Below are 59,442 nucleotides of genomic sequence, written 5' to 3'. Positions count from 1 at the left end.
TTTTGTGGCAAAGTTTGTGTTTCTGACTACCTCTGGTGAAGCTTTGATACTTCCATGTATTCTTGAGCGTGACGTATCCCTGTCTTTTTTTGGTCCACATCATGAAATATAGAAATCAAATTGTATTCCTTCTCCACTTGGAGTTGCCAGTCAAAATAGAAGAGTCTCTGATCTGCAGGGATGTATGGAGGCCCTGCTTTTCCAGTCCAAATGTGTCTGATATTAGCTCATAACTCCGAAGACGCAATACCTCTCCTAACCCAGGGTTTAACGCCACATCCATTCCGGCAGATTGGAATTGTGGATCATCAGCAACCAACTGAAGGCTTCTTTTCCTATTGCTCCACCCAGTAACTGATCAAACAGAGCTGGATGGACTGCGGCACGCGTTACGCAGTTGCCCGGTGCTCCATGGGTACATGTGGGCTCAGCTACCTGGTGAAAGCTGCGTCAGTGCGGAAGGGGGTGACCGCGAAGGCCATCCGGGACCGGCTGTGGTCTGGAACCAGGCAAATGAAGACGCTCAGCTTGTTCAAAACAAAAGGGAGACCGCGAAATATAGGCTTCCTCGTTCAGGAGAGAAATAGCCGGCACGGTGGTCAAAGAGATGTACGGCGATCTGCAGGTTTGGCGCCGCACGACGGGACCATGGCTCGATGCAGAATCCCCCCAGAATCAACGTCAATCACAGGCATGCGCCGGGATCGGCCAAAACACGCCGAATTCTTCAGGTTCCGTGCATCCAGCGCCGCCACCAGGGCCGGGAAACTGAGGGATACCGGCCGAAGATCCGCGCATGCGCACACGCGATTTCACGCTGCACGCGATGTTGCGCTTTTGAGCAGGCCTTTACAGATTGCGCCATCAGATGGACTACAAATATGGCGAAGTCGACGCGTGTCGGCCAGTGTATTTTACCAAAATGTCCCTGGAGGCTCTCAGTCATCCAGGCCGTGTTGAATTGTTGTCGAAATCTGCTTGTCTCTGCAACTGGACTTGTATTTCTTCACTAGTAGACGTTTCGCTTGACTTCTCATACAAGCTGTTAGCCTGAGGGTGGAATGCCGTTGTATAGTGCACTGTTGTCTCCAAAGACCCAGCCAACGCCAACCAGAGCGATGACACGAACTGTGGACCCCTGTCTGAAGTAATATCTGATGGGGTTCCAAATCAGGCAACCCAAGATAACAGAAATGCTCGAGACACGTCCGCAGCAGCCGTGGAGGACAACGGGACCACCTCCACCACCTTCAGCCATGTAGTAGTGCCATCCACGATGGTGAGTAGGTGGGCAAAACCCTGTGAAGGGGGTAGAGGCCCACCAGGTCGACATGGACATCATGGACATGGACATGGTCAAAACGCCTGTCCGGAATGGGGAATGGCTCAATGGGTGCTCTTATGTGTCGATGAATCTTGGCGCACTGGCATGCCACACACGCGGCAGCTCAGTTCTTTACATCCCTACGAATACCAGGCGAGAAAAACTTCGCGCACACAAGTTTCACTGAGGGACGGACTCCCCGACGCTGCCAAACCTCGGGGACCACCACTGTGGCGTTTCAGCGATGAAATAATGGCGGAGGAGTTTGATTCTTTAATTTGAAACACCAGCAAAATACAACTAGAACTTGAGCACCCAGGATCGCCTATATATACCCGGCTTAACCATGCCCCCTGACCCGTGCACCACAGGACGACCTCTGAGCCGGTGCTGCGGAAATAGATATGTGCTGCATCGCAACAAATCACTATTTTACAAGGAATGGTTTGAGAAAGGTATATGGTCAATAATTGACTTAATGGATGACAATGGTAATCTTTTAGACTATGAACAATTCTGTACTAAACACGGCTTTAACCCTCCCATATTAGAGTTTGTGAAGTTACGTAACGCACTACCCCAACAATTTGTATTCCTGACCAAAAATATAATGACACACCAAATCATACAACCACAATTACCCCCACTATCACTCCAGGGAATCTCAATTCTGGACAGAAAATGCATCAACTTCTTTATTAGAAAATTTTTCACTGAAAATGTATTCCCTGGATTTCAACAGAACCACCGAGCCAAATACATATCGTATTCCCCTTGCCATTTATTTATCTATTTTATTTTATTTACTTTTTTTTTCAATTTAATTTTGTTTATTTGCTTATCTTTTCCTCCTTATTTATTTATCTTTTTTTTCTCTTGTTTTCAACATGTCTCACAAGCCTTTAATCTTGTTGATTGCGTACAAAACAAATGTCCTTATGCCGTCAAGCCCGTTTGTATCATTGACATTCGATTCTATTTAGCCATGTTTGCTTGTGAATATGTATTATCTGTTTATACTTTTTGTTGTCACTCCCCTCCAGGAAACACGCTAGGCAGAGTTCTTCAGTTACTGATGGATATTTATTTCTTTAATTCATCTTGAATCCACCATCGAACTATTAAAGCAGTAACATATCACATTAAAAACAGACAACCCTATCACCCTAACAAAAATACAAAAATGTCAAAGGAATCATACATAAAAATCATCATAAAATACACACATACCTCGCTGGCTGCATACCACTGAGAGGGAACAAACATTTGAACAGCGCGGCTTGCTAGTTAGAGCCGCAAGTCAGAAGCCATCACCCCTCAGGGGGATTGTACAACATTCAAAGGTGTCCGTGTGAAACCCCAACCCACATGACGTCACATCCCATTATCTAAAGACAAATATGACATGACACCCAGTACATTCTTCCGCTAACAACAACTGCACTCTCCCTTCTAAGTGATGCCACGATTGTCGAGCAGCAGTCGGCTGTGCGTTGAGCTGCCGTGGACATGAAACCACACAGAGTGCTCCTGTCCACCTGCAAGCGCCACTCAGCGATGTACCTACCTCTCAGTGGACACCCCGAGCGCTGTATCACCTCGTTGAGACACATCTCTGCAAGTGTGCATGGGAATTGGACGTTTGGCCCCATGAGGTGCACTGCTTTCCCATTTGGACAGAAAGTGCCGGCACTTCACAGCAGAAGATACAGCGGCATCGGTGCAAAGATATGTTGTGGTCGAATACACCCCGAGCCAGCGCGGCCTCTGGCTGGGAGAAATGAGACTCCAGCCGCCCGACCACTTGTTCATTTTACCCCCCCCCCCCCTTACAATCCATAGCACCAGTCCTTCTCCCCTTCCTATCTCACCTCATCAACACGTCCCTCCAGACAGGCTGCTTTCCATCTGCCTTCACGTCTGCGAGGGTCACCCCTCCACTCAAGAAACCATCTCTTGACTCATGTGACGTCAAAAAATATAGACCCGTCTCCCTTCTACCCTTTCTCTCAAAAAACGCTTGCGCACGGAGTCTTTAACCAACTCTCTCACTACCTCCAGCAAAACAATTCCCTGGACCCTCTTCAGTCAGGGTTCAAAGTAGGTCACTCGACCTAGACAGCTCTCCTTGTGGTGTCACAATCACTGCAGGAAGCGAGAGCGGCCTCTCTCTCATCTGTGCTCATACTTCTGTTTATTATACTGACAAAACATCCATTTCGAAAGTACTGTAACCATGTAAATTATGTGTTTGTTTTGATTGTGGTTTGTATGTTATTGCTCTTGGAATTTGGTTTCTCGTTCTTCAGTAATTTCTGCCTGACTGAGATTAATATCTAGTAACAACTGTTGAAAATGTTGCTGCGTTTCTGCTGTAATTGTGGATACACTAGGTCCCTCAACATAGATGTCAATCTTGTGTTCTTCGTCAAGTGCTTGGAAGTCACCTAATCTGGTGTCAGCTGGACCCTGGAGCTCCGTATTACTGGGGTTCAGTACTCTAACATGAGTAAGCCCTGCCTGTACATGAGCTAGCGTCTGTGCTGCTAACAGGGCCCTGGAGCTCGGTGGTCCTGGTTCCAGGACACCTGTGTAGTCTGTGTCAAGATCAGTTACACCAATAGTGGGCTGAACCTTGGCTAGAACAGTCATCTGTGACATAGCAGGAACAACTATGGGTGAGAGTGACCACATGGCAGCTTAGAGGAACCACATCAATAGCATCCAGGAGGGGAACAGTGGCATTGCTGCCCACTTTAAAATTTCCTTTCCCTACATCCAGTATGGCACAGTGGAAAAGCAGGAAGTCCATGCTTAGGAATACAGGCTGTGCAATGTTCCTGACCACTTGGACTATGTGGTTGAACATTTCAATACCTTGCTTGATAGTGATAGAAAGTGTGCCTTGGTTATCTAAATAGTCATCTGTCACCGCCCTAGGTAAGAGCTCAGAGCGCTGCATGGGTTCAGTTCTCAAAGAGGGGACTGACATCCTAAAGGCCTCACTAATCAGTGAAATGTCTGACCCTGAGTCCAAAAAGACTTTAGCGGCAATGTTCTCTACAATAGACAATAGAGAGCGTGTGGGAGCTCCACAAGGGAGAGGTGACTTATGTCGTTTGGCATCACATTCGGCAGCAGCAGACACTTGGCCCTCAGCATCTGCTACCAGTCTTTTCCAGGATAGTCTTCTTCGGTGAAGCCGACATGATAGTCTATTTCTCCTTGTGGTGGGTATGTCTGCCTGGCACAGAGACAGGTGTGAATCATACCTGGACCTGTCAGAGTCACTGAAGGTGTGTCCGTAAGACTGTTCTCGACATGGGCCTTCTGGCCCTGCCCAATGAGGGGAGTAGCGCCTGTCTGAGCTGGCGCGCCTGAAACGATCCTGCTTGTAAGCAGAATGATGATCATATCGATGCGGTGGTGAAGATGGAGGAGTAGGTTGTGGCAGACACAAAGGGGCATGGTCTCTCAGCCCCCGGGACTAACAGTCGGGGCGTGTGGTTAAGCAGGGTATATATTGATGATCCTGGATGTTCAAGTTCTAGTTGTATTTTGTTGGTGTTTCAAATTAAAAGACAGAACTCCGCTACGCCTCCGCCCTCATTTCATCGTTGAAACACCACATTGGTGACCCTGAACTGAGCATGTCTGAGTCAGGTGAAGTTTGCAATTCAACTTCATTTGCAGCGCCCCATCCAGCTCAGCTGGACCCGACTGTCACGGCCGTCCGGCTGCGAGAGTTTTGGCAGAGTGCCCCGGCCACTTGGTTCCAACACGCGGAGACAATTTTCCAACTATGGGGAGTTTTGTCAGAGGATGCCAGGTATTTTCTGGTCGTCGCAGCGCTGGACCAACAGACCACGAAACGGGCCATGGAGCTGTTGCGCGACCCTCCGCGGTGTGGCAGGTATGCCGCGTTAAAGGAGTTCATACTCCGGAGGTATGAGCTGTCCGCTACGGAGCGAGCGGACAGACTACTTTCCATCTCCAGCTTAGGAGACGGGTCTGCTGTGGATCTTATGGAGAACATGTTGTCGCTGCTGGGATCCGACGACGGCGGGTTCCTTTTTCTACATGTTTTTGTACGTCAACTGCCGGGTCCTGCGCGTGCAATCCTGGTGAACTCCCGATGTTTAGCCGCCGGCGACTACCGTGGCTTGGCGGAGGAGGCTTATCCAGAGTGCGACTCCGGAGCCCTCGTGAACGGTGTGTGAAGACGAGGACAAATTCGTTGTAGCCGAAGTATCCGTGTCGAGGAGACGTAAAACGGGCTTCTGTTTTTTCAACCAGCGATTCGGCAGCAGAGCACGGCGGTGTGTCCCGCCCTGCTCGTTCGCAAAGCCGCGGAAATGGCGGAGCCGGCGCTCAGTAGCAGCTGTGGGCACTGGCAGTCACACGCAGCTGCTGTTTGTCAAGGACTCCAGGTCCAGGCTCAGGTTCCTGGTTGACTCTGGATCGCAGAAGAGCCTGATTCCACCGAAAAGGGAGGACATGCGGGCCAGAGGCAGCGGACCGCTGTTGAGTGCTGCGAATGGGTCCGCCATAGACACCTTCAGTTCACGTTCGTTGTCAGTTTGCTTTGATGGCCACCATTTTGAGTGGGACTTTGTGATCGCCGCATTCACAACCCCCATTATCGGCAGAGACTTTCTGTGCGCCAACGGCCTGTTAGTGGACGTCGCAAACCGCTGCCTTATTGATGTATTGTCTTTTGCCACCTATCTCTGCAAGATAGAGCGGTTTGGGCCACGTGCACACGCCAAGTTTTTGGTTTCAGGGGATGTATATCATTGGTTGTTGGCGGATTTTACGACGCTGACGAGGCCCACATTTTCCACCGGTTCATTGAGACACAAAGTGGGGAATTTTATCCCCACTGTGGGGCCACCGGTTTTTGCACGGGCTGGGCGCCTGGACGCTGCCAAACAAGCGACTGCTCGGGAGGAGTTCGCTACCATGGAGCATTTGGGGATCGTGAGGTGGCCTCCCCCGCTGAGCTGGTGCTTGGTCAACCATCACGTGTGCCAGGAGAGTTTTTGCCTGAGAGGTCTGCTCCACCTTCCCAGCCATTTGCACCCCTAGGTTCCGGTTTTCTGGGCCCGGCCCACCCCTGTTTCCCATGATCTTTCGTGCCAGCGGAACTCGTGTCGGCTCGTTTCGTGTTCGTTAGGCATGATGCTCACCGCTCGCCACTGCAACCCCCATATGATGGGGCGTTCCGGGTGCTTGAGGCAGGCACCAAGAGTTCTGTTTTAGACATGGGCAGGCATAGGGAGTGCATCATGCTAGATCGGTTGAAACCAGCACACAGGGTGGCAGGTGAAGATGTGTCCCCTTTCCAGGTACCCCGCCGGGCCGCCCGCCGTCCAAGCCTGTGGCAACGCCCCTGCAAACCTAACGTCTGGGGCCTCCTTTTGTCGTGCCCGAGGGACGTAGGAGCCGTTTCGGCAGACTCATCAGGACTCCCATTCGGGGCTAGTTGTGTTTCCTAAGTCCCTTCTGGGTGTTTGGGGGGGGCTGTGTGGTGGACACAAAGGGGCGTGGTCTCACACCCCCCGGGACTAACGGTCAGGGCACATGGTTAAGCCAGGTATATATTGATGATCCCAGATGTTCAAGTTGGTGTTTCAAATTAAAAAACCGAACTCCTCTACGCCTCCGCCCTCATTTCATCGTTGAAACACCACAAGGTGAGTATTGTCTGTCAAGGTGAGTAGTGGGGTATCTGGAGCGATGATGGACCAGAGTATCCACCGCGGTCAGGTGATGCAGATGGGGAATGATGGTATCTCTGTCTGCCACACAGATGTCTCTGTTCATCGTGTTGTTTTGCCACGGGAACAGGATTACGTCCCAGCTGAGAAACGTCCAGCTGGAGAGCATGCAGATCATTTGAGAACTGTTTGACCGCCTCAAAAAGTCCAGCAGATGGGTCTGACTGAGATTTCTTTTCTCTAGTTGACACCATAGCTGTGACTAGTTCCTCTTGTGGAGCAGGATTAGCAGAAGGCACATGTGCAGATGCAGTGACAGGTGGAGGTCTTAATGCCTCCTGAGCACATTCCGATTTACATGCTACAGCCAGAGCATCCACGAGAGTAGCTGCCCCATGGTCGTGGCATTTGGACTGAAGAATGGGGTCCAGACCAGCAACAATTCTTCTGAAGCGCTCCATGGCAATAGCTGGCATGCTATATTCTGGGAAAGCCTCCAATACCAGTCTAGTAACCTCTGCAGCATAAACTTTCAGGGGCTCTTTGGGTTGGTGTTGTCTGGCAAATGTCAAATTTGTGTGACAAATGACAAATGTCTGGAAGTGCAGCAAAAATTGTTTTCTTCCAAAAACGTCATTCACCTTAGCTGCAAATGTCTGATAGTCCTGCTGCACGTCTGGTGGTAAAGACAGACAATACGCCAATGCATCCCCGCTTAGAGGATGCTGCTCCCACACGTCAACCATTTGCTCCAGCAACTGAATCCTTGGGTCCTTTTTGTTTAATTGTCATCTTCAGCTCACTGATCTCTTCTTTTAGGCCCTTGGGGATTAATTATTGCTGATCTCTTCAGGCATGAAGTTGAGAGAATGTTTAATCCATTTCCTCTACTAGCTTTTTGCTTGATATATTGTTTCATCCGGTCTCAAAAAGACATTTCTAAAGTTTTACAAAAATGTCTGTGGAATGGTTTGAGAGCTGAAATTACATAGCAGAAGTTACCTTCCACCATCATTGTGTATTTGAATTTTGAAAACTTTTTTTAATTCCTTGTGTGCATATAATCTCTGACTTTGACGCATCATCGGTAAGATGTGTTCAGCAGCGCCCAGCGAGCAGTTAAGGGTACGTTGTCTTGCTCAATAACATTTTGCAGACTAGGAGGAGCACGGGAATTGATCCAGGAACTTAACATACTACAGCACAAGCTCTGGGATGATAAACCAACTGTGACCTACTGGTCACTGTAGTTGTTTCCGGCTTGAACTTTTCTGGAAGAAGTACATGTATTTTATGACGGGTCACGGAGGTACGGATGGGTTTTGGTAGCACGTGACTATAATAAATTATATTGTTTTACACATCCTGTGTGTCAATGCAGATAAGCATAACAGTGTGGCTGGTGAAACTAATGAGAATGGAGACCCGGAAAATTAAGTCTGAAGCTGAAATAACAAGCAGAAAGCAAAGAAAATGTATAAAACTAGCAAACTGAACAATTTGGTATTCCTGGCTCAAATATAAGGCTTTAACGTTAGCATTAAATCCATATAATAAATGCAGTGTGGTAGATTATTGGCAAGTTACAAGCAGACCACTGCTCCAATATACACCAGTGGGTGGAGCTGGTACCACACTCTTGCTTTCTTTCTGTCTGTCCTTCACTCTCATGTTGTTTCTCTTTAATCTGCCCAGTCGAGACAGAAGGTTGCCCACATTAGTTCAAGGTCTCTCCCTGGTGAAAAGGCAGTTTTCCCCCTGCTAGTTTTACCAAATGCTTGCACTTGGGGGAAAGTTGGGGCTGCTGTGAATGAGTTTAAAGACTGTGGTCCAGACGTGCACAAAATATGAAGTGTCAGGGGAAAACTGTGTTGTGATTTGGTGCTGTATTAACCTGACTTGTTGTTATACAAATACATCATGTCAGTAACATGGCTGGCAAGAGCTTATAGCAGTCATTAACAAGTTAAAAAAGCAATCTAAAATATACCAGAAAGGCACCTAAAAGTCACAGAGTTATGTTATTTTAGCTTCTAAACAACGTATTTGCTTACATCCATGCTATCTGAAGTGTGGGAATCCTGAGGAACCAGAAAATATATTTCCCATAATGCATAGTGAATTGAATGGAATAATTTTGAAATTATACACTGTAACTAATAACATTTTTATAAATATATTTCTTGAACATCTTAACTACTTTTTAGATTTTACAAACTATGGATTATCATTTATCCATTATTAAAGTAATTTATATCATCTTTCAACCTGCAGGATAGAACACAAGTCGTCAAATGTGTTCTGCCAGACATCCTTCTTAGAATATGTGTTAGCGCACCTGGAGTAACCAACACCAAGAATGCAGCTGTGAGGGACTGCCCTGTAGCCTACAATGTTTGTGAGCTGTGTGACATACAAACTGAGCAAGTATTTGGGTTGTTTCAAAAACATTTCCCATCATTTTTAAATCATGAAGGTGATGTCTTTTTTGTCCACAAGGTTTTTGTTCTGTATCACAGAAATTTATGAAAATCAATTGTCTCATGTATTTATTTAATGGTTTATTGTCATTTTCAAGCTGCTTATCCAGGACTGGATCTCAGGGGCAGCACACTGAGGTCAATCCAGACGCCCCTGTCCCCAGTGATGCACTCTAGCTCCTTCTGCAGAACCCAAAGGCGTTTCCATGCCAGATGGGATATATAACCCCTTCAGCATTGACCACAGGCTATTTTACTTTGTGGACATGTTCATCTGTATTACTGATTGGTATTGACTTCTTGGTCGCGCTGTTACCATGTTTATGTCAGGGCCAAATCTGTTTTTGCTCTTAATTATATGCCATGAAGATTAACACCAGCTGCAAGTTGTACGTTTGGGTTCTATCATTCTTGTCTTGTCACCCTCTTGTTTAGATGTGATAAGCAGGAGATATCCTTATTAGATGTTTGAGCCACCTGTCAACTTGAAAGAGTGGTGGGTCTACTTTAAGCTTACCCTGGATGTCTGTAATCCTCAGTAGCCAGTTCTAGGAGGGTATGTTGTTCGAAATGTCCTAGCAGAAGGGCCTTGACCCACAGGGCTTGCTCAGGCACAGTTATAATAAACGACGTGGAGCCATCGCCTTGTGGGCTCACCGCCCTCAGGGAAGAAAATCAGTGTGGCAAACAAAGATGTAGACCTATATGTGTTGGCACTTAGCATAGTGAACTGACTAATAGAACACGGAATTTATGAGAAAGTCATTAGATTTTCATTGAGTAACAACGACATTTTTTGTGACTTGGTTTTGCAACCGGCGCAGTGTATAGCACTTCCGCCTTACAGTACGTCGGACCTTGGTTCAGTTCCTGCCGCAGGGCCTTCTGTACCGAGATTTCTTTTTCTCCCCGCGTCTGCATGGATTTTCTCTGGTTTCCTTCCACAGTCCAAAATTATGTAGAGGGTTACTCGAAAAAAAAAAAAATTTTTGGAACTGTATGATATGTGAATGAGAGAGTGAATGGTTGTTTGTCTCAATATGGCCCTGCCCTCATTGACTGGCAACAAATTCAGGTTGTACCCCGACTTTGCCTGATGGCAGCTGGGAAAACATCCTCTGCGACACCAAGTGTCGGATCAGCAGTAGATAATGGATGGATGGATTTGTAACCACATAACAGCCAATTGCTAAATTTTGATTTTAAAACATAGATATTGATTTTCTTGTTTTATGGAGGCCGTATATTTAAAAAAAATCTCAACAATATACAACAATTTTTGAGCTTTGCTACTTATAGCCTTTTCCTATCATAAATTAATTAATACATATTTTTGTCTTTCCTCTTGAGAGACTGACCGGTGCTTCTTTCTTTCCTGTAGTTTTCATGACTCAGACTGGAAATTCCTCTATTGAACCCACCCTTCTTCTTTTCAGTCATGCCGCAGGAGTTACAGGGTGTTTTCATCCAATTTGTATTGGACCAATTTGTTGTATATAATGCTATTTTAAATAACACTGAATATTTGAAATATTTGAAAAGTGACATTTACCTTAAAATCAATTTGTATTTGTTCCTTCAATATGAAATATGTGTTGTCAAGTGCAGATGGTCTGGTGATAAGGGAGCTTTTTTACAGACCTCCACAACATCACAGAAAGGAGGTTTTTGGTTTCACTTCCATAATGGTTTTTGCCTGCCTATAAAAACATTGTGGGCATTTACGGAAACCTTGAAGGAACACAGCAGACTTTTTTTTGTCTCCTTTTGTTTAATTACAGGGATTGTTTTCATGTCATAACATTTTTTTTCTTTAAATAGAAGGATAATCTTGAAGACAATAAGATACCTTTAAATTACAGATTAATATGTCTCATCAGAGTCAACAGCCTGCTGCCACAGACCAAGATGAAGAGACTCCACTGTTAAAAAGAAGACCAACATCTAATTCCAAGGTTGGAGCATTATTTAAAAGTTGTATCACCAACATGCAATCTTTGAATGTGTAAAAACAACAAAGAGGAAATTGTTCTGGCAGCTACTGTTTTACTCATTCAGTTACATTTGTTTTATATGTTACCGAACTTCATTTTCATTGAAACACTATAGTTGGCTGTGAGGATTTAAAGCAACATTGTTAATTTCTTGCTTTAATTCAAGAAAATTATTCACAAGGTGGCTGGAAATGTACAAATATATTTCAATTTTTTATGATTGACCTCTATTTTTTCTGGATCTCTTTTCTCTTTTTGAAATTTCAGATAAATAACTCCAGGCTGTTTTTGGCTGTGTTTGCAGCCGTCATTGGGAACTTCAACTTTGGTTACTCACTGGTCTATCCCTCCCCTGTCATACCAAAGCTCAAGAGCCCAGATGCTGATTTTCAACTCAGGATGAATACTTCACAGGCTGCCTGGTTTGGCTCCATCTACACACTGGGTGCAGCAGCTGGTGGGCTAGGGGCAATGCTACTCAATGACTTGATTGGAAGGAAACCGACGATCTTGGTGTCGGCCATACCTTCAGCAGTTGGGTCAGTGATGCCAAATAGTGCTAAATAAATGGAAATGTTAGTGTTAAAATTTAAAAGAAGAATGGTATTTCTAAAAATCTTGTCTCAATCCTGGTTTGAATAAGAAAGTGCGAGTTGTTTTCTATATCATGGTGTCATATCTTGGTGCATGAAAACTATCAAAAACTGTCAGTTTGCTAAAATATATGTAATTTTATATGAAATCAAAATGGTATTAGTGGGCACTGATTACTACCACAGTGCCCTCTCAGTTCTAAACACAATTTAAATTGGAAGGGTTTAAGGTTTGTGTATTTGTATGGTGTTAGGGTTAAGTCTTTATCTTTGTCTGTGTCCATCACAGTTATATGCTGATGGGAGGAGCCATGGAAATGTGGATGCTCCATTTGGGCCGTTTCCTTACAGGTGTTGCGGGGGGGATGACAGCAGCGTCTATTCCTGTGGGTAAACAAGTTCAATAAAAGATGACACCCCACTAAAACACACACACACCCACACACACAGACACCATGCAAAAATGTGATCTAATCACCATTAGAGCCAAAAATAGCTACTGTGTCTTTCAGTTCATCATATCAAATTTTTGAGGCGGTCTGAAGCCCGCATAAATGCAGAGTGTTGCATCAGGAAGTACAAATGATGCAAAACTAAATATGTGAATCGAAAGGAGTTGAGAGACAGACGGTAGGGGATTTTAAGTACTTTGTCGAGAGCAATGAAGTTATGGGAAAGAGTGGTGGAAACTAGACTGAGAGCGGAAGTCAGCATTCGTGAACAGCAGTATGGCTTCATGCCTAAAGAGTACTACAGATGCGGTATTTGCTTTGACAATGCTAATAGAGAAGTACAGAGAGGCCAGAGGGAGTTGCATTGTGTTTTTGTAGACCTAGAAAAAGCATATGACAGGTTGCCAATAGAGAAGCTGTGGTATTGTATGAGGAGGTCTGGAGTGGCAAAGATGTATGTTACACTGGTGCAGGACATGTATGCTAGCTGTGAGACAGTGGTGCAGTGAGCTGTGGGGGTAACAGAGAAGTTCAAGATGGAGGTGGGACATCAGGGATCAGCTCTGAACCCTTCTTGTTCGCAGTGGTGATGGACAGGTTGGCAGATGAGGTTAGAAAGGAATCCCCATGGACCATGATGTTTGCAGATGACATTATGATCTGTAGTAAGAGCAGAAAACAGGTACAGGAAAATCTAGAGAGGTGGAGGTATGCGCTGGAAAGGAGAAGAATGAAAGTTAGTCGCAGCAAGACACAATATATATGTGTGAATGTGAGGAACTAGGGTGGAACGGTGAGGCAGCAGGGAGTGGATATCCAGATACCAACTATCCAGAGCAACGGAGTGAAGAAACGAGTGCAAGCAGGTTGGAGCAGGTGGAGAAAAGTGTCAGGGGTAGTGTGTTACAAAAGAGTATCAATCTGAATAAAAGAAAAGGTGTACAAGACAGTGGTGAGACCAGCAATGCTGTAAGGTTTAGAGACTGTGGCCCCAAAGAAAAAAGACAAGTAGAGTTTGATGTGGAAGAGATGAAGATGTTTAGATTCTCTTTGGGAATGACTGGGATGAATAGGATCAGGAATTAGTCCATCAGAGGCACTGCACATATGAGATGTTTGTAGATAAGGTCAGTGTCCAGACTGAGATGGTTTTGAGATATAAAGAGGAGGGATAGTTTATATATTGGTAGTAGGATGCTGAAGTTTGTAGTGAAGAGGAAGAGTGAAAAAAAGATTTTTTTACACAATAAAAGAGGTCATGAAGTCAGCTGATGTGAGAGAAGAAGATACATACAGTAGGGCTAGATTGTGGAAGTTGAGTAACTGCGGCAACCCCTGAAGGGAGTAACTGAAAGAAAAAGTAAACAATCTAGCTGATCTAGCAACTTTAGCTGATCTAAAATTGCAAGGATTTCGAGACAATCATCTATTCTTTGTATATATTATTATGATTTCGAAAACAAGATTTCCCAAAGGGACTAGTTATATGAGCCTCTCTTGTTAATGTGCCCACATTTCCACCACTAAATAACAGACATATGGCCCAGATAAAATTTATATTTTTACAGATATGCATGTGTGTTAATTGTGTGTTATTTGCCCCAGGTATACATCTCAGAAATTTCTCCCAAAAAGTTGAGGGGGGCCCTCGGTTCTTGTCCTCAGATCACTTGTGTGTTTGGAGCCCTATCACTATATGCTCTTGGTAGGTGAAACCATTTTACTAATTGTAATCTTTTATTTGTTGCTGTCATGATTTTTTCAACATTGTGGGAATTACTGGCTTCTAGAGAAACACTCCAAAGCTGATAGAAGATTTCAATGGCAATTCATTTTAGACAATATTGTGACATATCTTTTTAATAACACTTCTAAGGAGTTTTAAAACAATTTAAAAAATGAAAAGTTCAGTAATTTGCATGTTAAGGACAACAGTAAAGCCGGCCACATGTGAAAAAACAAACGTCAACACTACAGATGGGAATGAAGTGCAGCCAGGGCTTCAAATGCAAGTGAAATTATTCCAGTGTATTCTTCTTTCTAGCTATGGCTGTACAAATGTCAACATCATGTGCAATGCATAGGTCTGGTGGTCTCATGGCGATGGCTAGCTGTGGCAGGAGAAGTACCAACAGTCCTGATGGTTGTGCTGCTTGTATTCATGCCCCGCTCCCCAAGGAGGCTCCTGACTCAGGGCAAAGAGCAGGAGGCTGAAAAGGCCCTTATCTGGCTGAGGGGAAAGGACTATGACACACATGCTGAGCTCAATGCCATGAAGGTGGGAGATAGACAGCATAGTTAATTTGTTAGATCAACTTAAGGGACTACTTGAATTTAAACATCATACAAATTTATAAAGAAATGGTGATGTCCTTTGACACACAAGCTGACAAAAGTAGCTATTTTTGGTCAAATAATGTATAAAATTAGGAAATAGATTTACTTAAATTCTAAATTGTTGTGTTGATTTTTTTTTGTACAATACACTAAATTCAGAAAATGCAGAATACCTGAGATATATTTCAGCACTCATTTGTTTGTATTTGTGTATCTCAATACAGCATAGCATCAGCATGCAGCGCAGAGTCACATTGTCTGAATTGGGCACACCAATGTTTTTCCGGCCAATCATTATCTCAGTGGGGGTACGTGTTCTGCAGCAGTTGTCGGGCATTACTCCTATTCTGGTCTACATGGAGCCAATCTTTTCCCAGAGCAACATCTCACTGGAGCCCCGGTAGAGCACCAGGATCATATATATTATTAATCATATATTATTATAAACATTAAATCATCATTTGATTATAAATGCTGGTGTCTTTAAACCCAGACTGATCTTGCTTTTTTTTCTGTCAGGTATGAAACAGCTATCGTGGGTGTGGTCCGCATCTTTTCTGTTGTAATCGCAGCCAGTTTGATGGACAGAACTGGGCGCAAGGTTCTGCTGTACACATCAAGCTTACTGATGTTCCTGTCTTGTCTGACTCTGGCTGTAAACCACACTTCTAATTGTCCTCCTTGCCCCAGTCCCACCAACCTCACTATGAATTGGGAAATGGGTTCCCCTTTCCAAATGCGAGATAACTTGCAAGCAGGCAACACAAGTTCAACAAACCTAATCCCCCTCATCAGTACCATAATTTTTATTTTTGGTGAGTCATCAATCAGAATCACACAGCTGAAAGACCATGTTTATTTTACAATACTACACAACAGTTTACTAATGTAAGCTGTGTGACTCCGTTTGGGAGAGACATCCACGCTTAACTACTGGATCTCAGTAAATATTCCACTAATTGCTGTGTTCAGTAAATCTCATTGACTATGTGACCTTAGATAACAGGACAATCACAAATAATAATTTGCTTTGTCTTGGTTCTCCTCCAGGGTATGCAATGGGATGGGGTCCAATCACCTGGCTGCTGATGTCAGAGGTTTTGCCTCTGTCTGCCAGGGGTTTGGCCTCAGGTTTATGTGTGACTGTAGGGTGGTTGACGGCTTTTGCACTTACATTTGCCTTCACGCATGTAGTTGACAGTTATGGCCTCTATGTGCCCTACCTGTTTTTTACAGTGGTGTCTGTATTGTCCATGCTTTTCACTGCGGTGGCCATTCCTGAGACACGAGGCCGATCACTGGAGGAAATAGAAAATTATTTCAGGACAGGACGCACTTTCACCATCAATCGTGAGTCTCTCGCAATAAAGCTTATATAAGATCAATGATGCTTTTTCAATCATATTAATTCACCCCAGGAATCTAAGACATGATAATAGGAGGATTATCTTCTTTTATTTGACTATATCATGAGTCCAAAATATAAAAATCAAAATGAGATAGATTTATTTCACAATAGCACTTTTTAATATCTTCCTTCTTCAGAAATTAAAGCATTCTTTTCAACACTAGGAAACATTGGTACCATTATGTAAATACTGGTGGAAAAGACACCCAAATACAGATCTTTTTTCACTTTTTGTACATGTGAATAACCAAATTGCATAGTGGAATAATTTTAGTATTTCCTTTGAGTGGCAAGTGACAAAAGAAAGTCAAGTCAAGTTAAGTCAAATTTTATTCATATAGCTCCAAATCACAACATTTTTCTCATGACACTTTACATTAAAAACGGGTCCAAACAACATTTTATAAATGATTTACAGAAATCCAACATTTCCCCATGAGACAGGACTTGGCAACAGTGGCAAGGAAAAGCTGTCCTTTGCCTTCTGTCTTGACTCGTTGGGGTAGAAAAAGAGATAATGAGAGAGAAGGACATACTGTATATAGAAAGCATATGTGTGATAGAGTCTGGGGTGGTAGTTGGGTTGGGAGGTACAGGCACAAATAATCTCATGCTAATAACAACAGAAGTGCTAACAGTTTCAAGGTTCTATTGACTTGATACAATATTCCTTGAATATTCATGGGTGGCTATTCAGGAATGCTGTAGTTGATAATGTCACTGGGAATCTGCAAAATGACCCAGGACCCAAGAGAAGACATAAGGTTAATACCATGCATCTGCTTATTGTTTTTCTTTTCTTGCCAGTTGCAAGTGGAACGAATGAAGAGCGCCGATGACTACAGATAATTTGGATATAGAGAGAAACTTGTCGATGAATTAATCAAAATGTTTTTTTTTAATTGAAACACATATTAGCAATATGTTGTTTATTTTTGATCCTCGCATGGATTTTTTTCAACATAAAGATAATTATTAGTAAAGGACAACAATATCAGTCCAGTAGTTGTTGCCAGAATGCATTGGTAGCTGTTGTCTGTCTAACGTTTGATGTTTATCTTTTACCACAAAGGCAGCCGTAGAGATACTGTGGCTTTTTTTTTTTTTTTTTAATTTCCGTCATATTTTTTTCCAGACACTGAGGTAAATTTGTACAGCTTGCATGCATGATTATTTAACAGTTCACAATGTTGACAGTGTTTATCATTATAATGAATACCACTTATGTGGATGCACTGTGGACGGCAAAGTAAGACTTTCAACGTACCGGGGAGAAACAAGTTTCCGGACTATACATAAGACAACAAACACTTTGAATCTTGACATTTGCATCGGTATCAGTTGACTGTATGTTGCACATTTGAAATAAACATAGATTTATGAAACAGTGAATTATTTGAATAGCATGGTATTGAATGCATAACGACAAGGTATGTTTTTACATAGTACGAGGCCCAGTTTAATATGCATCCATCCATTGTCTACCACTTCTCCTGCACTCAAGGTCGCAGGTATGGTTTACATCTTATAAGATGCATATATACATATATATTTGTATATATAAATATGCAAATATATATATATATATATATATACATACATATACACACATATCGTACATGCATGTTTTTATCATACAAAATGGTGTCTGTAGATATATATATATATATATATACACACACACACAAATATATAGGCGCATATTTTATACTTATACACACAAGTTTATATTTTGCATGAAAACATGATCCAAGTATTTTGTTTTCTCTTGTATTGCAGGAGACATACTGGTGAAGTTTTAGCGGTGTTTTAAAGTTTGAGTGATTGATCACCTGCATCCATAAATTCAGCCTCTGGATGAATAGCCGTCCGTTTACCAATAGCTGTACAGAATTCATGTATAGCCAGTTTGGCGTCAGCACCATGGTGAAATTGACTGTAGTTACCAAAGCCAAAGTGAACTTTTAAGGGCAAGTGACTGAATAATGCCTATCTCACTTGGCAGGCTGTGAATAGTGGATGGGACTGTATCTTTCTGATCACTTCAGGAGCACTGCTTATTACAAAAATGATAGTAAATGCCCCCTTCGTGAGTTGCCACGTTACCGTGGTGGAGGGATTCCAGATTATCCTGGAAGCTATGTTGTCAGGGGCTATGCAGTGTGTGTGTGTACCTTTGTGTATGTCTTTGTCAAAAAGAAACAAACAAAACTCACTAACCCAAGCTTACTGTTCTGTATATTTCCTGTGCATCGTGTATTTGCAAGTGTATTTGCAGTCCCTATGTCCTCTATTGTAAGTCGCTTTGGATAAAAGCGTCTGCCAAATGCAATGTAATGTAATGTAATTATACCCCCGGAAGGGTCACCCTGGGAAAACAGGTCCCAGGTGAGGGACCAGACTAAGTGTGTATCAGAAGACCTTCCATGAAGAAGACAATCCTGGACCCAGTTTTCCCTTGCCAAGACGTGGGACTTCGGGGACAGTGCCACTGGACTGGCAGAACGGGGTGGTGATTTCCCTTTTCAAAAAGAGGGATTGGAGATGTGCCCCAACCACAGGGCGATCACAAGCCTCCCTGGTAAGATCTATTTAGCGGTGCTGGAGAAGAGGGTCTGCTGAGTCGTTGGGCACTGCTCCAGCTGCTGCCCCTACGACCGGTCTCCGGATAAGCAGGGGAAGATGGATGGATAGTAAATGCCTTGGTGGCAGATCTATACAAGTCTAATTGTAGTGGCTCCAGAAGGATGATGGTCACCCTTGAACTGATGTTTCATGAATTCATTCAAATTCAATTCACACCGTAAGAACTTGTTCTTTCTCTCCTATTGATGTGCTAGCTTAAGAGGAATAAGACTGATTGAGAGAACAAGCAAGATCTACTACTACTTGTCCAACTAAAACTGCGAAGGTGATAGCGGGAAGGAACACAAACACCACTCCTCAACTTCCTGAAAGTTAAGGGTTTGGCTCTCAGGAAGACATATTCTTACATCGATGTAAAAACTTTAGTGGTAGATTCTGAACTGACTATGGTTTCTATCCATATAAGAATAACATTTGTTTATAATTACAGATTACAAAAAAAATGGATTAAGTATTATTAAATGCTTAATTCCTTATTTCAATTGTACCTCAAATTGATAAAAAATAATTAAATATTACTAAATGCCTAATTCCTCATTTGAATGGTACCCCAAATTGATAACCCAGCCTCTAGCCTGATTGCAGCTGGAATAGGCTTTAGCATCCCCCGCGACCCTAAGTTGGATAAGTGGCAGACAATGAATGAATGAACGAATAAATTATTCGCCAGTTAGTTCAGTTGTAATTGTTTGATGATATATTTTTTTTATTTCAAAGTTGCAATGGAATCCTATGAAGCAGAACATTGAATAATTTAGAAATACATTATAAATGCATACAGAGATAGTGTGTTGATAGATGCTTAGTGTATACTTGTACTTGAAAACATATTTAATTTATATCGTTTTCATAAATGAGTTTAAAAGGCTAGCAAATCCACAGCACTCTCACATCTCAACATTATTTGTCAATGGAAAAGGAAGAGATAAAATAAAATGAAATAGAAAGGGATATTTATTGAAAACTACAAAAAGTTTACTGTAAAATAAAACAATCAGTGCTTTTCTTTTGTTTTCTACTTTTTGGATACTGGTCTTTAAAACAGATCCTAACACAAGCAAATTATATCTCAAAGTGAAGGGAACACATGATTTGTGGCCATAATCTTTTTAAGTGATAGTGATATTTTGAATGATTAATTTTGAAAGACTTTTGTGAATGCTGTATCACCAGCCTTAAGTCTTCATCATTAGATAAGGGTACCCCCAACTATAGTGATGATCATGTATTTTGACACAAATTACTTCTTTAACAACAAAAAAATGCTTTGAAATTACCTGGATTCATAGAGAATTGCATGCAAAGTAATAATTTATTATCATGGTCAGTAACCATTAGTGGCATAAAATTTGCAAATATATTAATAAATTCAAATCTATACAAGTTGCTGGTCATTAAATTATTTCATGAACACTATCATAAAGCAGTAACAACTATGCTCAACAAAATTGCTGTTATTAATGCACATATCGTTCATGCTAAATTCAACATGTACAAAGGAAGGAAAAAATAATGATTGAACATATTGAAAAGCCATTTAATATAGAACATAATACTTATGAGGGTTTGTTAAATACTTACTAATGGTAATTAGTGCATGAACACACTGTACAAATGAGGAATTAGGCACTTACTAAAGCATAATAACCTTAGGTTATTTAAGTCTTACCTACTTCCACCTTTTCAAATATAAATTACGGTGATGTTAGCTTTGGAGGGGTGAGACAACAGTCAGAGTGATGATTCTCGAATTATCCAACATAACTTTTTAAAATGGATTACAACTCAATTAATGTAGTTATAGTCCATATTTAAACAAGTCCTTGGAGAAGATTAGGTATTTCCTACAAACATTTGTGTTATACATGGTAAAAGAATGCATATGGATTTAAGAAAGATTGAATATGGTAGTTATTTGTAACACTATTTTCAGAGCAATTTGTTCAGCAGGTGTCAAAAGTGTCCATTTGTGATATTTTGTGATAGTTATGAAAACAATATTGAAAAAAAGGTTGCCTCTTGACAATATTTGTACTGATTTGATAGACAATTGTCATTTAGTCCATGATACCTCATACTATATGTGTTGTTATTTCAATACAGGGTGTTAAAACTTACTGTTAATCATAGTAAAATCGTTTATTTGGGAAGGGTTTTGTAGTCATCTGATTTAGCAGTAAATCCCAAACAGCACCTCCTTGTACTTCAAATTTATTTATTCTAGGTTTACTTTTATTTTACTTGATCCTTTTCACATTTTGCAATTTTAAGCTTAACGGTGACTTTGCTTTGTGTCCTCTATAGATTGAACAGACGGGGTGTATGAATCATCTTAAGGAATGGATAGATGAATACACTTGGCTATCTTTATAAAATGAGTTGGGCATCACAAAATGACCTCTTGGTTTAGGCACTTAGGAGTTGGTGAAAGGTGAGATAATGCATAATATTAATGTCTAAACAAAATCATAAACTTCCTTGTGTAAACTATGTCTGAGCCAGCTGAAGTTCCTCGAGTCCATGTTTGCCAAGGTGATACCTGGCCAAATCTTTTCTGGTCACCAGTCCTACGACCTAAAAATGGGATATAATACAGCAGTCATTGTGATCTTAATCAAATTATACAATGTAAATGTGCACAATCTTAGAACACACTGAAAGAGTTATTACCCGATTCTCATCATCTACAACCACCAGGTGTCTGAGTCCAAGTGCTCTGACCAGCTTAAACACACGAGGCAGAGATGTTTCCTGAAAACAATTCAGTAACTCATTTCACTCATAAAAATGTAAGCCCAAAATGTTTTAGACACAGCATCTCAGGTCAACATAATCAAGTTATCTAATAAAAAATGGAAATAGAGCTGTGCTGTCAAATAAGTCAGGCAATTTAGTCCACTGCATGTCTTACCTGTGGTACAGTGTATGGTGTTGCATTCATAAACTCAGAAAGGTCCATCATACATTCTCTCTCGTCCTGGGAAACATGGATGCTCTGAATAGGGGGAAAGCGTGGGTAGGCATCCCTGAAATCTTTCAGTTGGAGCTTCCTCTGGGTCAGTCGGGACTGGGCTAACTCTATAAAGACCTGCAAACAGAGGACAACCACCAACAAACCACAGAGATTTATGCTGCTTCAAATTATAGTAACAAAGAACATCCTCTAGTCTCTGATCTCACCTTGTGTTTGAGAAGAACAATAAGCTGAGAGCGAAGGATAAGGCCACACAGCTTTGATGGCTGAGTGGAAGACAAGAACAAAAGGAGGTATGATTATACAGGGGCTAAAAGTCAATTCAGATGAAGCGTGAAACGGTTCTTAATTTTGTATAATTACAAAGTCAGACAAAGTCAAACAGTAATGTTTACACACACCCGGGTCTCCACAGCGAATCAACTTTCCCCATCTAGCATCTACCTCTGTTTAGCTGAATGAACATGACACCAATAGGGACAAGTACATTATTTATCACGCAGTATGGAGAAGGGGAGAGTATATCTATAAAAAAAAATGATCTTTCACATTTTTCAGACTTGGAGAATTCTTCTTCTCCTCTCGGCGATTCACTTCAGGGGTCGCCACATCGAATCAACTTTCTCCATCAACCTTATTCTCTGTAGCCTGCTCTTTCACACCAACTATCTTCATATCTTCTCTCACTATGTCCATAAATCTTCTTTTTGGTCTTCTTGTAGACCTCCTGCCAGGCAGCTCCAATCCGAGCACCCATCTACCAATATATTCCCTATCCCTCCTCTGTAGATGACCAAGCCATCTCACTCTGGCTTCTCCGACCTTCTCTCCAAAACATCTAGCATGTGCTGTTCTTCTGATAGACTGTTCTGATAGGCTGTTCTTCTGATAGACTCATTCCTGACCCTATCCAGCCTCTTCCGTCCCAAAGACAACCTCAACATCTTCATCTCCGCGACCTCCAGCTCTGCCTCCTGTTTTTTTTCGTAATTTTCATTGTTTCTAGACCATACAGCATTGCTGGTCTCACCATTGTCTTGTACACATTTCCTTTTATGTATTTGCAATTTCCACTTGCTTATGATTTCAATTAATTATATTGTCGCCATTGGTCATTTGATCTTATTTAAGGGTAGATAAATGTTTCTATAACCTGATACCAAGTTAAAAATTATGGTGCTGATTAGCTTTGTATTACACTTTTATGTGCTCTATTAACCAGGGTGAAAATGGCATTTGCTTTACAGGATGGAACAGGATGGAAATAGTAACTATAATAAACAGCGGGGTCGCTGCTCATCTTCCGCCACAAGCTAAAAATGTACCTCTTCACCAAGCACTACCCCACTAAACACACTTAGCCCCCCCCAAAAAAAAAAATGAAATCAATATATGCATGTACTGTATATGGTTTTGAGATGGCTGGTAGAGTGGTAACTTCTGAATAACGACTACTGGTACTTTGGATCTTCAGTAATTGAATCGCAATTGAATCGCAATTTTTGTGAGTCGCTTTGGATAAAAGCGTCTCCTAAATGACTGTAATGTAATGTAATGTAATAAATGTACATATATAATAAAAAAAATACCAAATAAAAATTAGTCACAACTACTTCAGGCTAACGTTTTTTCCCTTCAATTAATATTCAGCAAATATTATTCTCTCAATAGAATTTTACCTCAAAATAAATAAAAAAATCTCTGGGATCTGTAAGCTGTGTGTTTGTTTTTAGGTTCCTATTACGTAGCACCTGTATATTCAAAATAAAGGCCACTGTACCTCATCACTCCTTGCATTCTGGGTCACTACAGGGAAACCGTTGTGATTGGTCGACTTGTTGCTGAGGATGTCAACAATGGTTCCCACCTTCTCAATCTTATTCAGACAGGTTACTGGAGAACTCATAACCTCTCTAGAGGGGGGATAATGTGAAACAGTCAAACGTGACAACAAAGTGACGATATAAAATGTTTCCAAGAAACAATATATTTTGGGCATTTTTTTGTAGCCGAAAAAACAAGTGATTAAAAAAAAATAAACAATAGCTGCGGTGCATTACCTTGCAGTTAGCCAGTGTGATGTGGCAGGAGCCTCCCAGTGCAGGAAAGGAACACTCTGAAGTTTAATGTGGATGTCATACAGGCCCTGAAACCAGCAATGTATTCAAATTCCTTCAAATGTTCAGAACACATTCATGCATTTTTTGTTAAATGAAATGTTGATTTAGTTTGCAATGTCTTTTTTTCTTTCCCTTTTAAAATTCATGTTTTGGAACAGGTGAGAGTATAGAGACAACAACTAAATTATTCATCTGGATTGGGTGGAGCAGCCATGTTACAATGTGTGAAAGATAAACGCGATACGTACAAAAGTAGTATTGTATAGACTCCTGCACCCTTATATATTTCTTTTTTGTGTAATATATCCCTTTAAATCGCACAAGGCAGTTTCCTATTGTTGAAATGTAGGGTTCTTCTACTGAAATAGAACATAAATTTCAAATACTGTAAATCCCTCCATTCATGTTTAAATGTACAAATTCATACAGGCACTGTCTTTTGTAGAAGTGGTTCTCGTGATCAGAATTCTTTCCCATACCATTTTAATGTTGAGTGAATTTAAATATGTTCAATTGTCTTGTATTCAATGGTCTATGATTTCATCTGAGTCTCATCTCCTGATAGTTGATTGCTTTAGTCCCTTTCCAAGCCATATCTATAAAGATCATTGGACTATGAACTTTGGACAAGCTTTGCAATGTGTTAATCTGTATGAAGAATGATGTTTCCCAAATTGGTGCCAAAATTGAAATCTTTGACTAAGTTTATAACACAAATTTGTATACATGACTACTAAAAATAACTTGACTTACCTCTATAAAGTAGTCTCCTACTATCTTGGCAGTCATTAAGACAAGCATGATTGGAAGACCATAAGTGACATTTCCTGTAGCTTCTACCATGATAACAGTCAAGCTGAGAGTCATCCTCACAATGCCTCCTGCAGATAGTCAAGAATTAGTAAACAATGTTACATAAATGCTTTAGTAGTTTACAGAATATGAAGGACTGTATTTATCACTAAATAGTTCCAGTAGTAAATGTGAATGTTACTAGCTACCTTGTGAAAAAAGAGACAACTATTATATGCTCACATTGAGCAATTCTAGCCACTTTTGAAGACAAATTTGATACTGTCAACGATGGCCATGTATCTATTAGCCATGTATACATGACCAGAAGCCCCATGTTCCATTACTTCAGGCATGCTGTGAGAAATGTAACCGTTTTAGCTACAATTACCTAAACAAGGAGTTTTTCGAGCCAAGGACCCCCAAAACGATGGAAAGATAGCGCAAACGCCCTGCTATACATATGTTCTATAAAACTTTGTTATATTATTAAACTGGGCCTGGTGCCAAAAATAAACATAACTTGTTAGTGTGCATTCAGTAATAAACTATTTAAATAATACACAGGTTCATATTTTTATATATGTATCTTAAACAAGGTACAGTGAGTAGGATAGCTGTGCCACTGACATTTAAAGCCATGTCTTTTCATGCAAGTTATTCAAATTGACATATTTTTTAAACATGAAACGCTGGACTCATGTCTATATGCATTTAAAGACATTTACATTTCTGTAAATGTTCAATCAATCTAACATTTCACAACCATCTTGCAGTGCCTCCACAGACCCCTGTTTAAGACCTTTGAGTTGATTAATCCATTTGATAGTCTTATCGCAATGTGCGCAAATCTGAGCAAGACGTACATTCTGTTCTTGATTGTGCAAACAGGAAACAATGGCAACTACTGCTTATTTAAAAAAAAATTGAATTGCCATAATACGCAACCTTAATTTACTGCTGCTATATTTTAAAAATAAATATTTAAAAATGTAGATTAGAGGTTATTCACCTAACTGAGCTGCCGCTCCAATCAAGGCATATTTGCCAGGATCAGCCCAGATCTAAAACAACAGATAAATAGAAGACAAACATTAAACTTAAAAAAGGAAATTTTCTATTCTATCCTTATACAAATGGACTACCACTTGGAATTACAGATCTTCCATTAAGATTAAATAAAAATAAGATAAAAAAATTACCAGCTATCATTGAGACATAACCACTGTATACTGCTTCTATGACTGTTTGAGAAGACTTTGACAGGAATTAAGTATGACCTGGATGGCAGACAGCCTCGACAAACAGTAATTAAGCAATGGAAAAATCATACTAAACAAACACACACTCTCACAGACACATACTGATCCATTAGGAGTAATAGTTGCCAGCAATATTCCACACAATCTGCCCCAAGCCGCTCCTATAAGCAGGGATGGAATGAAAACCCCTGCAGACACAGCAAGGCCATACGTCCAACAAGCCAGGAAGAAGTAAGTCAGCGTAAACAAGCCCAAAGTCAGGGGATTGTAGGTTCCTATAAAACATAGACAGGGGACAAGAGATTACTTTTCCACCAGTAATTAAAATAGTTAAGGAAAAAAACATTAAATTTTCCATAGGTACAAAAAACAATTCAATTCCAGTCTATAAAATTTTTTTCAAAGCTCTTTCTTTTGAAAGCCACATATCTTCCAAAATTGAGAGGCAAATAACTAGTTAAGTCACAGTTGATATCTGTTAATTCTTGCACTCTTGTTCTCACACCATAATTTACCTGGCTGATTGTGGAAGAGACTGCGGACACTTCTTTCTGGAGTGTTGAAGAAGGCTGTTGCCATAGAGTTGTACTCCCCATCTGCACAGAACAACTAGAATGAAATAATTGGGGAATATTATAAGATGGATTTTTTTTCCTCTATCTGCATAATATATATTGCTAATCAAACAGTTGGCTTAATGATTCAGGCATGCTGAAAGTTTGACCTTCACAAATCTATAAGTATACAAGACTACACAAATTTTTATAGTATTTGAGTCTATATAGAAATTTGATCAGCAGTCAAAGGCCCCTTCAAAAGGGGGACCTGCATCTTAAAGGTAAAAAATGGCAAACCTATTGCTAAAATGTTTTGGGTAATAATCTCTTGATCTGCAGGCAATATTTAGGGCAGGGGAATGAAAAGGAGCTCCTTTTCCCCCTTGATATTACCCTCTTAAGTGTCTGTGGACAAAGAGCGCAAGCCTAACTTCAACGTGGGAGCTATACAATGGCTCCCCCTGAGGGTATGTCTACAACAGAACAGGGGAACTAGGATTAATAAGAACAGCAAAGAAAGAAAAGCGTCTTTGTGTACCGTGAAAAGCGCTATACAAATCGTATGTATTATTATTATTATTATTATTATTAAATAGGTATTTGTCAAAAAATGTTTTTTTTTTCTCTTCCTTTGACCTAAAAAAAAAATACAATGCAATGCCCATAACAATGTAAATCTTACAACCACACAATTAGGCAAAAATAATTAATAAATAATAAAAGCAAACATCTATCACCGGGGTCTGACCTGTGGCTGCATGCACTGACACTTCCAACACGAAGATTTCAATTTATTTACAATATGTTTTTCACAGTGAACTGTCAAAATGTTCATGCAACTGCTCAAAATCACACCAGTTTACATAGAATTATAGCTTGATGGACAGATTAAAAGTTTGGAAAAGCCAATCAAACTGCAATGCCAATTCAACAAAACGTGGGACTATGTATGAAATGTAAAACAAACAAAAAAAAAAAAACAGGATGCAATGATTTGCAAATATAAGAAACCGATATTTTATTTCTTATCGAACACAGGCAGCATATCAGATGTTGGAACTATAACATTTTATCATTTCATGAAAAATATTGGCTTACTTTTAATTTGACAGCACACATGTCAAAGAAGCTAGAACATGGGTCAGGAAAAGGCAGGAAAAGTAACAGGCATAAATCAAAAGCAAACTGAGGATCATTTCACAAATTGTTAGACTAACTGGCATCAGGTCCCATGACTGGTTTTAAAAGGAATACTTAATTCAGGCAGAGTCTCTCAGACATAAATTACGGCAAACACTTGTACAACAAACTGCATCTAAACTTGTGAAACAATTCCAGAAAAAGGTTCCACAACTTAAAATTAAGAAGATCTCACCATCCACAATGTATAATATTATCAAAAGATTTAGAGAATATGGAGGAATCTCTGTGCACAAGTGACAAGGCCAAATGTCAAAACCAGATGCTGATCTTAAGGCCCTCATGCAGCACAGCATGACAAACAGGCATGAATCAGAAAATGAATCCCTTCTAGACATCACTGCATGGGCTTAAATCACTTCCAGATATTAATGTCTGTGAACAAAGTTTTCTGTGCAATACAGAAATGCAATTTAAAGTCATCCATGAACACGATCCAGACATGTAGCCATCTTCCCTTGGCCACAGCTTATTTAAAATGGTCTGAGGCCAAATGGAAAATGGTCCTATGGTCAGATGAATCAAAATTTGCAATTCTCTGAGAAACCATGACACCATTTTGATGAGGATTAAATAAAAAGGGAAAGGACCATCCAACTAATTATCATGGATAGTTCAAAAGTCTGCCTCTTTGATGTTATGGGGTTGCATTAATACCTATGGCATGGGCAGCTGACACATCTCCATAGGCAACAGCAACACTAAAGGTTCATAAAGTTTCAGAGAAACACATGCTCCCATCCAAATAAGTCTCTTGTGGGAAGGCCTTGCATATATCAGCAAGAGAAGGGTAAAACCACTGCGTCCATCATAAAAGCATAGCTTCTGAGGAGAAGAGTCCAGGTACTGATGTGTGGTGCCTATAGTCCTGATCTTTCACTAACAGGAAACATTTGGCACATCAGAATACAATACATTTGACAACAAAAGTCCAGGAATGTTGAGTTTGTAAAATCCTACATCAAATAAGAATGGAAGAACATGCCTCTCTTAAAACTCCAACAACTGGCATTTAAAGCTAGTTCTTAAAAGAAGAGGTTGTGCGAGGCACTGGTAAAATCGGCCTGCTTGAAATTTTTTGAGATGTGTTGCTGCCATCAAATTCAAAATGAGCTAATATTTCCCCTGGAATGGTAAAATGCATCAGTTCGAACACCTGATAGGTTGTTTATGCTCCATTGGGGATAAAATATGGGTATAATTTAAAATTTTGCTTGTTTTCACAATCATAGAAAATAAACTCAACCATTTTGGATTCCGCTATCATCAAGAAGTGGCTGCGAAAGTATGTCTTCAGACTGTATTTGTTTACCTGCAGTGGGTATTCCTCAGTATGTTCTGGGCCAAGAGGCTGGCAGTCATTGGAGAAGTAGATCATAGTAAATGCCACTGTTGCTGTCACTGCAGCAACCAACATGGCTTCCATAACCTGTAAGCAAGGGCGATGGACATACCTAAAAAAACACACACAAAGACAACAATTTGGTTTTCATTATTTCCAGTATTAACCAAATACATAAAACAAAGTGATTTAACTGTCTGGATTCCCCCCAAAATGAGTTTCACTGACTTAGATTATGATTGAACCCTCAAATCGTAGGCTATTTGGCCAATTACACAATACTCTTACGACAGGTCACATCTTAGTTAAAACAAATGCTGAGAGACATTGCCAAGCGTCGTATGACTTGTTATCAAGGTGACATTATGGGGTTTAATACAATATAAATATTTTCCCAATGTAAAAATGTTACTTCTGTTTCGCCAGTTTCAAATTTTACAAATCCGCCCTCAGCTCAATGCATCCGAACACTGTCAAGCACTCAACCTGCAATTTTTTTCTGACTTTGATTTCTACATACAACAAAAAAGATATTTAATTAAAAACAGGCGTAGAGTATTGCTTACAGGCACGTGAGAATATAGTGTGGATCAAACATTGCACTTTATAAAAATATCTACAATGTGTTGATGTAGAATGCTCTGTACCCTAAAATCACATATTTTTCCAATGCAGTAGAGCACAGTGCTCCCAGTTCTTGCAGGTACATTACATTTTTCAAGAAATCTTTTATGAACAGTTTTCACCATATCACAAAGTATTACAGAAAATAACCCTGGGTAAAGAGCACCAAATGAATAGAACGGAAAGAAGGTAATGAGCCACACCAATAATAATGGCAGTAAGCAAACAAAAGAATACAAGGTGACAAAAGTATGTCACAGGGCTTGAATAGGTGCAGGACAACGGGGCAGTGCATTCCCTGAGTGCAGTATATGCTGAATTCTGTGAATTTTACATGGTCAAACTTTACATACCGGTACATAGAAATTTTATGCTTATGTTGCAATGTTGATGTTTCTTTAAGTAAACGTACTACAGCACTGGTCAATCTCCACACACAATATGCAAAATTGCTGATAAGCATTCAGCACAAGAGGATGAAGAGATTATAAAAGGGTCATTTGAAATAAATGATCAACTGGGGAAAGGTATTTGACACAAATAGTCATTCTACAAATTGACCCATCAAATGGAGTTTTATGATGTCAAGACCAGGTCCAAGGCTCTGTTGTATGTTGAAAATTACCCCAAAAATTGCTCCCATCCCATAGTATAGTTCCAGTGTACTGGAGTCCTAACAGACTTCTACATCTGGCAGAACTAAAAGACGAAAAGTACAGCTTTGAATTCCTACAGATTGTCTTTTATGATATCAGGAGTAATTGACCGAATATCACATGATCTTGTTGTCACAAGTGATACCCAAATTGCTAAATAGATAAAGCTGGACGCTTTCAATGGCAGGAAATGGGGTGGTTCAAACTGCTTGGACTGAAACTGAACATTTTGGCAATTGTTTTAAATGTTGACTAGGCTACCATCTGTTCGGGGGATGACAGAGCAAGAGGGAGAGCAAAGACCGACACGGTAGATAAGCCAGTTGGCAAAAGTAAATGGTGACAAAGATGGCAGGTATCCGAAAAATTCAGTCACACTTGTAAGGTATTCTTTCAGTCAAGGGGGAGTGTTATTGTGTCACCTACATCTCCAGCTTTCAGATGAGCTTGAACAAAAAGTTTGTACAGTGGCTTCTTTATCCTTTTTGTACCTTACCTGATTCTGAAGATGGTCAGCCAGTAGTTTAAAAAATTGAATAGAGCTCCAAGGAATCCCCCTTAAGAGAAAAACATGCACAAAGTCAAATTACAATTTATTAACATGAGAAACATATTGACTATTAAGAAAATAGTATTTTCTAATTGAAATATGTGCAGAGGGAAATCGGTTTTTGTTATGGTCTAAACTATGGAATTTATGACCATTATCCAAAAAATAAAATATTTACCTATTGCTCCCATAGCAATGAACAACGGAATCTCATAGAGGTTATAGGCCACACTCTGAGAAAAAGTACAGTTAGATCATGTTTTTAATTAACTGCATCAAGACAATGAAAAAAGAACATTATAAATTATATTAAAAGGCATAGATTTTCTTACATCACTCTCAAAGCGTCCAAAATTGATGAGACCTGGGTTGGAAAGGTCACCCGGATTGCTGTGATAGATACTCAGAAAAAAGTTCAGGGTGAAGGTAGAGATCATTGAGGCAAAAAACTGGACAAAACATGAAGTGGAGGGAAATGGGGAAAATAGCTGTTAGTGTCAAAAGCAAGGAAAACAAGAGCAAGTATTCCTTTTCATCTACCTTCCTCAATTAATGATTCAACCTGAGATTACTTTCTAACAGTGCTGCACATTAGATCAGATTACTTACAATTCTCCATGTCAGCATCTGGTTCCAGAAAGAAGCTCCCTCTTCAAGGGAGAACAGGACACCCCCTGTTGACCAACGGAAAAACATGCCAATCAAATGAACTAAAGTATTTTAATAAAATAGAAATTCTTCCATTTTGACAAACATTTAGAAATAAGTGGGGAAAGGGAAGTGAATGATTTCTTTTTCAAGTAAAACCTGTAAAATAAACTGTTTTGCTTTTCTGCTTTGATTCATTGGTATCAGAGCATTGTAGTGGATGAAATATTAGATTATTTCATTGCAATTCAAAAAGCAGAGGGGTAAATTGGAAATTAATGGCCAAAGTCTACGTGGGCCCTATAACATAGGAGAACCCAAATTTAACATATATTTCTAAGATTAAAGCTAAACTGAGTAGCTATTAACAGATCTAAAGTAAATGAAGGCCCAGCCTCTGAATCTGTATCCAGGTTCTATGTGAATTCCTGCACGGATGTGCTTTTGTGTGTCAAAAAGCTGCTATCAAAATGCTATTTCAGTAAACAAGCACAGATTATGTCTTTCATTTTTCAGAAGTGAACATGTTTTCCTCTCATGCATTTTAGATAACATGAACTTTCTCAAAAACACCCATGGTTAAAATCACTCATATTTCTTGGGGGGAAAAACACCGAAAAGCAAAATATAATGTATTTCAGAAATGTTGCTGAATTACCAACTGGTGCTCCAAAAGCCGCTGAAACTCCAGCCGCTGCTCCTGCAGAGACAAAGTCTCTTTTTTCAGTGTCCCTCCGGAAGTATTCAAAGATCTACAGACATAAGCACACAGAAAATAATTCCAAGTGAAATTTTCCAATACATACATTTTAATAATAAAGATTAAAATCACACCCTCCGGGATAGTGTTTAATGACTCTGTTTTATCCATTCTTCCATCCACGCATCTTCCCCTGCTTATCCGGACTCCGGTCGGGGGGGAAGCAGCTGGAGCAGTGAGGTCAAGACCTCCATCTCTCCCGCCACATGTTCCAGCACCTCTGGGGGGACCTGAGGCATTCCCAGGCCAGCCTGGAGACATAGTCTCTCCAGCATGTCCTGGGTCTTCCCCATGGTCTCCTCCCAGATGGACATGCCTGGAATACCTCCCCCAGGGAGGTGTCCAGAGGCATCCTGAACAGATGCTTGAACCACCTCATCTGACTCCTCTCTATGCGGGGGAGCACCGCCTCTACTCCGAGCTCCTCCCGGATGACCGACTTTCTCACCCTATCTCTAAGGGAAAGTCCAGCCACCCAGCGAATGAAACCCATTTCGACCGCTTGTATCCGTTATGTTGTTCTTTCGGTCACTACCCACAGCTCATAACCATAGGAGATGGTGGGAACCTAGATCAACTGGTAAATTGAGAGCTCTGGCATTTGGCTGAGCTCCCTCTTAACCACAAAAGACCAGGACAGAGTCCACATCGCTGCAGACGCCGCACCAATCTGCCTGTTGATCTACTGCTCCATCCTTCCCTCACTCGTGAACAAGACCCTGAGATACTTGATCTCCTCCAATAGGGGTAGGACCTCTTACCCAACCCGGAGTGGACATTCAACCCGTTTCCGATTGAGCACCATGGTCTTGGATTTGAAGGTGCTGATACTCATCCCGGCTGCTTCACACTCAGCTGTGAACCATTCCAGTGAGAGCTGGAGATCATGACCTGATGAAGCCAACAGAACCACATCACCTGCAAAAAGCAGAGGCTCCTGTGGCAACTAAACCGGATACCCTCAATGCCCTGGCTGCGCCTAGAAATTCTGTCCCTAGAAGTTATGAACAGATCGGTGACAAAGGGCAGCCCTGCTGGGGTCAGCAATACGGACCAAACTCCGACACAGATCATACAGGGACAAAACAGTCCATATGACGGAGTTCTGTGACCTATACTCCTGGAACACCCCCACAGAATTGCCTGGGACACTGTCAAATGCCTTCTCCAGACCTACGAAAAACCATGTAGACTGGTTAGGCAAACTTCCATGCCCCCCGCCTGAGGACCCTGCCGAGGGTATAGAGCTGGTCCACAGTTCCACGGCCAGGACGAAAACCACACTGCTCCTTTTGGATCCGAGGTTCAACAAACCCGGCAGACTCTCTTCTTCAGCACCGCTGAATAGGCCTTACCAAGGAAGCTAAGGATTGTGATCCCCCTGTAGTTGGAGCACACCCTCTGACACCCCTTTTTTGAAAGGGAGATCACTGACCTGTTCTGCCAGTCAAGCAGCACTGTCCCCAACATCCACTCAATGGAGCAGAGGCAAATACATATGTATGTATAAAAAGGTTTTCCTTTTAAAATGAACTGGGTGAATCTTATAATCACGCACGCTCTATAGTCCAGAAATTTGGGTATATAATCCCTTATAATTATAACACACATAATATACCAAATGGATAGGAGTTAAATATGAAATATCGTTAAAGCAAAAATATTAAGGTCATTATTTATTCATTTCTCTAACACACAATCTGTCCCTCTTTCATACTCATCCTCTATTAATAACAAACAACAATAACAACCACAGTAATGATATTTATAGAGCACTTGACATCAAAGTGCCATACAAGTGACAAAGGATAAGACGACACAAATGAAATAATGAGACATCCAATTAATTTGTTCCGCCTATGCGGTGGAGAGGGACTCAATGAGGCAAGAGGCCTCAAATTAATCTACTGCCTGTATTCGGACCGTAGGAGGGAAACCGGACAACCTGTAACAAATCCGAAAATAAGGGAGAAATAAATAAAAATAAAGGAGAGATGCAAACTCCAAATAGTATTGGTCCATTGTTGCAATTGAACCGTAAAAAAAACCTGAATATCGTGCATGGAACCAATTTCAAATATTGTTTAAAGATTAAGAAAATTGTCAAAACAGTGTTAACTTCCACTTGTATTTCCTTATGGTCTTTAAAAGAATGCTAAATTGATTGCCCTTGCAATTGTATACAATATAAAAAAATGGTGAGGATTGTCTTTTGTGGTTATTTCTTAATAAAATATGAGAAGTTTGCTTTCCTAATAAGGCTTGCAATGCAGGCTGATGTGAGACAATTGTTTGTCAAGTCAAAAAAAATGTCGCTGTTTTCAGCATGTACATCTGGGGACACTGTAGTAATTAAAAACCAATAGTGTATATTTTGGCTGAATTTCCAATCAACTATCATGATTATAAATTTTACCTACAAAGTCATGTTATTTCGAAGGGCCAGAAAAATATAGAGCCCAAGCATGTCATCGTTGTAATTTGTTCAATGCAGTAGTCAAATTGAGGCATACACTAAAAATAAAGCACTGTTTTTATATTGTGTCTTATGGCAAAATAAATCACTCAGATTAGCCACAAATACGAAGTAAAGTGAAAGCTGACTTTAAACAGACCTTGAAGTCTCTTTTCAAAGAGGTGCTCCTGCCCTGGGAGACTCCTGCTGCTACAACAGCACCAGAGTGAATCATAGGACCTTCCTAAAAGATGAGAGGTGTAATAGAACAGTTGTATGTCTTGCAAATAAAAAATTCTAGTGATATGAATTCATCCACAAAACACACTAGTGAAGGTGAAATACTTTTCTGACCAACTGTATTTGAGAAAACGCAGACATCTCAACTACCTGTAGTTTACGGTGCCTACCTTTCCAACAGCCAGTCCACCAACCACTGAACAGATAACGCCGCACACTTTTATCAGCAGTGTCTATGGAACAAAGAAATGTTAGGATGTCAAACTTGAGTATCAAATATCCCCATTTCTCTACAACATAAAGTGCGTGTGACAGGTCGGATCCCAAAATCAAATAGTAGTTTGAGGATCAAGATCTGCGTGTACCTTGAGACGAACCACCCTGGGAATCTTGACACCATTCAGGTAACATTTTATTTGAGGAATTCCACTTCCTGCTGCTATAGGCTAAAAGAGAAAGGGGCAAGAAAAGATCTGCAATTTTTATAGACAGTAATCTGTCAGTGTCAGAACATGATCATAGAAAGCTGTTATTTTGATCTGATCCAAGGTTTACTTTCCAGCCTCTACAACTCAATAAATGGAAAAAGAAGAGCAAAATAGCCATCAACCAATTTTGAGGAATTGCACACTGTTGGAATGGAAGCTTGTGTCCAAAGAGAACAGCTGTCTCTATTTTTAAAGCTCCGTGTGTGTTCAGACGACTGTTATTCATGACATTTCTGACATTTACCGCTAAATTACCAATAGGTATTAAATCAACACAAGTGAATGAAGCAAACTCTTTTGATGAAAGATAGGATGATAATTATTTTCCAAACAGGGGCGATTACCAAAAGGTCATGATACTTGTCTTTCAATTTTACCTCAAAAAAAGCTACTATGATGGCTCCAACCATGACAAAGCATGAGTTGAGGACAACCCAGAGGATAAGAGAGATAGATAAGCCTCCTGCATCAGTAAACTTATCAATATCTGAGAGGGGTCAAAGGTCAAGGAAGCATGTGGGATCCTGTTTGACAAATCGCTCTGATACATTCTATCCTGCAAAAAGTCTAAACAAGAGTTCTTTTTTGCACTAACAATGATTAGAGCTAGAATTGAAATTGACGCGCTAAAAAATATGTACAAATTTGTAAAGCTGAACCTGAAAAGAATGTTGGTACTTTGCACAAACATGACTGGACAATAATAATGTAATATAATATACTGATATAAAATATGTAAACATTTCTATTGATAAATGTGTTTCAGAACCATCTGGAAAATGTTCCTCTAGTCTCCATATTGTCTGTCTTTATTTCCATTCAGTCATTTTGTCTAGATATGTCTTACACAACATAAATGGATACTTTTCTTTACAACTCTGTATTTGATTCCAGCCAGTTGCTCCACAACAATGTCTATAAAACAGGCGATGAGGCCGGTTAGAAAGCCAATTAGACCACAGACGACCCAGCGACTGATCTCCAGACAGCGGAATCCCTAGTTACAAGTGACAGGAAAAGCAGAGAGAAAAGAAACAAGGGATAAGACATAATAGAATACAAGGGAAGAGGTCAAAAACTCAGCTGAAAATGTAGCCATACGGGGCAGGGTATAATTTAATGTCTTTAGGGATTCCTATAGCACGCACCATGTAACTCATTCTTCTTTCTTCCTCCAGAAACAGCTGGTTCTCTATGTTGTCATAGTCCAAACTCTAAACACAAACATTAAAATCAATGAAAAAGCAAGAACCAATCTGACATGTACGTATACTTTACTGTCTCAATGTAAGAAGGTTCAAAAATCCAAACTGAAAAGTCTTATCATTGCAAGACAAACTCTGAGGTAAATTTGGTACAGAGCCTTTGGAGAAGATACAACTGGTTCTACTGGGTTTTAGAAAACAATTCGTTGTGGCCAAGGTATATGGAGTACAGTATGGAAGAGCACCACCTAGTGGCTAAAACACAGTGTTACTTGGACTGGTTGCAATGAAGTCACATGGTTGTGGCTGCTAGCTTCAGAAAGCTTCCTTCAATAGTGACACATTTCTTAACTTTTCATCAAGAGATTCATTATTCCATTTTTTTTTTGCAAATCAACCTCACAATATAGGAAAAGGTTTTGAAAAGTATGTTTCACAACTTTTGCAAAAAAGATAAAATCAGTCATGAATGGTATCAAAAGATTTAACTTAATAGGAATGTGGGATTTGAGTCTGGTTTAGAAGTATTACTTTCTGTAACTATCAGCTTCTTTCCTACCAGCAGTTCAGCCACATTTGTTTATTCTTAGCAGATGATAACTATAGATAGAAATAGAGCAATTGGTATAAGACGGCCTAGTGTTCATATTGTGCATGTGCTTCGTCAGTTACAATTTCTTTCAGTTCTAGAACTTTTAATTTCAAAATGTGTGTTTTTGTATGTCCCCACTATGCATTAGAAATCTTATAATCCCAAATAAAGGGTAATGAATTAAAAAAGGCAAGAGTCTGACGGAATGCCTATAAAAATTAGAAGACGTTCTAGTTAACCATTCTATATTAGGAATAGGTTTAGTTTTGAGTCAGGGTGGACTTGTACCTCATATTTAAGTGAAAGCAGCTTCTCATTATGAGGGATTTCTTTCGGCCGCCCCTTCGGAGAATCCTGTGGGAAAACATAGATGAATCAAGGTCACAACAGTAACACTGAAACGACAATGGCAGAAATATTCTTTGAGTGCTTATTACTTAGGTTGCTATCTCAAGCAATAAACAAGAAACTGCAGATCACTAGATATGCAAGAAAAGACACATATCACTGCCATTTTTTACATTCTAGTACAATGTTTTGAAGCTCATAAAAGGCAGTTACAATAGGAGACCAGTGAAAGATTTTACAACAGTATCCGAGATTCAAGAGATGAGCAATAATGAAGGGGGACATGATAAGTACTAGGTTTTCATTAAATTCATTCATGTAGATTGAAAGTGGTCACAGTAATATAACCCAAATAAACACATTTAAACACATAACTAGACATGATGCAGCATAATCCAAAATAATACTGTGTGTGTGTGTGTGTGTTCAGGAATTTATACCAAAAATGTTGAAGGAAACACTGCAGCAAGTACTTTTATAAAGATCAGATTCAGACTGTGGGGAGTTTCCAAAGATAAGCCATTGTAATTTATTTAATATTCAGAAACTCCCCACTGTCCGTTTGAACAGAAGAAGCCTCTAGGATGAGAGTTGAAACGTCTTCAAAGGAAGAAAATCAAGTCTAGTTGCTATGAGAAGATGATTTTGACAAAGAAACTATGGCGTGATGATGATGCTGGCAACGGCTCTCTGTTATGGTTGCAAATTTCATTATACTTCTGAGCAATGACAATAAGGGTGTTCATTCATATTAAGAACAGCAAAAGCCATTCAACCATTAATTATTTTTAAAGTGCCATGCATTTTATAAGCACATGATTTCTTTAATGAAGAAACCATCAGCCTTTTTTGTGATTTATTTGACCCTGTATGCATAAACATGACATGACACAATAAGGTGTCTATATTAACAGGCAAGTTAGCACACAAGCGCGCTGCACACACACACACACAATGCATTTTCTTGATCACAGTATTTTTTAGTAAAGTATTTGAAATTGGATTACACACTGTGTAATTTTTTGACTTGTTACATCTTCTCACTTGCCTTGCATGTTCTTTTTCCAATCAAAATCTGAATAGCAAATTCCGAATTTCTGACTTAACTTGTTCCTGATAAAAACAAACAATTATAAGAATAAGAATAAGAATAGGAACAACTTTATTAATCCTGAAGGAAATTGTTGTGCCAGAGTTTCAAGTAAAACATAACAATAATAAATAATAGTAGGAAATTGTATAAACAGTGTAAAAAAGGGGGGAGAGTAAGAAATACAGATAAAACTATAAAGTGTTTAAGTGACAAGTCAAGGCTATAAAGTGGCTTAAGGTCTTAAGTACCAAGTGAAAGATAAGGAGTGCACAAGAGTATGAAAAAAAATATAGCACATCCAACTGTTATGAAATGAAATATTGCACAGTTATGAATATATATACACATATTACGATTTACAGTAAGTGGGTGAGATTCTTTCTTTTTTTTTTTAAGATGTAAGATTTTGAGATTCCCTGCGGCTGAAGGGAGAGGAATTAAAAAGTCTGATAGCCTCAGGTAGGAAGCTCGTAATCATGACTGGTTCACCGAAAATTCCCCTTCCACGTTGCTTGAAGCTGATGTTAATGGAATTTCAATAACATCTACATATCACCAGCCCCTATTTTGTTTGCAAGATTAATCCTGCAGAGATTTTTACACTGACCAAGGGCTCAATCACTTTGTGGGACAGAAAAACACAGAAATCTATGACATAGGTCTGACTTTACCTCATCTGACCCAGTCTCTTCCTCCAAATCCAGCATGGTGAGTCTACCTATCTGAAATACACTGCTTCCTCCAGCCAGCTAGAAACCGCAAACAAAATATACATTGACGGAAATAAATACAGACTTGTAAAATTATTTGCAGGTCATTGATTCAACATAGAAATTGTACTAAAATGATATAGTCTGGTCAATATGGGTAAAGTATTGCAAATCCCTCCTGTGGAAGTGAAAGCTTACAGATATTTGAATCAAGGAGGACATGTTTATGAAGAAAGGGTACTTAACATAAAAAATGGATTAGAAGGACCTGAAAGCTGTGAATGTGCATGCATTAACCAAATATAAATTTGTAGAACGTCCCAATTCAGTTTACAACATGTGTAACAACATAAAGTTCTTATTTTTATGGAATAGATTGCAGTTATTCAGGGAATATCAATTTACAGTCCCTTCACTGACAAGAATGTGAGGTACATAATCTTCAGGTTAATGGGAGTGAAACGAGTAAGTGTCACGTGGTTTTAAGTCAGTTCTCGCATGCATTTTTATTATAACTCCACAGAAGGAACATCCACAGTAAAAAGGGAAGTCGGTTTTTCCCAAGAGTTTCTACTTTGCTTCATTGTCTTTTCATTGTCTTTTCCTTGTCTTTTCATTCGAAATTGGTTACATATTTACAGCAAAATTGTGGAAGATTTAAAAGAATATGTTCGACAATCACTAGTGAGGGAACATGAATGTAAATCCATTATGCGCACATTGGAGATTCTTAAAAAGACTCGTCATATTATGAGAATAAAAATCATGATTGACGATACGGTGTTGATCCAATCCCTTTAAACGTGCATCAGAAAAATCGCGACTGGCCACTTACTCCACAAATTTTTTTAATGGCTGTCTCCAATGACAAAAAACGTCGATAAGTAATTTTCACCACAGTAATTTAGTCGCTTTTGTGAAGCAAACTGCATTCAAACATCCAAACAGCAAGTGGGAAAAGGCCCAAAACAAAAACAACCGAAAGCTACATAGATAGCGACGAACTGGAGTGGTTCTTGACAGCAGTGGTTGACTAGAGAACACGAAACAACTATCGTGGTTGATGAAAAGTGTCTTGACGTGTTTTAATTGTTGCAGTTAACATTTCGTTTGTCAGCGTGCTGGCTGTACCTGTCTGGAGGATTTGGACTTGCCAGAACCGTTAAGCAGTGGCGTCGCTTCCGCACCAGGACCGGACTCGTCGGCTCGACTAGACCACGACACTTTTTTTGTGATGTTGGCCATGATGAGTTCACGGCGCCAATGGTCACGAAATCGTTCAGTAATTGCAATTGCCGTGCGGCAACTACTGTCATTGTTGCTCATCCCCCATGATCACTTACGGCTCTGACTCGTGACGCAAGGTAGAAAAAAAATCGCCGGATATGCAGCATGCTGGGAAATGTAGTTTACCTACTTTTTGATATAGAAATTAAATGATATTCACACCTATCAATCTATCTTCTCTCTGTATGTAAATCAAGAGGGATTAACAATATGTTGTGATACTTAATTCTGTCTAAAAATATACACGGTATATGCACGCTTGCAAATATATGATACCTAATGTAGTTCCACTGTATACTTGCACTCTGCAACAACAATAAGATTATTCTATTCTATTCTATTCTATTCTATTCTATTCTATTCTATTCTATTCCATAGATAGATAGATAGATAGATAGATAGATAGATAGATAGATAGATAGATAGATAGATAGATAGATATGGAATATTGTTCTATTTTAGGAGCTTGCTCAAGTAATTGACCACATTTTGTCAGCAATTTAAATGAAGAAATTATTTTAATTTCATCAAATTACTTTCCATTGTTTAATTTACTGATTTTTTGGGGGGTCTTTTGGATATAATTTTGTATTTACTAATTTGAATTCATGTAAGATGCCTGGAAAATTCTGAGCTACATAGTGCTGCGTCTGCATTATAGCTAATAACTGTACACACAATTCAACCTTAGTTCACTTTGAGGCATTTCAAGCTCATTATGTCATAATTGTAAAGCAAGAGAATGGCAAAACGTGATAATCATCGTTTGCACCAGAAGTTTGTTGTATCAGTTTATGTTCACTTGGCAATGTGTGATATTATGAGTTGAAGGCAAATATTGGCTTTTTATTTCTTGGTTCGTTTGTCTGCCTTTATTTACATGTTATAGTAGCCTTATGTTGAATCAAAATAAGATGATGTCAGGAGTCACTTGACTCCTGAGGGAGAACATGCAAACTCCACACAGAAAGGCCCCCTGTGGGATCTGAATCAGGGTCTTTTGTGGCAGAAGCACTAACCACAGGCAGAAGCACTAACCCCTGAACCACTGCACGGTCCTTAGTGACCATTACATCAAAACATAACTCAAGGTGTATGATATATCCGATGCAAACATATCCCCATTTCTAATGGGTGAAGCCTTGACCTGGAATAGAGGCCACCAGGTAGTCCCCAAATTTCTCTGGGTGTTTCAACCCTCATCCACCACACCCTCCAGTTGGCAGGTCAGCTGCGAGTTGCCAGATCACTGCCCCTCTCCTCCAAGCTTCCACCTTGTGTCCTTTCTCCCATGCCAGGGCCAACGGAGGCTCTCTCAAACATTTCCTCCAGCCTACGAACTGCCGCTTTCTTTAAGTGGCCTCTCTGTCCAACCTTTGTCATTGGGCTTGGAATTCTCAACGTTCCACTTCTATAGTCGGGGAGAAATTGCTCGAAAGGTGATCAGTAATGGTCTTGCACGGGTTGGTTGCTTCTTCCTCCTCTCTGGCTCCAAGATGTCTGTAAGCACTTACAACACCTTGTCATGTAAACACCTGTATCTCCTAAGTGATTTTTCACCTTGACAGAATGTGCGACAATATACCTTTACCGCCACACAACCTGTCGAGTGGGTTCACCCTCAACCCTCACCTTTGCAAACAGACTAGGGTCGTCAAGGTGTCATTTACTGCTTGGAGTAGAAAGGGTATCCAGAAGGACTCCAGCCACCTCAGTTCATTCTTTGTGATGGATCTCTTGGGGACTTACACCTCATCCAAGCTTTTTAAGTCGCAAGCTCAATGCATATTGCTCTTCTACCTTCTTCTTCAAAGTTTCGGACTTCTTTGATCACCAAGGTTCTCTTCTCCTTAGGGGTGGACTTTGACCACAGAGAGTCCCTATACTGTATGTCAGGGACAGTGTGCACTTGGCAACTTTGAACTCCTCCACCACTGATGGCAAGGGAAGTTGGGGCCAGCCAAACCTTAAGTAGAACCCCAAAGATGCTAAGCTTAGGGGTATTCCCAGCCATCTACAAAGGTACTTTTTGAACTTCATTTCCATTCCTTCAACAGCTGACAGGGGCACCTCATGCACGGTGAGATGTTGCATGAGTCTCGGGAGCAGGCAGATGCAGTACTTTAATGTCCCAGGCAGGTTGGACTAGTCAATCTTCTTCAACCAAAATTTTCAATTGCCAGCAGGTGGCACTATTGAGGTTTGTAATGCAGCCTGAGGGGGGACAGTCTTGTGTCAATTTTAGCTGGTACCAAAACTGGATAAATGAAAAGGGTTGTGCCAGGGAGGGCCTGCAGTGTTAAACTCTTGCAAAAACCAAATAAGCAAAGCAAACTTGCGACTCTCCTACCAGATTGGTTGAGGCTTGGCTTTACAATGACCACAAATGGTACAGGTAACCTACAGGGTTAACCTACAGTGGAAACAGGGGTACTGGAAGGTGTGATCAGTAGCAGAGAGAAGGGGAAAGGCTTGGGACTGAGAGCAGGGACTTTGAATTTTGGGATGATGACAGGAAAACCTAGAGAAGGAAGGTGGACATATTGTGTGTCTGCTCCAGACTTTGTGGGGCAAGATGAAATTATACAGAATATCCCCAGAGGTGAGAGAGGGGTAACTGGTGCAGATTTCATTGGACATGTTGGTGCAAGCAATTGACGTGATGAAGAGGTAATGGGAAGTTTGGTATCAAGGATGGGAACTCTGAGGGACAGATTGTCGTAGATTTTGCAAATAGGATAGAGATGGCAGTTGTGAACTCTTTTGTCCAAAAGAGGAAAGAACCTAGTGTAATTTATAAGAGCGCTGGTAGAAGCATACAAGTAGACTACATCTTGAATAGACGATGCAATCTGAAGGAGATCAGTGACTGCAAAGTAGTGGTGGGTGAGAGTGTAGCCAGACAGCATAGGATAGTGCTTGTAGGATTAACCGGGTGACAAGGAAGTTGAAGAGGACAAAGGCAGAGCAGATGACGAAATGGTGGAAAGCTGATAAGTTCATAAAGTTCATAAAGCTGATAAGCTATGATAATACTTTATTGGTCCCTGTAACAAAAATGTGTTTGTCACAGCAGTACAACAATAATATCAATATTTATAATAGAAAAAAGGATAAAGACAATAACAAGGATAGGAAAAGATAGCAGAATGACAGCAATAATAAAAAATAAAAATGATGAGAATGGAATGACAACAACAACGATAAAAATAAGCAGGATCTGACAAGATGACAAGAGACTAATCTTCTATGTAAACAGGTCTGTATTACTGCTGTCAATGTAGACCAAGCTCTTGGTCTACACCAAGCACTGGTCATACAGGGACAGGATGGCTCAAGGGGCTCTGGTACCCCATCCTCCTGCAGCGTCCCCACAGAACTCTCCGGGGGACATCATCGAATGCTTTCTCCAAGTCCTCAAAGTATGTGTAGACTGGTTTGGAATACTCCCATGCACCTTCCAGGACCCTGCTGACAGTGAAGAGCTGGTCCACTCTTCCACAAAAGTTTTTAAACCTTACAGCAATATCTGCAAATATAGATAAAGTCATTTTTGTAGTCATCTGCGTTCCGCTGTTGCAAAAAGCCAGAGCTTCAGTAAACTCTTTGAAGTCTTTTTCTGTTGGTGCGAGCCATTGGTGTTGTGTTTGGGGCAATACCCTCACCTGTTACAAAAATCATTAACTTAATGCAATTAAAGATTGTAATGCAGAAAAGAAAAACCAAAAATGTATATTTAAATAGAAGGCAATCAAAAACGATAACATGAAAATAGATAAATCCTACAATGTAGAGAAGAGAAAAAAGGTAGTTAGTTAGTTAATCCTCTTCGTTCCAGGTGGAACATAAGGCCTCGACTATCTGCTTCCATCTGGGCCTGTCCTGTGCAGCTTGTTGTGCTTCGCCCCATGTAAGGTATGCCATCTTCAGTTCTGAGGTCACAGTTCTCCGCAAGGTTATTTTTGGCCCTCCTTGTTTTCTCTTTCCAGGTGGGGTCCATCTCAGGGCTACTTTAGGAATACAGTCCTGGTCCATTCGGAGGACATGTCCAAGCCATCTGAGTCGGTGATGCTTAATTTCCAGTTTGTTTTTCTGTACAAGTCCTCATTGGAGATCTTTTCGGGACAAAAAATGCGACATATCTTCCGTAGACATCCATTGTGAAAGGTATTTATCCTTTTCATGTCACTCTCAACCGCTCACCAGCACTCTGAGCCATAAAGCAGGACTGATTTAACATTGCTGTTATACAGTTGAAGCTTGGTTTTAAGGCTACACTGCTTTGATTTCCAGATGGTCTGAAGGCTTGCAAAAGTGCTGCGAGCTCTCCCGAGCTTTATGCTGATGTCCATGCTGCATGTTTTGTCCTTGCTCAGGAGACTTCCAAGATATGAGAACTCCTCGACATAGTCGAGAGGATTCCCGTCCAAAGTGATTGGTGCATGTGGTGTGGAGTTTATGCACATGCCTTGGGTTTTGGAGATGTTTAGGTTTAGGGCGATCTGTTTGGCAAATGTGTCTATCCGGTTAGTCTTCTCTTACAAGTGAGTATGGTGGGTGAAAAGTACAGCAAGGTAATCAGCATAATCAAGATCTTCCAGCTGGGTAAAGAGAGTCCAATGGATGCCTCTCGGCTTGTCTGAGATGGTCTTTCACATGGTCTAGTCTATGGCTATCAGGAAGAGTATGGGGGAGATGATGCATCCCTGGCGTACACCAGATTCCACAGGGAAACTCTCAGTGAGGTTGCCATTAACAATGACGCTACATTCAAATTAATGGTGGAACATCTTTATCAATGCAGTCATCTTAGGGGAACGTCATAGGATTCGACAATCTTCCACAATGTGTCATGGTGTAAGCTGTCAAAGGCTTTCCGGAAGTCAATAAAATTGATGAGCAATGGACTGTTCCACTCCAGACATTGTTCAATGATGTTCCGTATTGTGAAAATCTGGTCTGTGCACCTTCTTCCTTTCCTGAAGCCTGCCTGTTCTGGCCACAGTTTGGTGTCAATTGCCTCATCAATTCTGCTCAGCAAGATTCTGCAGAAGACCTTGGACGGTGTGGACAGCAATGTGATGCCTCGCCAGTTGTTGCAGTTTTGGAGATTGCCTTTCTTTGGGATTTTGGCAATCAGGCCTCTGGCCCAGTCCTCAGGAATTTCAATTTTTTCCCAGATGTTCTTGAACAGGTCTATGAGGATCTTGGCTGAGGTGTTGAGGCCAGCCTTCAGCATTTCAGCGTGAATGAAGTCTATGCCTGCAGCTTTCCTATTCTTTGTTGCTTTGCTGGCACTCTTGACTTTTGTTACAGTTGGGGGGCTGGTGTTGATGTTGAGCGTGTTGTTTGCAGGTGTTGGGGTAGCAGGGTGTTCTGGCTCGGGGCAGTTGAGGACTTCACTTAAGTGCTGTACCCATCTTGCTGTCTGTTCACTCTCTGTTAAGAGGTTGTTCCCTCCCTTGTCTTTCACAGGAGCAGATTGGCCGGTTTTCTTGCCACAGAGTTGTTTCGTGATTTTGTATACAACACTCATTTCACCTCCTGCAGCTGCCCATTCTGCTTTGCAAGCTAACATCTCAACAAAGGCCCTGGTGTCACTCCTTGCGCTCTTTTTGATCTCCTTGTCCTTGTTCTTATAGGCGTCTTGGGCCTGTTTCTGGAGCCTCACTGACTTTGTGTTCAGCATCTTAGCCTTTAGCTGTTTCCTTTGCTCAATTTTCTGCCAAGTCCCAGGTGTCAGCCACTCCTTGTTGTTTTTCCCTCTGTATCCTAGGACTTTGGTAGCAGTCTCAACATAGGTGTTCTTGATGGTTTACCACTTGGGTGTGAATATCAGGGTCCTCATCAGTTGAGTTGGCCAAGCAGCCAAGAGCACTGAAACGGTTTTTCAGCTGCAACACAAACTCCTTGTTGGTCTGTGGGCATTTCAGTCTGCCGATGTTAAATTGTCCCCTGCGCCAACCATGTTGTTTAGCTGTCCGGAGTTTCAGCTTGATAATGGCTGTCACCAGATAGTGGTCACTGTTGGCATCCGCATCACGGCAAACTCTTACATCTTGGAGAGACCTGCGCCACTTCCTGTTAATTAAGATGTGGTCGATCTGGTTGGTTGTTAGACCGTCAGGTGACTTCCAAGTAAGCTTGTGAATGCCCTTATGTGGGAAGATGGTACCGCCAACAATACAGTTGCTTTCCAGGCAGAAGTCAATGAGACGCTCACCACTGTTGTTCCGCACACTACAGCCATGACTCCCCATAGCTCTGTCGCAGTTGTCATTATCGGCCCCAACCTTGGAATTCATGTCACCTATGATCAGCAACATATCATGCAGAGGGACCTTGGAGACAGTTTGTTGTAGCTCCTCGTACCAGTCATCCTTGTCCTCTGTCTCAGCTTCATTTGTAGGAGCATAACACTGTATAATGGTCAGTTTACAGTGTTTGGAATTGAAGCGAGCTCTGATCATTCTGTCCCGGATAGGTTCCCATTCAAACAAGGTTTTTGCCTTTGCTTTGGAGACTATTAAAGCCACGCTATGTATGTGGTTGTCTTCATGCCCTGAGTGGAGTATAACTGACCCGTCATTCATTGTTTGGCGCCCAGATCCAGTCCATCAACACTTGCTGATTCCTAAAATATCATGCCTGTACCTTTTCATTTCACTGCTGACCTGGGCAACTTTGGATGTTTCATACATGGTGCGAACATTCCATGCTCATAGGGAGATCTTTGTTTTGGGCCCTAGCAGACTCTCCTTTGCCCTCCTGACTTCCTTTTGAGGGCTTTCATCAGAGGTGGTCAATCTGCCGGGTTGGCTAGAGTCTGCTGTCGGCCCTACGTTTGAAGCAGTTGTCGTAGTTTCTGTAACAGGTTTTGTTTTTATGGGGTGGGGTTGTGAGCTCCACGCCCAACCCCCAACCTGGAGGGCCAGGTGCTGCTTTTCGTCCGGCCTCTCCTCTAAAACCAGCCCGGCTTAGTTGAACCTGCTGGGGGTATGAGCCCCCACCGGTATAGCCTTCAGAGTCACGGAGGCACGCAAGCCCCTCCACCAAGACAAGGTAGCAGCACATGGGGAGGAAAGAGAAAAAAAAAAAAATAGACAAAATTTTTGATTGTAAGAGATGTGTATGGTTTCATTAAATTAACTCCAGATGAATCCATCATCCTTAGCTGCTCTTGATACCTCAGGGAATGTAGAATCTCGAGGTTGCACTTGATCCAACAGCTTGAGGTATGAAAACTAGTTTTAATTGGCAGCTTACGAAAGTAAGCCTTTGTTTTTTTCAACCGAACCATGATGGAGCATTTGGTATTTTAGACTAGTAAAGTATCAAACCCCATAGTGTCAAAGTGTATGTAACAAAAGATAGTAAAAGGTTTTGACAAGGTAGAAAATGGTAAATTTACCCTGGACAAATGGTCACAAACCAGTCTTTACGAACTCAGTTGCTTGACTGCTATTGCCAACCCATCATCAAAATTTTTTGGCCCTGATTCATAAAGCACAGGCAGCTAAATGTGTCTTTTCATTATAGTTTAATACTCATCAACACATTTTGACAACCCTCTCTGTAAGTGACTTCTCTAATCCTCGAAATTGTCAGATGTTGTTAAAGACCAAATGTTTGTCATGAAGGATTGAATGGTTTTTATTGTCTGGCACTTATTCTACTCTAAGAGAATAGAAAAAAATTAGTTTCAAGAGGCTCGGTAGACAGCCAGGAGCAGTGATACAGATTTGGTGCAATAAGATGTGTGTGAGATATGCACAATAGACTGATAATACAATAAAAAGAAATAAAACAAAACAATAATGCATCAAAAATCTGTGAACAATTTACAGAAGATAATACAGAACGAGGATACTTGATGAAGGTACTTTGTACCTGCAATTCAAGTCAATCAGGTTTGGCTAGTGAAACATTTGCATAAGGAAAAAGTCTGTTGTTCTGATTGAGCAGTCTATGGAACAGTAGCACTTTTTACCAGTCTTACCGCTATGAGGAAGAAACTGTTCTTCAGTCTGGTGGTCCTGCTCTGGATGCTCCACTGCCTCTTTCCTGAAGAACGGGGGACAAAAAGTGTGTGTGTCGGGTGGGTGGGGTACTTCATGAATTGGCTGGCCCTCCCTCCGCATATGGTGGTGAAGATGTCCATAGCGGTGGGAAAACTGCTCCCAACGTTCCTCTATGAAACTTTAACCACCCCGCTGAGACCCTCCAAATCCAACCCTCCTCAGTCTCCTGAGGTGGTAGAGGTGCTGGTGAGCCTTCCTGATCAGGTTGGTAGTGTGGTAACTCCAGGTGAGGACCTCTCTGAGGTGAATGTCTAGATACCTGTAGCTAGAGACCACCTCCTTGGCTGCTCCACTGATGTGCGGGGGCGAGAATTGGTGACTCCCTCTCCTGAAGTCCACGATCATATGATTCAATGTGCAAGCATTCTTATGCAGAGATTTGTGAAGTGATGTGTCCTGATTCCAATCTGAATCCTGTCCTAATATGACCTTGATACTCAGATCTGCACTTATTTCTAAGACTGATAAATGAGGAGTTGCTTACTTTCTAAAAGTCTTTTTAATTGGAGAACCTCTGGCGAAACTTCCAAACTACATCGTATGATTTTTCTGACTCAAATCTAGTTATCCTCCTTCAAGAATGACAGTGTAACTGGCTTCAAGTTCTAAGTACCTTTTAATAGAGATTGATCAGCAACCCTGAATTACTCTTTATGAAAGGTTTTCTGGATCTTTTAATCATATGGATGTATTTTAGTAAATGGCATTTGATTGCAAACTTTAAAGCAGTAACTGCAAGGGCCTGTGCCTTCACTTGTCAAGGTCTGGTTACATTAAAAAAGTTGACTTCGGTTGTCTCTTGAGAATGTGGGTAGGCACTGCCTTGATGAGAGGACTGAGAAATGTCAGTACTAGTTAAATTTTTATCAATAAAAGAATGTGGAGACAAGTAGCAATTTACTTGATCAAATTCTACATTACTAACTGCATTTGTATGAGAAACTTCCTTGCTTTGGAAAAATGTATTAATTTGCAACCTCCTGTGACATGTGCAGTTTTAGTGAGTCTTCCAACAGTTATTTTTATTGTCAGATTTTGTAATTCTGTTTCATGATGAATATTAACTATTCTTGAACCTCCTTTCAAAAAAAGATCCTGCATGGAGGCATTAATCATTTGATGATCATATTTACGAATACAATCCATTTTTCTGAGATAGAGAAAGGGAAAGCAGCCATGCAGCCATCATTCAACTCAACATGTTTTGCATGATCCAAGAGATAAAAGTGTCAGTCTTACTCTGAAAACTAATCCTTTTCAATGTAAGTCACACTGTTTGAGTTCTTTGAACCTTAAGTCAACTCAGTCAGTCACGAACTGTCAAAGTGCTTGGTAACATGTGAAAGGCCAAATATGGGGTGTGGAAACAGGTTTTAACCATTGCATGCTCATCTGATAGTGTGTGAAATGTGGCTGTTTCATTCCTGGTAGGGTGTGTTTAATCACATTACTGCTGAAAGATGTTTGGTCTTGTTTTTGTAAATATGTTGCTTATACAGGATCTGAGCTGATAAGGTTAAACTGAAATATTTTTGTCTTGGGAAAAAAAATGTAAATTGAATGCTGTCATTAAGTGAGGACTCAAAAACTTCCAGTTTGTTATGCAAGCAATTACGAGTCTCAAATTACATGTTTGAGATCATCTACTGCTGGTACCATGGAACTCTGACCATTTATGCAGTAGCAGATGCAACATTTGCAGACATAGATTTAATAGTATTACATTTTTGTGGTGGCCAGTCTACTGGAGCCAGCCTAAGGGGGAACACAGGCCAGTGTCTCCCTGAACTGGTCCCAAGCACGGATTAATGCCGAGGGTAGCGTCAGGAAGGGAATCCAGCACAACACCTGTGCCAAAAACCAAATATAGGAATGTCATTTCGGATCGGTTGAGGCGCGGGTTAACAACTGCCATTAGCGCTGATAAACTAAAGGGTACCAGTGGAATTTGGGCTACCGTGGGTTGAACAAGGAGAGGAGGAAGGCATGTTCGGAAGCAGAGAGAGAAGAGGAAAGGCAAGAGTCTGGGACTGAGAATAGGGATTTGGAATATTGGGACGTTAACAAGAAAAGGTAGAGAGTTGGTTGACATGATGCAGAGAAGGGAGGTGGATATATTATGTGTCCAGGATACCAGGTGGAAAGGTAGTAAGGCTAGAAGCTTAGGAGCAGGCTTTGAGTTGTACTGTCATGGAACTGACAGGAAGAGAAATGGTAAGATAGAATTATGAGCCTGAAATTGGAAATTGAAGGTATGCTGCTCAATGTAGTTAGTGGCTATGCCACACAGGTAGGATGTGAGATAGAGGAGAAGGAGAAGTTCTGGAAAGAGTTAGATGAAGTGATGCAGAGATGAGAGAGTGATAATTGGTTCAGACTTCACTGGGCATGTTGGTGTAGGCAATAGAGGTAATGAAAAAGAGATGGGCAGGTTTGGTATACAGGATAGGAACGCAGAGGGACAGATGGTGGTAAACTTTGCAAAAGGGAAATGGCTGTAGTGAATCCTTTTTTTTTTATTCAAGAAAGGACAGTAGCATAGGGTAACGTATAAGAGCGGAGGTAGGAGCATTACAGATCACAATAGATGCAGCATTTGCTTTGAGAATGCTAATAAAGAAGTACAGAGAAGGTCAGAGGTGGAGGTAGAACTTCATCAGGGATCAGCTCTGGGCCCCCTCTTGTTTGCAGTGTTGATGGACAGGCTGACAGATGAGGTTAGACAGGATTCTCCATGGACCATAAAGTTTACAGGTGACATTGTGATCTGTATTGAAGGTTAGTCGCAGCAAGACAAAGTATATGTTTGTGAATGAGAGGAACTTGGTATTTCAAAGTGACCCCAAGTATTTCAAATACTTGGGGTCAACATTCCAGAGCAGCGGAGAGTGTGGAAAAGAGGTGAAGAGACGGGTTCAAGCAGGTTGGAATGGGTGGAGAAAAGTGTGAGGGGTTCTATGCGATCGAAGACTATCAGCCAGAATGAAAGGAAAGGTGTACAAGACAGCGGTGAGACCAGCGATGCTGTATGGCCTAGAAACTGTTAGTGACCAAAAGACAGGAGGCAGAACGAGAGGTCGCTGAGATGAAGATGCTAAGGTTCTCTTTCGGAGTGACCAGGACATATAGGATCAGGAATGAGTCTATCAGAGGAACAACACCTGTTAGATGTTTTGGAGAGAAAGTCAGAGAAGCCAGACTGAGATGGTTCGGGTCATGTACAGAGGAGGGACAGTGAATATATTGGTAGATGGATGCTGGAATTGGAGTTGCCAGGCAGGAGGTCTTAGAAGACCAAAGAGAAGATTTATGGACATAGTAAGAGAGGATATGAAGGTAGTTGGTGTGAGAGAGGAGGTTACAAAGAAAAGAGGGTTAGATGGAGAAGGTTATGGCGCTGTGGCAAGCCCGATATATTCTTTAACAGTTTTTGGAGAAGTAAGAGTAACAGTAGAAATAGGAGGAGAAGTAAAAGGAGGTTCCAGAAAGTTAATTCCACCAACTTTTGTTGCTTTAGATTGTATTTATTTATTTGGTAGGGCCAAATATCATTGATTGTTTTCTCAACAAAATTATAGGGTGTTTAATTTTTGCAAATGTTGAAATAACAACAATCAGTTATTGTTGTCAATAAACAGTGTGTTAGAAGTAATTTATTGCATGATTTTCAGGGTTTCATGGGGAGTGACAATTTAGTTCTATTTAAGAATAAACAAAAGGAACAAACAAACAAACAAACAAACAAACAAATAAACTCAATTTCCTTGTTTTATTTTTGTGGACCATTGTGGTGTTATAGCGCACTTCAAATTAAATATAACATGATTAATAAGATGTTTTTTGCCTCCAAAAATATTTCTCATGCATGCAGAACAAACTGGACTTTGATGCCAATTAAATGTCTTCACTTTGAAGAGAAGAAATTCAAGTCCAGTTGCCAAGACCAAAAAATTTTGGCAAGAATTCACCATGACCTGGATAACAGACACTTTGATGCCATGTTATCTTGAAAATTCTCAAGAATGTTATAGACAAAGGTGTGGCTTCCTGATACGACTCTTAGTATGTAATTATTAGATGCCTATTCCTCTGTGATGATGACTAAAAGAAGCTGGAGACGCTAAGCTTCACCTAAAAGAGGTACAGAGCCTGAAGAACCTGAAATTCTTTAAATTTAGTACCAGCCATAAAGTGAGGGCCCTTCTCCTCTTGATGGTATGTTGTTACTTGTTTGATGACCTTTCTGTCTCACAGAGAAAAAAAATCAGTGTCACCTCTGAAGGACATTCCAATGTTGTTCTGTAGCAGTGACTTTCAATGAATTTTTTTCCTAAATGTGACCTAAGTATGTTTTTGTTTTTTTTTGTTTTTTTTGGCTTGTTTGTTTTGTTTTGTTTGTTGCTTTGTTTCTTTTCATGTTTTACTCATTATATTAAATAGTTTTATATGGTTGATAATTAATAAACAAGCAAACAAGAACAGGCAATTTTATGAAACAAATAAAACAGGTAACACTAAAGCAATCTGAATCGGCCTCACTGATCTTACTATAATCAATAATATCAATGGAAATGACTATTTTGTAATTTTCTATTGTTTGGAGAAAGCATTTTTTGTGTGTAAAAGTGGTGGTGATTTGCGAACATGATTGGCGACATATGAACAATTATTCAGTAATGCTTTATAAGCAAATTAATAATTCCACTTTCATTTAGCGACAGCAAACAAGAAAAAGAGAATCAGAAAGAAATAAGTCCTATTTTGAAATATAATATAAATTAGTTTACAAAGTCACGAGTGCGTGGTCAATAGCTCATCCATACTTTCAAGAGAATGTAAATTGAATATGAACTAAACATAAATAAAATCTCTTGATTTAATTTCTAAAGATACAGGAAAGTGATATTTTAGTTTTCTAGTATGCTCAGATGAGCAGAGCTTGGAAACTTTTTCTGACTGAGCCTTGGCCACAGCGTCACGCTACAGTGACTCTGTTCTTGAGTGACAAGGCGTTTGACAGATTGATGGGTTTATTGTTCACGCCACACCTCACATCCTGCATCCTCACACAACTGCCCCTCCTCAACTTGCTGAGTGACTGCTGGCTCCCAGTTTAAAAGACGACAACTGACAGCGGACCGACACTCTGCATCACCAGCAACATCAACACCATGAGTTCTCAAGCCTTCTCACGCACCTCTCTCCGCTCGGTGAGGTCCAGCATTGGTGGCTCCAGTGGCTCCGTAACTGGCGGGGGCCGCGTGCCATCCATGAGAGCTAGAAGTGTGTACGGCGGTGCTGGAGGCTTTGGGATCCGCATTTCATCCTCCTCTATTGGTGGTGGAAGTGGCGGATCCGCCGTCAACTACAGCGCTTCTGGGATGGATGACAGCCTGATCGGGAATGAGAAGTTCACAATGCAGAACCTGAATGATCGTCTGGCCTCCTACCTGGTCAAAGTGCGCTCCTTGGAGAAGGCCAATGCCGAGCTTGAGTTGAAAATCCGCCAGTTTGTGGAGAATAGGGTCGGCCCCTCCAACCGAGATTACACCCCCTTTTTCGTCACCATCACTGACATCACGACCAAGGTGAGTCCTTAAATTGTTAGGTTAGGTTTGTATAATGAAGAAATAAATTCATTAGGGAGTAAAATCTCACCCCATAGGAGATGATGAACTTCACATCTGACAGTTAAAATTTTACTTATATTCTTCTCTTACTTTTTCAAGCTTGATCATTGATAAATGCCAAATGAAAGAAAAGAAGATCAGAACATATTGATGATATCAATTATGATAAATGAGTCCAGCCTTTGCTATTTTGTAGAAAACTAAAATATCACTTTCCTGTATCTTTAGAAATGAAATCTAGAGATTTTATTTATGTTTAGTTCATATTCAATTTGCATTCTCTTGAAAGTATGGATGAGCTATTGACCACGCACTTGTGACTTTGTAAAATAATTCATATTATATTTCAAAATAGCAAAGGCTGGACTTATTCTGATTCACAATAAGATAACATAAAACAGTAATATAAGAATTAATTGACAACCATATGATAACTTGGGCTCCAGGCTGCAGCTCATTAACTAGCAATCAATGTCACACCGATACACACATTTTGACAAGTACTGTACATTTTATCACACATCTGTTGGACAGAAGTTCTCATGTTTATGACTTCACTCTTTGTCTTCAGATCCAGGCTGCCACCAGAGCAAATGGAGCAATTCACTTGAGCATTGACAATGCTCGTCTGGCAGCGGATGACTTCAGGACCAAGTAAGAGCTAGCAATTCTTCCACAAATGCTAGATGTAGCCACACAATTCCAAGCAGATGGCTGTGGCTTCTGGAGGACCAGAACCTGCTTTAGTAAAAGTAGTACTTTTAGTTGCTATCAGGATCTATAATGTGGAATGTTACACCTTATGTCTCCATCTGCAGGTTTGAGAATGAATTGGCAATGCGTCAGTCTGTGGAGGCTGATATTGGTGGGCTGAAGAGGGTCCTTGATGAATTGACACTTGCCAGATCTGATCTGGAGATGCAGATTGAGGGTCTGAAAGAGGAGCTGATCTTCCTCAAGAAGAACCATGATGAGGTCTGTGCACATACAGCAGCACATCAGATATTATTGAGTTCATATTTATGATGCAGCCCATAGGTGAATTATTTCCATTCAAACATAAAAGAAGAAAATGCATAGAATGTTCAAAATGTTTGTTTTACAAATACAAGTAATGAATAGTCAATATTTTCTTACTACATAAATAAAATGAAAGTAGGATCATTACGGCAGACCATCATGATGAAGATGTTTGTGTGTGATTTGTTTTGTTTTTTCTTGTGCGTGCGTATGTATGTAGGAGATGCTGGCAATGCGGGCTCAGATGTCTGGTCAGGTGAATGTTGAGGTAGAAGCTGCTCCAGCTCAGGACCTAAGCAAGGTCATGGCTGAGATCCGGGAGCACTATGAAGCTGTTGCTGCAAAGAACCATCGTGAGCTAGAGTCCTGGTTCCAATCCAAGGTAAACAACATTGACACATTTTCCCTTTGACAGATATCTCACATTCATATTTCATTGCTTCAGCTGTATGTCTGTGCGTATGTCTTATAGACAGAGATGTTGAACAAAGAGGTGATGACACAAACAGTTGACCTTCAGACCTCCATGTCAGAGGTCTCAGAGGTTAAACGTAAGTTGCAGTCTTTGGAGATCGAACTGCAGTCTGCATTGGGCATGGTAAGTGCAATATGATCACCATTACAACAATTAGATGGGGAATTTCCAGTCAGTAGCTTTGAATCGGTTTCTTTTACCATTTGAAACAGATCTGAGTGATCTACATTTTAAAACATATTTATCAGGTGACTGGATTCGGGGTAGGACCCACACACAGAAACAGGACTCCGCATCAAAATCGACAGGGTTTGAAACAACAAGTTTACTTAGACCAGGTGAACAGGTACACGCAGACTGGGTAGGAGGATGCAGGGCAGAAACAGACAGACCAGATAGAGGGACACAGAGCAGGAGCAGACAATCCACATGGGGGGACGTTCGGCAGGAGCAGGTGACCAGGCAGAAGGTGCTAGCATACCTAAACAAGGTAGAGGCCCGGTTGGGATGGGCGGCAAGGCTAAAGGCACTAGCATACACTGACAAGGGAGAGGCCTGTCCAAGGACAGGTAGCTAGGCGAATGCTTACATACATCGCTGAGGGAAGCCCAGTCACTAAGCGCACACCCGCTGTCAGCCTAACCCTGACATATCTATTCTGTCAATGTTTATATTTGTTTCATTGAATTGTATTACAATATGAAAGAATCAAATTATAGTTCAGGTGGAAAGTGTCCAATTGACAAGTACAAAAAAACGATTGTACTTTATGTGCCTAAATAACTGATGGTGAAAGAAATCAGTGAGGCCAATATTTTGAAATGTTCCTGTGCAGAAAGCTTCACTGGAGGCAACTCTGGCTGAGACGCAGAGCCGCTACAGCATGCAACTCTCAGGATACCAGATGCAGGTGAGAAAAATTAACAGACTTACATAATGAACAGAGGGCTTTGAATCTTTATTGAAATATTTAACGTTTAATACCCTTTCCTTCCTGCCAGGTGACCACACTGGAGGAGCAGCTGGTGCAGCTAAGGGCTGATCTGGAACGTCAGCAATCTGAGTACCAGATGCTGCTGGACATCAAGACCAGGCTGGAGTTGGAGATTGCAGAGTACCGGAGGCTGCTGGATGGAGAATCTGTCAGCAGGTATGTAGTGTCATCACTAATACTGACCATCTCATACAATTACATTAAAATTGTTGCAAAATTTGATTACCACACAGCTTATAATAGTGCATAGCCCATTACCTACAAGGTAATTAGATTAATTCACAGATTAAAAACCAATGGTTACAAAATCAAGGGGGGTGAAGATCAACAAATTGAATCTAAGGCAGTGAGTAAAAAATGAGTGACTAAGTTCTGAATTACGAGCTAAAATGTTAAGTATGGAAAAACTAAAAAGTAAATACTTGAAAAATTGGTAAAGACTAATTTACAATCAATGAGACATAGGAAAGGTCATATTTTTTTAACCCGGAAATATGAAACAAATGCAGATTAGTAAAAGTAAGTAAAACTATTCATATAAAACCTGTGGTATTGACTTTGTGAATAAATAGTATGATCTAAGTATGTAATGAATTTCATCATTGATCTGGTGTATTTTCTGATTGGTCCAACAGCTCTTCCTCTTCAACCACGACAACCAGACGTGTTGTGACAGTGGTAGAACAATTGGTTGATGGGAAGGTGGTGTCCACATCTTCCTCTTCCTCTGGAGCCTTCCAGTCCAGCTAAGATAAAACTGAGTGTGGCGCCACATGATCATCATCTACATCATCTCACTTGATTTGGATCCAAAAAATGATCTAATAAAATCAGAGTTCAAATAAAGACTTGAAATGGATCCTCACTGAATTATGATTAGAGCCTCTGCCATTGTGGCAACATTTAACTTGTGACCCGCATCTTTTCTGTATCTAGACTAAAATCAGACTGTGACCTTAAAATCTCCTGATATTAAGTGTACAGAGTTAAATATAAAATAGAATGAAAACACGAGCATTCACTCAAATACGCACTAACAAAAATACATTGGACTTTATAGAATATCCCTTCACACAAACAAAGCAAACTGATGAAGTGCATTTGAAGGAGTTATATACAAGTAGTTGATATGATAAGACAATATCTAATTTGTCATTACTATGAATTCAGTGAAGTAATCTATTGGTTAGGATGTATATGATTAAGTAGCATAATTTGGAACAATAACATTGTGGATTGATTTTACAGTAAATGCCAATGAAAGCAAAAAATTACGTGTAATATCTCCCTGGCCACTTGTTGTGCCTGAACAACTCACCAGTAACATCCTAACCAGGTACCAAATCCATGTCATATAGCTACATCATTGAGCAGTTGTAGCAGCTCTAGTCTGAGCCCCTTGCAGATGGTCAAGCCTCCCAACCTCTCTGAGGAAGAGCCTGGACTAAACTATTTAGGCCGCTTGTATCCGTGATTTAATTCTTTCAGTCACTACCGACGGCTCGTTGTAGGAGAGAGGTAGGAATGTTGATCAACCAACAAATCAAGAGTTTCCCCCACTGGCTCAGCTCCTTTTTTACCCCGACAGACCAGTGCAGACGTTTTTTTGTTACTGCTGATGAATTCTGATCCTATTTATCCTGGTCAGTCCCAAAGTTAACCTTAGCATCTTCATCTCTGCAACCTCTAGCTCTGCCTCCTGTTTTTTCGTCATTGTAACTGTTTCTAGGTCATAAAGCATTGCTGGTCTCAACGCTGTCTGTACAACTTTCCTTTCATTCTGGTCAATAGTCTTCCATTGCATAATACCCCTTTCACTTTTCTCCACCCATTCCAACCTGCTAGAACCCATCTCTTCACCTCTTTTCCACACCCTCCGTTGCAGCTCTGTATGTTTCTGAAAGGTTGTGTCTGAGGCCCCCATCCACTCTTCAGAGGTGGTTTTTCTATTTTGACAAAGATGGCTTCCTCGACTCCTCTCTCAAACCATCTGTCTTCTCTGGCTAGAATACAGACATTGCTATCTTCAAACGAATGGTCCTTGTCCTTCAGGGATAGGTGGACCGCAGAGTCCTGTCCTGAAGTTGTGGCTCTCTTGTGTTGGGCCATTTGTTTGTTCAGAGGTTGTTTGGTCCCTCCAGTTTAGACGTTCTCACAATCCTTCATGCAAGTGACCGCATACACCACATTCCCTATCTTATGCCTGGGTGTTTTGTCCTTGCATCCAGTCCCACCATGAGGCAGAAATGTGTATAACTTGTCTCCACAAACTCACCAAAGACTTTTAAAATTTCCTGTGGTCACGTTTGCAGGCAGAGGTTCTTTACATACAAAGTGCTACAGTATATGATGCGGTGTATGAAAGGTCACCTGATATACATTGTC

General features: G+C 40.7%; 3 protein-coding genes across 5 annotated transcripts; 2 read left to right on the top strand and 1 right to left on the bottom strand.

Moving 5' to 3' along the window:
* The first annotated feature begins 11,249 nt into the window (after positions 1 to 11,249).
* Positions 11,250 to 17,700, top strand: slc2a6 (solute carrier family 2 member 6). 2 transcript variants are annotated; one of them, XM_086154986.1, is made up of 9 exons: positions 11,250 to 11,479; positions 11,885 to 12,057; positions 12,401 to 12,497; positions 14,169 to 14,268; positions 14,648 to 14,841; positions 15,125 to 15,300; positions 15,420 to 15,715; positions 15,951 to 16,250; positions 17,116 to 17,700. In XM_086154986.1, exons 1-9 carry the CDS (start codon positions 11,393 to 11,395, stop codon positions 17,145 to 17,147), a joined length of 1,455 nt encoding a protein of 484 aa, XP_086011112.1. In that variant the 5' UTR covers positions 11,250 to 11,392; the 3' UTR covers positions 17,148 to 17,700. The 2 variants fall into 2 exon arrangements, with proteins under 2 accessions (XP_086011112.1, XP_086011111.1); XM_086154985.1 differs by having other exon boundaries at positions 11,786 to 12,057.
* A 1,938-nt stretch (positions 17,701 to 19,638) lies between these two features.
* clcn7 (Cl-/H+ antiporter 7) lies at positions 19,639 to 40,905 on the bottom strand. Of its 2 annotated transcripts, XM_086154981.1 has the most exons (25): positions 40,702 to 40,905; positions 39,532 to 39,609; positions 37,708 to 37,773; positions 36,771 to 36,836; positions 36,487 to 36,619; positions 36,000 to 36,109; positions 35,500 to 35,580; positions 35,305 to 35,367; positions 35,055 to 35,138; positions 32,338 to 32,431; positions 31,641 to 31,705; positions 31,364 to 31,480; positions 31,210 to 31,264; positions 30,978 to 31,038; positions 29,172 to 29,313; positions 26,618 to 26,711; positions 26,205 to 26,377; positions 25,853 to 25,904; positions 24,802 to 24,929; positions 23,989 to 24,074; positions 23,709 to 23,841; positions 22,135 to 22,194; positions 21,866 to 22,042; positions 21,625 to 21,705; positions 19,639 to 21,528 (listed from the first exon to the last, which is right to left on the bottom strand). In XM_086154981.1, the coding sequence occupies exons 1-25, from the start codon at positions 40,894 to 40,896 to the stop codon at positions 21,442 to 21,444; spliced, it is 2,481 nt and encodes an 826-aa protein (XP_086011107.1). In that variant the 5' UTR covers positions 40,897 to 40,905; the 3' UTR covers positions 19,639 to 21,441. The 2 variants fall into 2 exon arrangements, with proteins under 2 accessions (XP_086011107.1, XP_086011108.1); XM_086154982.1 differs by lacking the exon at positions 39,532 to 39,609.
* A 13,156-nt stretch (positions 40,906 to 54,061) lies between these two features.
* Positions 54,062 to 57,916, top strand: LOC147229507 (keratin, type I cytoskeletal 50 kDa-like). The gene is made up of 8 exons (XM_086154980.1): positions 54,062 to 54,526; positions 55,140 to 55,222; positions 55,387 to 55,543; positions 55,809 to 55,970; positions 56,061 to 56,186; positions 56,899 to 56,973; positions 57,065 to 57,213; positions 57,693 to 57,916. Exons 1-8 carry the CDS (start codon positions 54,110 to 54,112, stop codon positions 57,805 to 57,807), a joined length of 1,284 nt encoding a protein of 427 aa, XP_086011106.1. The 5' UTR covers positions 54,062 to 54,109; the 3' UTR covers positions 57,808 to 57,916.
* The last annotated feature ends 1,526 nt before the right edge of the window (positions 57,917 to 59,442 follow it).

The sequence above is a fragment of the Fistularia commersonii genome, chromosome 11, assembly GCF_037954325.1.
Source record: "Fistularia commersonii isolate RoL2024-O1a breed Wild chromosome 11, RoL_Fcom_v1.0, whole genome shotgun sequence".
NCBI classification, from domain to species: Eukaryota; Metazoa; Chordata; class Actinopteri; order Syngnathiformes; family Fistulariidae; genus Fistularia; species Fistularia commersonii.
This window is presented reverse-complemented; position numbering and strand designations above follow the sequence as displayed.

Coding starts and splice junctions, on each gene's coding strand:
- slc2a6 (XM_086154985.1), top strand. CDS start 11,393: ATGTCTCATCAGAGTCAACAGCCTGCTGCCACAGACCAAGATGAAGAG. Junction 12,498..14,168: donor TGACAGCAGCGTCTATTCCT/GTGGGTAAACAA, acceptor TATTTGCCCCAG/GTATACATCTCAGAAATTTC. Junction 14,842..15,124: donor CTGAGCTCAATGCCATGAAG/GTGGGAGATAGA, acceptor ATCTCAATACAG/CATAGCATCAGCATGCAGCG.
- clcn7 (XM_086154981.1), bottom strand. CDS start 40,896: ATGAGCAACAATGACAGTAGTTGCCGCACGGCAATTGCAATTACTGAA. Junction 36,837..37,707: donor TGCTTTCACTTAAATATGAG/GTACAAGTCCAC, acceptor GTTTGTGTTTAG/AGTTTGGACTATGACAACAT. Junction 24,930..25,852: donor TGGAGCGGCAGCTCAGTTAG/GTGAATAACCTC, acceptor GACTATCTGCAG/GAGGCATTGTGAGGATGACT.
- LOC147229507 (XM_086154980.1), top strand. CDS start 54,110: ATGAGTTCTCAAGCCTTCTCACGCACCTCTCTCCGCTCGGTGAGGTCC. Junction 55,544..55,808: donor TCAAGAAGAACCATGATGAG/GTCTGTGCACAT, acceptor GTATGTATGTAG/GAGATGCTGGCAATGCGGGC. Junction 56,974..57,064: donor TCTCAGGATACCAGATGCAG/GTGAGAAAAATT, acceptor CCTTCCTGCCAG/GTGACCACACTGGAGGAGCA.